The following is a 72089-nucleotide window of genomic DNA, read 5'->3' as shown; positions in this document are numbered from 1 at the left end:
TGTGGTAGGTTTTGTGGGTTTTGACACTTATGCCGGTGTCATAACCAGCCATAAAATAATGCAATATGTCACAACAGGTCCAAATATGTCATGACAGTGTTATGACCTTATGACAGGTTATGACAAGTTATGTCAGCTATTACGACATTATGCCGTGGTTATGACTGTGTCATAATGTGTTATGAAGCCGAGTGTCAAGTAAAGTGTTACCAAATAATGCATATATGATCTATATAATCTAGTTTGGCCTATTCATAGCTATCTTAAAATTGTTTGCAACTTGAGTGTTTTAGGAAAAACATGTCATTATGAAGTTGCAAAGGGTCAAATTGCCACACACATAATGACCTTTCTACAAAATGAAAACAGAATCCAATCCTTCCCAGCGGCCTCGAATTGTGAACGTGGAAAGACAGAAGGTTAGGAAACAGAAGAGTGGTTAGGGAATCATTCTCTCTCTGTGTAATTACCCTTACCCAGCCCCACAACCCTAGACAGCCACATTAATATGCATGGAGCCCAAAATAGTAGGGCCTCAGATTTGAATAAAACAATTAGGACGTTCACTTTGTTACTACGCTGCTAGGACAGTCTGTTCACTTCTAGAATTCACCATGGGATATATTACATATCGCCATGTGTTTAACACTTTAAGCCTGTTCGGAGTAAGACACTGAAGAGTATATTGGATTGTAAATAACAAATTGAGTTCGTGTACATGTATACTGGTTCTGGATGGCATATGTTATCAATGCTGTATGGTCCCCCAACCCCCTCGAGGATGAAACTAGTCCCACCCGGTTTCTCTTATGAAATCATTTTAATGTGAATAGGGTTAATTTTTTCCTTCTTTAGTTGTCCAAAAATGCACCATCATAATACTACCATTGAAAAGGCAGAAGTGCTTTTTAATCACAAACAATAAAAACGACCAACGGTGAATAGATTACCACCAGATTGTCTCACTAGCTAATTAATTGAGGGGCTATACTACAAGCTATCAATTATTCTCAGAATCTTCCTATTTACAAATAATTAATTATAAACAATAGCAGTAATTTCCCTAATGAAAGCCACCTGGCTAATGGCGTGGGTATCATATGCTGCGACAGTACTTAGCATTTGGAGGATCTATATGTAGAGAGCAGTGTGTGTCGTGACTCTTCAGGGCACGAAGCTCACTGAGGCATAGCACATTTCCTACTAATGACTCCAACGTTTGGGGGGGTGAAAACGAAAAGGAAAGTCAGTATGAGTGTCGGTGTCAGCATTTTAATGGTTGACAGTTTATCCAGGTCTGATTAAGCTACTGTACCTTCATCTGCTATACAGTTGGTCTAGCTAAGTGTTGATATTACGACCTTCTCTCAGTGATATGGCCGAGAGTGGAATGTCTAAAAACAATTAACAGCCCATTATCTGATCCATATGTTTTAAATATTTAGTTATCCCTGTGAAAATAGATTGAATATATGAGTATAGCATAATTCTGAAATGTTATTTCAAACACATTATCATTCCCTTAAAATTATCTATTTTGTACTGAAAGGAATATAGCTGGATGTGCTTTGGTTAAATACACGGCATATGCAAATCCTTCTAATGACACATGCTGATAAGAGGCCTAACATATGTTGCTTACCAAAGTCTACCATCATCAGCAAGACAGAATCGGGGAGGGGGGGGTGTAGTTCTTAATGTATAACTGTGATACATTTACACAAAACACAAAAACAAATAGATATCTCCGAGTAATGGCATTCCAAACAAATAGTTGTTAACTGAACAAAAATATTTACCATAAACATTTTTTTTCTTCATTACAATTGCCCTATCTAGAATGGGAATGTGCATGTAAAGAGTCACGACACCAACTTAACCAAAATGTAATCTTGTTAACAGAAATGTGTTCCTTTTCTTGTGAAGACATCTTCAAGGTTACCACGTACACACATAAATCATCATTGTGGTTACATTGTGGCAAATGCTCCTTAAAAGCAATGAAGAGCAATGAACAAAGACCTATATTGAAAACCAAGTCAAATATTTCATTGACAGGAGAACAATAAAATTGTAATCTGTGGCTTCAGAGTGATTCAGATTAGAACCCCCAGGAATGAACCACAACTCCCATCAGCACCAGGGAGGATCAAACTAGGACAGGATCTCCCTCCCTCCTTCCCTCCCAGGAAGCCATAGCCCACTGCAGCTCCCTTCGGAGTAGTGTGACTGTGTCGACAAAGATGGCTTTAACAGAAGCACATAACAGGGTATCTCTCTAGAGCTGTCCTAAAATAGGAATATATTACCCCACTCACTTCATTATTATCATCTTTTAAATCAAGTGTCTTCAGAGGTGTCCAATATGTCAGGGCTTTCATGCAACTGTGGTAAAAATAGTGTCCCATAAGACCATCACAGACATAATTATGAATAGTCATGAAAGGTAGCGGCCTCTCCATATGTGTTTCGTGACAAACGACGTTCCAGCTATTATGGCGCGTTACTATTGTTACAGTGCAATTATTATCATAGCTGTCTTTGAAAACTCGTGGACATTTTTTTTAAATGAGACCTTGGTTGTCCATCATATACAGCAAGGGTCACCTGGTCTGGCAAGAAAACAAATTACGCTGACCAACTGCCTGCCTACTCCCTCAAGCACGGTTACGCCACCATTCTGGGCAATTTGTTCCATTCTCCTTTTTGCAATTGATCCCAGTATGCAAACAGATCCTGAGGCTACAGCTGTCCAGCTGTACTGTACACTGCACTACATATGTCTTCCCCCGTGTGTGTCCTGTGTGTTGTTTATCATCTTTGAAAGTCATGCCCATTTTATTGGAGAAATTTGTCAGAGTTTGCTATGGAAATCAGTGAATGTTGTCCACTTTCATTTATTTTTAAACTCCTAATCTTTACTTAATAAGTGACTTCCACAATACAGAAAATGACTGAAAATTAACTAGTGTCCTGCTATCATTGACAACACATTCCGGCAATTGGAAGCAGCTTATTGGAGTACTTTTTAGCCCAATGAGGCGATACATTACAATTTGGGGAGCTTGCTGAAGCCAGAGTAGGACATCCCTGTGAGGAAGCATATTATTCCACTGCTTCCTAATCAACTAATTGATCACATCTATTATTCATGAGTTCCTCAGCCTGACATCAAGTTGTAAACTCAGCATAGTCTCACTGCTCCTTCCCTCGTTTCCTCCCTCCATTCTTTCTGATTACATAAACCTGTCCAGTTCTGTGATTAGTCCTCCCAGCCAGCGACAGCATCCCAGCCTGCTCCAGACAGCACTCCTACTGAATGGGTGGTTTTCACCCATAAGCCCTAGCTGCCAGCTTGTGTTTAGGTCTGAGCTGAGAGCCAGAGGCATGTGGAGTGGTCATCCAGGCCACGGGAGGCTGTTAGGCTAGCCCTCAATACTGACCTGTCTTGCAGCCTCTGGGCTAGACCCAGCCCTGGCTAAGGTCATCCCCACATCCAGGCTCAGACACCCCCAGTTAAAATCCAATGGTACAGTAGGACACATTCTTGGGGTACAGTGAAAACACTATTCAGATGAACAAAATAATGGTACAATGAAATCTTGCCTAAATAAACTACATTTTACGGTAAAAGTGAAAAGAAAGATGTGATTCTAAGTTCTTCCAAGTGTTTGAGTTTTCAGAGATATTTAGCAACGAATGTTTTCGTTTTTCTGTTGCTATGTGTGTTAGTGTGAACTATTCTGTTCCAAGATATGCAGTAGTTTAATTAGCTAGCCTAGTCTCAAGTCTCCAAATGTTTGAAGTGAAAATCACCCACAGAGCTCTCAACAATGACTTCAGTACATTCAATAAACAGTATAAAGACATGGCACATATTTTGCAAAATAAACTTTAAACTGAAAATAGGGCAAAACATGGAAAAGGAAATAAACAGGACAACTTTTGTCAACAATTCGACCAAAAACAACATGATTTTCCATCCTCTTTGTGCAAAGCTGAAAATGTTAAATCAGCACGAGCACAGAAGTTAGTTAAAGAATAATGTGACATCCTTGGGATTAACTGGCATGTAATAGAGAGAAACACCATAGCCGCAATAAATAATCAATGAGCAAGTCCCACAGCTTCCTCCTCAGCCTGAATACTACCATCAAAAACAAAGTGTCTCTAGCCAAGAAATCACCATATCAATGGCACATGCCACAACAACGCTTTCCTCCCCAGATCACGCTAGATAAACCCCAAATAACAGAGAAATTAACAAATGCTTGACATTTGCTCAACATCCATTATTCTGACACTTCTTCAGAATTTCAAAAGGCTGAACGCATGCTTAATCAACATTCATATTCCCCCAGCACCATATTGCAGCCCGCCTCACTGCTGATGAAAACGGCACATTAGGGCCTGATTCGAAAACATTCAGGGACTACGGGCCGGGGGACTACTGTGTGTTTGTGTTGGTGGGTGAACTTCACACTTTTTCATTTTAAACATATCCAAAACAAAAGCATCTGCCGCATTCTTTTCCCCCACATCACACACCCATCCACACCCTTCTCTAACTCAGAAGAGCCATGCAGAATGAGCTGAACGGGGTGTTAAAGAGGGGAGTAATCATTGCATCCAAATTCATTCATAAGGTAGCACAGAGGGCCAGAGGAGTCCCCCCCACACTCTCTCTCTCCCCCTCCCTCTCCCTGGGGACAAAGAGAGTGGAGGCACAGTGGTCCCCTCTGGACTGGGGGAAGCCAGGCGAGGCCTCAGAGCAGCAGCCCATCATTTCCAATTCTAATATGTTGTTGAGAGAAAGGCCTGATGTCACATTGGCTGTGTTGAGCCCTCTCCCGCCCCCGTGCTGCTGCCTCCCTGGTTCTCATTGTGACTGGGGCTCAGGCAGCCAGACACTAGGCAGGAACAGGGACAGCCTGGAAGGAGGGGGGTGACGGTGGGATTCATTTGCATGTCCCTTCATTGTGAGGGGGGGTAAAAGTGACAGCACTGTGTCCAATTCTTTTCCCCTCAGAACAGCCCGGGCTCTGCAGGAAAGGCCATGCTCACAGATGACTCCCAACATCTGTGTTATGCAGGCGATACAGCCGAGGGACAGCGGCTGGCACATCCCTCCCTTTCTCTACCTTTCTCTTTTACTCCCTCCCTACTCATATCCCAGCAGAAAGACTGACAGACGCCCTGTGGAAATTACCTTGAAATGGCCTATCACAATCATTATCGTTTGGGATTTTGATCCTCTTCCCATTGAGTCTCCTATCAAAAGCAATGACTGCTAAATGCTATTGTGCATAAACACTTAGAACCGTGAAATATATTTTCCAATTAATTGTGCTGTAAGTGCAACTCAAAGTTAGGTCAAATGCATTTATTTTTACCATATGACATAGCATGAACTGCGTTCCCAGCCAGAACTGACATAATAAAATATTTATGAAATAAGCTATCCATGTTTATGACATAGGCCTACATCACCAGTTCCATATTAAGATTAGGATAACTTTACTCACAGTCAATAGTTCCTGCATCTAGCTTGTCATTGATCTGCATTGAGACAGTTTTGTTATTAACATGACCGTCATGAAACCACTGATTGTAAGGTAGCCTAGTCATTATACTAGCTACTTTTATATCTATCCCTGCTACCCCCCTGTATGGGCCAGTCCACCATCTCCCACCCTCCCAACCACCCACCTGCCTACATCCGGCCTGGCCAGTATTTACGCAGTGGCAGGGCTCCCACACAGTCAGAGGAGAGGGAGGGGGGGGGTTGCCTGCCTGTCTGCCTGCCGTGCCTGAACGCATGCTAAGAGATGATGGATGGCCTAGTCGATATGTTATGTCTTGAGAGCCTGATTTCCTGCCAGTCCAATCACTAACCCTCCAGAGCCAGGCTCAGCTGATTGGACAAGCAGAATAATTTTGCAGGCTGTGAAAACACTGCTGCCGCGCCTGTCTGTCAGGCCCGGTGACAAGACTCAGGGTTTTTAAAGAGCAGGGGCCTCCCCGTGATCGGTTACACCGAAGGAAATAATAACAATAACTGCTAAGACTAAACAAAAGAGCCAGCAGTGCTGGGAGGACCAGCCATACAGAAATATTGGAATGAAAATGTTTGTTTTCGTTTAATTATCACCCCCAAAAAACGGTTCTTACTGGAGGGATATTGGTAGTTAGAGGTTTGGTTGAGAAACAGAAACACTAATGTAAAAGATCACATTCAGAACCAAAATAAACATTACAAAAATGTTTGCCAATATGGACAAAAAGGTAGTACATATGTAGCTGAAACACACTTTGCACATAACATATTCTGTAAAATGCTGACACGGAGAACAAAGGCAGGTAGGCTGTGTGCCACCCCCCCCATGCCCCCCCCCGGGGACCCCGGTACCTTCTTCTGGCGGTGATTAGGGCACAATGCTTGTAGGAAGCTCCAAATTCATTCGACTTTGTAAGTGACCTCGGCAGAATCTAGCAGTGTCCTGGTGGCCTTGGGGGATTACATGTGTTACATTCAATAAAGAGCTGCCCCTCAGTGTCAAGGAGAAACGCAAACACAGCCATTAACCCCCGCTTATATTTCTGAACATGCAGCCAGCTACATAAGTGGACCAGAGGAGACGCTGGCTGATGTAATGAAATTCAATGCAGAAACATTGAACAGTACTGTCTATAGATGATTTCTTACTGAGGCTGAATTTAGTAGGACATTATGGACAAAATATTTTGAAATAAATGCACACTTTTTTGCACCTTAAATTATAGCCTACGTAATGGAAGATACATATATTGCTTAATTAATTCAGTCAGTCAATCAATGCAAAAAAATATGAGTTTAAACACTACTATGCATGAAAACTGCACATTTTCATTGTGTTTATATTTTCCCAATAAGCATGTTCTTTAACAGAATATTAGCTATTGACCTTGTCTGGACATACAGTACACTGCCTACTGGTGTGGGAGTCAACAGCATGTTATGTTGCAGAGGCAGAACCTCTACTGTAATTTAAAGAACCACTGAAAAAGCAGATTGGCACGTGTGTTTTTCTGTTGCTCATTAGAAAGTCTCGGAGCTGTGTTTCCTGACCAATTCCGCATTTGGATGTTTGTCCCCCATGAGACACTGTAGACCCGGAAGCATATTTCACTTCCTCAAAATCCCCAGAATGTATCTAAGATAACTCAAGAAATCTGTAATAAATGTTGACGTTTTTGCATAGGATGTTTTAGTTGCATAATTTTACATCTAACTTGGTGCAGTATTTCTGTCTGTCTCACTGCGTTCTATCCAATCGCATAGACAATCACCGCAGCTGTTCACCCAATGTTAGTGGGCAAATAAATGTACATTGTTAAATCAAAACCCAACCTTAATTTACCCATAGTGACTCACGGATGTTCCAAACTCTGTTTTAGACGAGACTGACTTTATGACCAACATGATCCTATTTACACTTCGTAGTACATTTTGACACTAGAATAACTGTTTCTGACTCATATCGATGCCACATAGGCCCTTTTCAAAGGGATTCGTTGCTTTAAATAGGCTAATATCAGAGTTTTCAAACCTATAGAATCTCTGCTAATATCTTTCTCAACAGTGGCCACGGGTAATAGTGGAGTCAATGGGATGAGATTTGGAAGGCTTGACTCGCGAGACTAGTAGCCTACCCAGGTAACAACACCTGAGCAAAAGCACCCAACAGCCTCCAGCTACAAAATTATGCAGGAATAGCCTCTAGCTCTCGAGAACCCAAAGGAGCTTACAACAGGCCCATAGGGGCTTACAGCTTCCCCCCCTTGGGTTCTCAGCTGAAGGTATGGATCACAGTTGGCTTCATGTGAACTGCAATCCCGGAACTTAACATTTATACCAGCGTTTAAGAATCTTTTAAAAAAAGATACACTTATGGTACACAGTTTAGCAAAGTTGCAACCGGCTGTAACACAGCCTCAAGCCAGGGTAAGACATCCTCTCACTGTGCGCTCACATTTCCTCCATTGGACCACTCCATTCCACCTTTTCGTTACTCAAAACACAGCCGGGTGCGACTTTGCTAAACTGTGTGCAGCAGGCCTAAGTTAATCTTTTGTATTTGAAAATGTTTCTCGCTCATATGAAAGTTAACTATTCGAAGGCTGAAACATCCGTTATGAAGCATCATCACTCACGTTGGAAATATTTCCCTCTATATCTTCATACACTGACATGTGAGTCTCAGATGTTCGGCTCGTTTAACTATCTCCTTGTATTCAGCTCGAGACAATTTTTTTTAAATCTGCGTGTCTAGACAAACAAAACAATCAATAACGTTGTTGTGATATCATCTGGCAAGATCGGCTGTGAAATTGTTTGCTAGTGTGTTTTTAGCTAACCATCTTGTTCAGTGTATCAAACTCTTTCATTCAAGACCAGTGCATGGTACTTTATTTCATTATAGTAGCCTAAAAATAAATTCAGCCCTACAGCAAAACACAAAATGCATTTCTGATTTTTTTTAAAACTCAGTATTTACCTAAAATGTTTACTTGATAGCCTACAATCGCTGCATTGAAAGGGAGAGCATACTTAAAACATTTAAATAAACTACTGAACAATACATTCACTTTGAATGTGTTTCACCAAAATGACAACCTGAATCATTTGACATTTTTATAATGAAATGGAAATATGAAATTATAGATTACAAAAGTGATATGGCTATTATAAACTGGTGTCAGTTTTTCCCGCTCAATCATATATCAACACTTTCAGAAACCCTGAAATCTTCTTTTTGCTGCCAAAGGATATTTTAAAGGGATTTTGTATTAAAGAGACAAGACCTGGATGTTCTTCTAGGCATTAATACAAAGTAGCTTCTTTTTAATTCCAAAACCCCAGTGACATCCCAAGATGCCCCTCGCCACTGACTCCAGATCAGTTTCCATATGGGAGTAGTTTAGAAAATGTTGCCCTTTAAAAGTAGTCGTTGGTCAGGGCCCACTTTGGCTCTTATGAAGTATGAAAGGAAAGTGTAACAAGTTAAAGTAGCTAGCCTGCTATGAGGCTGGAAGGCATCCTTTTTGATGTGTTATATCTCATTTCATTGGAGCTCTTGATAGTTTATACTCTGGGTGCCTGTGGCAGGAACACATATACAACATTGTGGTTAATAGTAGACAAAGCTCAGAAGATTTGTAAAAGCTGGGTTATTGAGCTTAGTGCATAAGTGTGTGCCTTAAGTGAAATACTCTTCATTATTTGGTGGCATAGGTCTACATAAAGAGTAAAGTATTTAGACTTGTATTTTACTGTCAACATACTCAGTGTAATATATGAGTACAGACCAGTGGAGGCTGCTGAGGGGAGGACGGCTCATAATAACGGCTGGAATGGAGTGAATGGAATGGCATCAACCACATGGAAACCACGTGTTTAATTCCATTCCATTGACTCCATTCCAGCCGTTATTATGAGCTGTCCTCCCCTCAGCAGCCTCCAGTGGTACAGACATTATTTATTTAAAACCTGAATCTAGTGAAATTGTGGGTAATTGTATTTGCCTATGTTGTATGATGCAGGTATTGAGTGCTCTCTTTTGACATTTTTTATGTACTATGTCATATATTTCCTGTCAGATCAATATATAATATATATTTTTACAATGGTCTTATTGTATAGGCACAATTACTCTCTGAGCAGTGCTAAACCACAGTTTGGACCAATAGAATGTCTCTCTCACACACACTTCATTTACAGGTACCTGATGGAAGGAAAGCAGCATAATCAAGTAATTTCTACGGTGAGTTTGACTATTTATTTATTTTTGTACAATAAGCCAATGTTAGATTTTTAGTTACCCTAGAATAGTCTGGAGCTTAAAAGATAATAATAATTAACTTAAATTAAATCTCTCAATCACAATAAATGATCAAAGAAAACAAATTGACCTGCCTATTTTTCTTTGATATTGTCTCCAATTCTTTGATTATATCTATACTTTTGTCATAATGTGTCATTTTGTATCATAACATCACAACACCACCTGGCAGTGGTACATTGTATGAATGAACATGGTTTTCCCTTTATGGTGAAAACAAAGGTGTCGCGGGCCTGCCAGACTCACTGTGACCTGACCTGCGGTGTATCAAAATAAAGCTGTATTGTTGTGGGGCAGTGTAGTATGATGGCTGTGATGAGCCCAGGTCTGAAGGTTGTATGAACCAGCCTGGTCTCGGGAACTAAAAGGGCTCAGTGTACCGTGATGTGCTACAAAAGGGAGCAGTGTACTGGGATCAGTATGAGGAGATAAAATCAGGGCCTCTGAGGCAGTCTCATCTAATTGGTATAAAAGGCTGAGGTCAGGGCGGCTGGAGCAGTTTACCCGTCTAGGTATCAAAGGATCAGGGGTTTTTGGTGGGGAGCAGAGTTTGTAATAGGCAGTATAATAGCCAGTATAAAGGATCAATGTGATGGTATAAAAATATAAAAATCAGTAAGGCAGCGTACTGTAATGGCTCCAAAGGCTGGTATCAGAGGTTACAGGGGAGGTGGGGGAGGTGGGGGAGCACTGAGCAGTTCTGTGTGCTTGGATGCAAGTAGTGTCTGAGTCTGTGTGTTCATGTGTGTGTGTGTGTGTCTCACACATAGTGAGAGCCACAGCAGGCTGCAAAGGCACTGTAGCTGGAAGAGGAAAGAGATAGAGGGGTGAGGATAGAGAGAAGAAGGAGGGGAAGAAAGGAGAGGAGAGGAGTGCTTTGGAGGCGGCATGTAAACAGGATAGCGGTACACACAGTGCCGTTAACCAGCTGTGAAGCCTGCTCACAGTGGGAGATAAATTTACAAAGGATGTTTCCCTCTGATATCCAGAAGACGCTGCACTGATCTCTGCTCCACAGCTCTGGGCACACAATTGTAGTGCTAAGCGCCGTGGTACTAATGGCACTTATATACCTTAATGCCTGGTAAACATTTGCATTCTGCTATCAGCGGAGGGAGAGCATGGCTCTGTGTGTGTGTGTGTGTGTGTGTGTGTGTGTGTGTGTGTGTGTGTGTGTGTGTGTGTGTGTGTGTGTGTGTGTGTGTGTGTGTGTGTGTGTGTGTGTGTGTGTGTGTGTGTGTGTGTGTGTGTGTGCGTGTGTGACAGAGAGAAACATCGAGAGAAAGTAATCATTGTTTTTTTATTGATTCTTTCAGTTCATAACTGTTTTATCCTGAGGATTTGTAACCTTGATTCATTTCCCTTACACATCACGCTATGTTTAAGGAAATTGCACTCTCGCCACATTGGACCTTACCATCTTCAAGGATATCATATCACTCACCATATAACAAGGTACACTTTTGTAATAGAATACAAGCAGCCGTGTTGTCATAATTTTTCATTTTTCCCCCAGTGTTTGCACATTCAGTGACATCACCTCTCCACCACAGAATTGCTCTCCAATCATCAGGGAGACTAGGTTCTCAGCTCTAAAAAATAACAGTTTAAACTTGAGGCAAGCCATAACCAGGAAATGCCTGTAGTATTAGCAAGGTATTAGATTCGTCCGTTTGTACAAAACGTCCCCCCTAACAGCATGACTGCCCCTGAAAATCCCACATCCATATTTTACATCAAGGAAGAAAAGAAGTGTGTTTTGCTGGAGCTTTCAAAGCTGTTGCTTTCATTTAATTAGGGGGCAAGTAATTAAATGCAATAGTGCTCACAAAACTCTTCCCCTCTCATTCTCCTTGTAAATTGCTCTAAACAACATGTGTGGTGTGAACAAATTTACTGCATTAATAGGGGATAGATAATATTTTGGGATTGTGTTTCACACTAAACGGCTGCACGCGGAAACAAAGGCTGTAGCCCAGGCTCATTAATCATAGTCAACGGGCTGCCCGGATGCAATTTGCATGACGGAGGTGGCGACACATGCTGCAGTTGGGCCCAGGTTGCTGGATCTGCCTCGATTTGGCCAAACCGTTAACGTCACGTCAATCAAGGATAACCAAGTAATACCCTGTCTGAGGAAAGGGAAAGGGAAGAGAGGCCCTGACACACACACACACACACACACACACACACACACACACACACACACACACACACACACACACACACACACACACACACACACACACACACACACACACACACACACACACACACATCGGCCCCCCAACTACTGATTTCAGCTAAACTCTAATTAAACTGACACCGAGAAGTCTTAAAATGAAACCAATAGAGTATGGATTTATTATCAGCTGAAAAACAAAAATATATCATGCCTACTGAGTCTTTCTATATTAGGAATAATGCTGTCTGCACTATATAACAGCACAGTGAGTTTTCAAAGTATATAGATATGCGATGTGGTGTATTTGTACAAATGTCTACAGCAATTTGTGGGTATATTTTGTTCAATGAATACCATATGTATAGTCAGTACAGTAAAATATGAACACAACTCAAGCCTGTAGCCATGCATATACCGTAGAATAATTGGAAATATTTATTTTTTTACCCGGCGAAAATAAATCCTATCCAACCTTATTTTTTAATCTTTGTCTTAATTTTTTTAATCTCCTTTGGATCTTTGTCAGTGTGAGCTTTACTGTTCTGGCCCTCACAAAGCCATTTTAACTGCAGATAATTGGGTTCAATTGTGATGCAGTGAGGTTCAAAATGAAACACATTTCCACAAAGCTCTAATCTCACCACCGGCTCCACTCGCTGAATTCTAATTATCTCATCATGAACTTTAATAAAAGAGACAATGTTTAATGGCTTTTTAACTCCATAAGAACCGTTGGCGTGTGTTTGCGTGTGGATGAGTGTGTGCTTTTTGTCCCCCACTCAAGTGTGGCTGGGGGAAGTTACACACACTCACAGTGCGGCGTGCGAATGCGGCTTGTGTCTGGTGTGCTTCTCTACCTCTGCAGCGAGGATCATGCTGTGTTCTCTCTCCCCCATTCCTAATATCCTGGAGGCATTTCTCTCATTATCAAATATTGTTTGATGTCTTTGTTTCTTGATGATTAACCGTGGTCACCAAACACCGGTCTGGATTGTTTAGAATGTAATGTTCAGCTCTGAAGTGCCTGCAGAGTGGCTGGCTGGTGGGGACACCCATATATTATGGATGATATTTTTCATTGTTAAAATGCTAAATGATACATTCAAAAACACTGTGAATTCTCCTGGAAGATCATTAGAGTGGTGCAGCATTATTTTTTTGCACAGATGCAGGGTGGCGGTGAAGTAAATGAATCATCACTGTGTTGTTTACCATTAAAGATGGATGCAGGAAGATTCTTCAAGCCTATTCTCAGCATCATTATTATTTCTCATAAAAGGTGTCCTGTAATGCCATGAAAATGTTACTCTTACTACAGATGGACTTAGTTTGATTATGGTGAGTTATGTCCCCTGTTTTGTGTCAGAATACGCCATTAGAACTTGAACATGTCCACAGTATAAATTGTAAGAATACCTACATACATGTAAATATAGTGGTCATTTGAAAATACGAGGGGGACAAATAGCTTGTTTAAAGGAATATATGATTTATGATATTATTGGCATTGTAAGCAAACAAATATGAAAACAACAGTCTGCTCTAATGTCAGCATGTCAAAACTAGATGGAATAGTTGACATATCTTTGTATCCGGGGCTGAATAGAAGCTATTGTGTCTGTCTAATGACATTAGCCTCTGAAATTTGGAATGAAAGAGAAATGGCAGAAATCAACAGTACTATTGTCTGCAATCTTATTTCAACAAATTGAAAGATCAGGGAGAGAGAAGAGAGAGAGAGGGAGATGGGGAGAGAGAGAGGATATATAGCAAGAGAGAGCAGGGAGAGAGAGGGGAAGAGAGAGATAAGATAGAGAAAAAGAGGTTATGGTTATGCTTTGCCCCGTGTGTTTGTATTGTCAATAACTGGAGAAGGCTGTCAAGAAAGTGGAGAGATAAAGGTCAATAACTCTGACAAATATGTTTGTATTTGTACACTCCCGCTGATAGCACGTTAGGCAAACGTCTGGGGCCGCTGCTGACACTCCACAACAATAACACAAATACTCAGCCTAGCACAAGAATAGTCATTATTTCTGCTCAATATGTGAGGGAATGAGAGGGAATGAGAGGGAAAGCGAGCACATGGTTCAAACACACCAGCCACATTGTCAGTCAAACTTGTCACATGGAAATTAAACACTAGGAGGATATTTGAAAAGGCGACAATGAAGTGCAAACAGCAGAAGTATTATGCTGTTGGATGATTGTCATATTTGTATTTCCATAGTTGAAAAAATCTAGTTGTTAATATATTGCTTTAAGGAGTTTTTGAGAGAAAATGCAAATGTGTTTTTTTTTACTCTAATTTAGGTATAAATTGTGGACTAAATCTCTAGACTTTTCCATGGACTGTTTCCTCCAATGTTTTATACCTACACAGACGTTGAATGCTATATTTACTGAAGCCTAAGTTTCCTATTTATGAGTGTAATAACAAATACATTTAATGTTCAGGTGGGGTAAGATTATAATTCCTTCGTACTAAGAATGAAGAGTACAGCATATTTATTTGTTTCATTTTTGCCTTGCCAAAGGTTAAGTTCAAATTTCTCAATTAATTTATAACTCTGTTATTGAAGTGCAATGTTTTTTTCCTCAGCCATTTAGTGTATCTCTCTGAGGTCTTGAGTGCAATAAATGTGCAATTAACAGATGTTACTAATTCACGAGGAGCATTGTGAAACTAACGAAGGCTATAACTATGCATGTCACTGGCGAATATTGCTCTGCCTTTAATTGCTAGAGGAGGAGGCATGTTTATGTGCTTGGTTGCTATAGCAAAGGCGATACACTGGCTTTTCTTGACAGTTTTATCTGGTGATGGAGGTAAATGGAGGTGTTAACGCTCATAGTTAACCCAGTTACAGACAGGACAATGTTCACTTTTTAAGACACACAGAAAATGGACAACTCAGACAGTGTGGTTTATGCCAATAGTCTACCAGTGAGACTGTGTGTACGGTATAAGTGTGGGTGATTGTATGGGGTGCATTTATCTTAGTTAATGTTTATAGTGCAAGAGTATGTATTTCAGTGTCAAGTTTCTACTAGGACTGTGACAGTACCAGTATTGCAATATGTTTTCTATGGCAAAAATGAAAACCCGAAGAAGATCCAACATTTTGTTCCTTTAAAAAGCTGCTGTATGTAAAATATTGTGTGCTGTAGCTTTGAAAATAAATGCATGTGACCCTGGATGAAAACATAATGATGTTTGTTTCCAACATTACGGCTGTTTTCCTAAAGAAGTTTAATCCGCTTCGTGTTTTGTTTCTTTGCCACGATATTAACGTGTATCACGATATTGGAATCGTCCTGGCCCTAGTTTCTACCTATCCCAGTGAGGATTTTGTTTCTTTTTTACATTCTAGAATAACATGGGAGTCTTTGTGGGATATGTATATTACATCAAGGCAGGTCTGTTTCTAGAGGAAATTGTATTAATAAAAGTTATAAATCATTCCTGTAGTAAGTAAGTATTATCTCATCTGCACTACAGTGTAACATAAGCCTTGTATAGAGTATTCATTACAGAAAGCTGTGAAGCTTTTCTGACAGAGCCTTTCTGACAGAGCTTTCAGACAGAGCGAAACTCCACATTTGCAAATGTTTTCCCATTGTTGTGAGCAGGTACATAATGTAAAAATGTACTTTTAGTGGGTATATTAATTCCATTGGTGAAAGTCAATCCTTTTCCCTCTCCCTTGTCTGTTTGTTTGTTGGCCATAGTGGTCTGTGGTTTACATTTCATGTGATTATGTAAATGTGGAGCTGTTCCTGTGCATTATGGGCCAACGCATTGTCAAGATCTTTTGTAAAGCAGTCAAGTAGCTATTTCTGAATTATTTTATTATCTGAGAGTGCAACAAAGAAAGCCTTTTGTTCAGTGTTGCCTGCTGCACACACCACTCCACCCGTTTGTGACTTACTAGTGTCCCCTAGTGGTTGTGGACTCCCTCTCTCCTTCCATCCCTATCTTTCTCTCTCTCCCTCCTTCAGTTCTATCAGCCTATACGCTATTCAAATCAAATCAAAATCAAATCAGCCGAATACAACAGGTGTATTCACCTGCTTCTCGCTCTCTCCCTCTGTGTGCATTCTCCCTGGCGTATCATACTCAAACATTTAAAGCGCTTAGTTGTTGTATTGTATGACAGAGGGCTCCAATTATGCATGGCTGTGTCCACAGTGGCTTGGCTTTCAATGGCGGGATTAAACAGTGTCAACAAAAACAGGAACCCTGATGTTGTGTGGCGGCCATTGTGAGGCTGGAACTCATGTCAATAAGGCATTGTTTCCCCTGAGTGCCACACCGAAACTGTGGTGAGAATGTTATCAGACCTGTGGAATAGGATGTGCTGATAGTTGTGCTAAAATGTAAGTACGATTGTTTGGACAAGCCCAGTGCAAATGTATACATGGGGAACGACCCAAGAAACCACCTCGCTCACCTCCTTTGATGGAAACATACAAGAGTAAATAAAATAATGCATGAATTTTGCAATGTTACTGCAGTTGTATTGTGTTTGCTTCTCTGATTATTGTTATTATTTTGAAAATCCAAGAGACATTTCTTTGTTAGAGAGTACAGGTGTAGGATCTTAATTTCATCCCCCTGTTGCAAGATATCTTTCCTGCAATGCAGGAAATGTAAAACTTTAGTGCATTTTATGTTTAAAAAGGCTTCTAAAGTTTGTAATTTCAACTTTGAAATTTCTGACTTGATTTTCCCTTCTGAAAAATGTATGAACCCGTACAAAAATATCCATTAATTATAAAACACATTCATCCTGATGTAGCAAACTGGCTCAAATTAAGAAACTACATCTGTACATGTGTGAATGTTTTCTATTCTCCCTATCAGATATGTAGGCTAAGATACTCCCACTACCTCCACTAATGGTGTGCATTTTTATACTCTTTGTTTTTGTTTCCCTGATCACTGCTATTCTACCCATAGTTGGAGTGATTACCTGGGATTCGTGTAATAAATGGTGTGGTTAAAGGGTCAGTCTCCACTGGCAGGACAGCCACGGACACACAGAGTCAAGTCACTCATGTTAAATGACCAATTATACAGGTTATAGAGGATGGCATCCTTGTCTTCAGTGCCCCGCGCCTCCAGGGACGGCCGTCCAACCAGAGGTCTATCACTCAAACCCTAACCACATTAATTCATTTGCCTGTTAAGACACCATTCAATTATTCATAAAGAAGGTGGCCACTGGATTATTTCTCTTATTTTGGAGTTACGTATCAAAGAGTGATTAGGTTCTCTGAGATTATGGTGTGTTTTATTGATGAAGTGTAAATTGTAGCACAGGTGAAAAAATATAATTTTGTGCTGAAAACATTATTTTAATTATTTGTATTTACAGTACTTTTCATGCGTTTGAATTTGTAATTATCTTTTTTTAGATGAGTTATTAAAATAAATTACTAGGGAAGATATTATTAGTATTATTTAATTAAATATAAACAATTTCATGAGGATGCTTATGAAAAGAAATGTCTTTGCTCGGCAACACCCCTAAAATCCACACAAGCCACTCTGTAAAATAATTGTATTGGAATGTTAAACTGAGGGAATGGCTGGCATTGGCCGAGTTAGTGTACACAAATCCATACCAACATGTTGGTATATACACAATCCCATACCAACCTGTTGGTAGCTACACAATCCCATACCAACCTGTTGGTAGCTACACAAACCCATACCAACCTGTTGGTAGCTACACAATCCCATACCAACCTGTTGGTAGCTACACAAACCCATACCAACCTATTGGTAGCTACACAATCCCATACCAACCTGTTGGTAGCTACACAAACCCATACCAACCTGTTGGTAGCTACACAATCCCATACCAACCTGTTGGTAGCTACACAATCCCATACCAACCTGTTGGTAGCTACACAATCCCATACCAACCTGCTGGTAGCTACACAATCCCATACCAACCTGTTGGTAGCTACACAAACCCATACCAACCTATTGGTATATACACAATCCCATACCAACCTGTTGGTAGCTACACAAACCCATACCAACCTATTGGTAGCTACACAATCCCATAACAAACCCATACCAACCTGCTGGTAGATACACAATCCCATACCGACCTGTTGGTAGATACACAATCCCATACCAACCTGTTGGTAGCTACACAATCCCATACCAACCTGCTGGTAGCTACACAAACCCATACCAACCTGTTGGTAGATACACAATCCCATACAAACCTGTTGGTAGCTACACAAACCCATACCAACCTGCTGGTAGCTACACAAACCCATACCAACCTGTTGGTAGATACACTATCCCATAACAATCCCATACCAACCTGTTGGTAGCTACACAATCCCATACCAACCTGTTGGTAGCTACACAATCCCATACCAACCTGTTGGTAGCTACACAATCCCATACCAACCTGTTGGTAGCTACACAAACCCATACCAACCTGTTGGTAGCTACACAAACCCATACCAACCTGTTGGTAGCTACACAATCCCATACCAACCTGCTGGTAGCTACACAAACCCATACCAACCTATTGGTAGCTACACAATCCCATACCAACCTGTTGGTAGCTACACAAACCCATACCAACCTATTGGTAGCTACACAATCCCATACCAACCTGTTGGTAGCTACACAATCCCATACCAACCTGTTGGTAGCTACACAATCCCATACCAACCTGTTGGTAGCTACACAATCCCATACCAACCTGTTGGTAGCTACACAATCCCATACCAACCTGTTGGTAGCTACACAAACCCATACCAACCTGTTGGTAGCTACACAAACCCATACCAACCTGTTGGTAGCTACAAAACCCATACCAACCTGTTGGTAGCTACAAAACCCATACCAAGCTGTTGGTAGCTACAAAACCCATACCAACCTGTTGGTAGCTACAAAACCCATACCAAGCTGTTGGTAGCTACAAAACCCATACCAAGCTGTTGGTAGCTACAAAACCCATACCAAGCTGTTGGTAGCTACAAAACCCATACCAAGCCGTTGGTAGCTACAAACCCATACCAAGCTGTTGGTAGCTACAAAACCCATACCAAGCTGTTGGTAGCTACACAATCCCATACCAACCTGTTGGTAGCTACAAAACCCATACCAAGCTGTTGGTAGCTACAAAACCCATACCAAGCTGTTGGTAGCTACACAAACCCATACCAACCTGTTGGTAGCTACACAAACCCATACCAACCTGTTGGTAGCTACAAACCCATACCAAGCTGTTGGTAGCTACAAAACCCATACCAAGCTGTTGGTAGCTACAAAACCCATACCAAGCTGTTGGTAGCTACAAAACCCATACCAAGCTGTTGGTAGCTACACAAACCCATACCAAGCTGTTGGTAGCTACACAAACCCATACCAACCTGTTGGTAGCTACACAATCCCATACCAACCTGTTGGTAGCTACAAAACCCATACCAAGCTGTTGGTAGCTACAAAACCCATACCAAGCTGTTGGTAGCTACACAATCCCATACCAACCTGCTGGTAGATACACAATCCCATACCAACCTGTTGGTAGCTACACAATCCCATACCAACCTGTTGGTAGCTACACAAACCCATACCAACCTGTTGGTAGCTACACAAACCCATACCAACCTGTTGGTAGCTACAAAACCCATACCAACCTGTTGGTAGCTACAAAACCCATACCAAGCTGTTGGTAGCTACACAAACCCATACCAAGCTGTTGGTAGCTACACAAACCCATACCGACCTGCTGGTAGATACACAATCCCATACCGACCTGTTGGTAGATACACAATCCCATACCGACCTGTTGGTAGCTACACAATCCCATACCAACCTGTTGGTAGCTACACAAACCCATACCAACCTGTTGGTAGCTACACAATCCCATACCAACCTGCTGGTAGCTACACAAACCCATACCAACCTGTTGGTAGCTACACAAACCCATACCAACCTGTTGGTAGCTACAAAACCCATACCAACCTGTTGGTAGCTACAAAACCCATACCAAGCTGTTGGTAGCTACACAAACCCATACCAAGCTGTTGGTAGCTACACAAACCCATACCGACCTGCTGGTAGATACACAATCCCATACCGACCTGTTGGTAGATACACAATCCCATACCAACCTGTTGGTAGCTACACAATCCCATACCGACCTGTTGGTAGCTACACAATCCCATACCAACCTGTTGGTAGCTACACAATCCCATACCAACCTGTTGGTAGCTACACAAACCCATACCAACCTGTTGGTAGCTACACAATCCCATACCAACCTGCTGGTAGATACACAATCCCATAACAAACCCATACCAACCTGTTGGTAGCTACACAATCCCATACCAACCTGTTGGTAGATACACAATCCCATAACAATCCCATACCAACCTGTTGGTAGCTACACAAACCCATACCAACCTGCTGGTAGATACACAATCCCATACCGACCTGTTGGTAGATACACAATCCCATACCAACCTGTTGGTAGATACACCAATCCCATACCAACCTGTTGGTAGCTACACCAAACCCATACCAACCTGTTGGTAGCTACACAATCCCATACCAACCTGCTGGTAGATACACAATCCCATAACAATCCCATACCAAGCTGTTGGTAGATACACAAACCCATACCAACCTGTTGGTAGCTACACAAACCCATACCAACCTATTGGTAGATACACAAACCCATATCCAAACCAACCTGTTAGTAGTGATACAAACCCATATCCAAACCCATACCAACCTGTTAGTAGTGATACAAACCCATATCCAAACCCATACCAACCTGTTAGTAGTGATACAAACCCATATCCAAACCCATACCAACCTGTTAGTAGTGATACAAACCCATATCCAAACCCATACCAACCTGTTAGTAGTGATACAAACCCATATCCAAACCCATACCAACCTGTTGGCAGATACACAAACCCATATCCAAACCCATACCAACCTGTTAGTAGTGATACAAACCCATATCCAAACCCATACCAACCTGTTAGTAGTGATACAAACCCATATCCAAACCCATACCAACCTGTTAGTAGTGATACAAACCCATATCCAAACCCATACCAACCTGTTAGTAGTGATACAAACCCATATCCAAACCCATACCAACCTGTTGGTAGATACACAAACCCATACACAAACCCATACCAACCTGTTGGTAGATACACAAACCCATACCAACCTGTTGGTAGCTACACAAACCCATACCAACCTATTGGTAGATACACAAACCCATATCCAAACCAACCTGTTAGTAGTGATACAAACCCATATCCAAACCCATACCAACCTGTTAGTAGTGATACAAACCCATATCCAAACCCATACCAACCTGTTAGTAGTGATACAAACCCAAATCCAAACCCATACCAACCTGTTAGTAGTGATACAAACCCAAATCCAAACCCATACCAACCTGCTATTTTTCTCCCCTATTAGAGCCCTACACGCACACTTAATTATAGGCAATTAAAACCTGCTTCACGTTTGTGATACCCTTGATTGATAAACTTAACGTAATGATTCATTTATTTCCTATTTTCTTAATTTGTGGAGCCTTCAGGGTAATATTGGTGTTACCTAACTCTTGTCATTAATTATCAATTATATAATTGCATTTCTAGAAAGCTCATCAGTGCTCTTGTTCTAAATAGCTGGAGGAGATGGTCCTGACCTATTTAATTGTCTTTAATATAAAAAAAGCTCCAGACTTTCATTGTGACAGCTCATTGATATGCTCTTGATAGAAAGGTGATATCCAGCAATTATAGAAATAATGATTACTACATAATACCTTGGATGTTACCCCTATGTCAGTCACCTGTTACCGACTGAAGGGTTGGGGGATTCTGTGAGGACTTAGGCTATGCATTAGCAAACATAGATTGTTGTTAAAGGGGCAGTGCAATCTAAAATGTGATGTTCCTGTGTTTTATATATATTTCCACACTATGAGGTTAGAATAATATATTGAAATTGTGAAAAATATGATAATGCACTTTTAGTATAAGAGCTGTTTGAAAAGACTGCCTGAAATTTCAGCCTGTTTGACTGGGTGGGGTTTTTGGACCGGCTGTTGACCTCACTAGGCGTTATAATTGAATAGACCAATAACAAAGACAGTTTGCCCTTCTCTCTGCCAATAACTGCTAGTTTTCAGGTTACATATCTCTCCCATTAGGCTCCTCCAATTAGGCCACTCTCTCGGAACACTCCCAGACAGTCCTAGCTAAATTCTTGCTTGAGAAATTGCATTTACCATTTTAATTGAAAACAAACCACAGTAAGTTACTTAAATGTTACCCAGAAATAATTTGATATTGAGATAAAAATGGTTGCATTGAACCTTTAGGGAGATTAGCATATTTCCACAGACATGTGCACACACACACGCATGAGAGACCACTTCTTGGCTGTGTTTTTAGGACCATTGGATGACAGAGCTTACCTCCAACATCTAAGCGCTGTTCATAGCAAAACCTATCATTCAGCCATGGTGATAGGCTGCATGAATACATCCTGTAGACATTTCAACCCACCCTTTTCTAGGAACGTTTGATGTAATAATTCATTGTTTTATATTTACTTGGAACCTGGAACCTGCTGTTTTCAACTCTCTAGAGACAGCAGGAGCGGTAGAGATACTCTCAATTATCGGCTATGAAAAACCAACTGACATTTACTCTTGAGGTGCTGACTTGTTGCACCCTCGACAACTACTGTGATTATTATTATTTGACCATGCAGGTCATTTATGAACATTTGAACATCTTGGCCATGTTCTGTTATAATCTCCACCAGGCACAGCCAGAAGAGGACTGGCCACCCCTCATAGCCTGGTTCCTCTCTAGGTTTCTTCCAAGGTTTTGACCTTTCTAGGGAGTTTTTCCTAGCCACTGTGCTTCTACACCTGCATTGCTTGCTGTTTGTGTAACGGCTGTCGTAGAGAGGGGACCAAAGCGCAGCGTGTTGATTGCTCATGATGAATATTTATTTTTAACTCAAAACACTAAAGAAAAAATAACAAAGAGAAAACAAAAGCACACAGTTCTGTCAGGTACATAAACTGAACAAAAGACAACTACCCACAAACACAGGTGGAAAAAAAAAGCCTACTTAAGTATGATCTCCAATTAGAGACAACGAGGACCAGCTGCCTCTAATTGGAGATCATCCCAAAAAACAACAACATAGAAATAGAAAAACTAGAACCTAAACATAGATATACAAAACATAGAAAAACATAAAACACCCCCTGTCATGCCCTGACCTACTCTACAATAGAAAATAACATCTTACTATGGTCAGGACGTGACAGTTTGGGGTTTTAGGCTGGGTTTCTGTACAGCACTTTGAGATATCAGCTGATGTAAGAAGCACTATATAAAAACATTTGATTTGATTTGATTTGAACTGGAACTGAGTTGGAAATGAAGTGGTCCTCACAATAATGATAAACCAAGGAAAATTCAGAAAAGTGAGGATTTTTGTCCAGTCTAAAAAGGCTATTAGGGGTTAGGTTTAGGGTTATGGTTAGAATTAGGGTTTAAGGTAAAAAGCTCTTACAAGTATAGTATTACAAAGCTGTGTGTTGTGTGTGTGTGTGTGTGTGTGTGTGTGTGTGTGTGTGTGTGTGTGTGTGTGTGTGTAGGACCACATTTTTAATTTCCATTTATTTTTATTTCCATTATACAAGCCTCTGCGAGATGTACAAGCCTCTACGAGATGTACAAGCCTCTACGAGATGTACTTACTGTAGCTCCGCTGTGTTTAAAACTCTGCCCTTGACAAGAAAGTATCACACATCACTAAAGTATATATGCACATAACACAGTGATCTGAATAAAGCACTCTGGCACACTGTCGCAAGTCTCAAATAGAGATTTGATTGGCCCAAAACTTACCATATGCCTATTTACGTAAACTAACACCTGCAGGTGTAAGAGCAATATGCAAGTGTCGTCAAGTGTTGTCATCCGTTCACGAATTATAGAGTTTCAATGAAAATATTGATGCACACAACAAGTCATATTGAAGGATAAATATTATGACGGGTTGACAGAAACCAGGCCTTAGTCTAGCACTTCACCTTTGAGCCAACACAGACAGTCACACGTGATGCAATGACTGCTCTCAGAGATGATGAGGGGAAATGCATAATTTCACCATGTGAAGGGTCTATTCATTCAGTAACATGTTTATATTGAAACATCCTCACATATTTGTTTTGGATTAAAGTAACCCACATCTAGTCAAATCATCCAATAGTAACTCATGGAAATACATTTACGCTTCATTTCACAATTCTGCAAACAATCCCTCTTTTTTTCCTGGGGTGTATGCTGCATTTGCAGAGCAAACTCTCCCAAGAATGTGCCTAATTTATTAGCGTAAGGAGGAGATTTATATCTGTGCTAGTTATGGAGAAGTCGGGTCCTTTGGGAGGCCAAATTACTGTTTACGGTCGGCCTGAGAATGCCTGAGCAGATGATGAAGCACCTGCCAACGTTTCCCCCTGTCTGTTCCATTCCATTCTGTTCTGTCTGTCTGCTCCCCTCCCTCCCTCCTCCTCCCTCCCTCCCTCCCTCCCTCCCTCCCTCCCTCCCTCCCTCCCTCCCTCCCTCCCTCCCTCCCTCCCTCCCTCTTCTCACCAGTGTCATATCTCCAGTCACTGTGGAGCTCAGCATTTAACAACCATTCCAACTCCCTTTCCCCTGAGTGTATCTACTTCTTCTATCTACCACTGAGTGCCATGGTTTTTCTGCAGGGCGGATAGATGAGCGTACGATGCACTGGAGAACAGAACTCTGGTCGGGTTTTGTTAATGATGGGGAAAGGCAATATCAAGACTGTTTCGGAGTGGTGTCATCACATGAAATGTATAGCTGTCACTGGAATGTTTTATACGTCTGGGCCCTGAGCTGAAGCCATTTTAGGAAACAGAAAATATCATATTGTATGACCTCCACTGATATAAAAGTAAACTATGGGTTGTAAATCCATTGCACAGCCACAGCACCGGGTGCTGCTTGTAATGAACACGAGGGAGACAGAGAGCTGGTTTCAAGTGCAGAGCACAGCAGGTGTTTAATGAAAGGGACCATTGGAGGAGGCAGGTAGGTAGGTCCAGGGGCAGGCAGAAGGTCATACACGGTAGGTCAAAAAATGGAAACAGTACAGATAGGGAATAGGCAAAAGGCGTCGTGAATGAGGCAGGCAAAAACTATCATACATAGGAGGAGAGAAGGACGGGAAAAAACAGAGCTCCGAAAAAGTGTTTCTCAAAACAAACAACCATGATGGGGTGCAAGGAACTGAACTAAATAGTATAGGATGTCATTCAGGTGTGGGAACAGGTGATTAGAATTCCGGTGATTGGGATCCGGAGAGTGAGCTGGAAAGTGGACAGTGTTCTAGGGATCTAAGTGTTTGGGAGTGTGAATGGACGCAGACATTACAGTACCCACCCCCCTCCACGGGTGGCTCTTGACGGCCTAAGAAGCTGAGCAGGGGGCGTGGAGCTGGGCGGTCAGGACGGTTACAGTTAAAAGCCAGGATCATGGCTGGGTCGAGGATGTTCTGAGCGGGAACCCAGGACCGTTCTTTGGATCCGTACCCCACCCAATCCACCAGGTAGTGTATGCGACCACCCAGGCACTTTGAGTCAAGGAGGGCTTGGATGGAATAAGCTGGTGCACCACCGACGTCAAACGGGTGGGGTGGGGTGGGGGGGGGTGCGCCAAGGTGTGCCACAGGAGGATGGAAGCCTGTACCTCAGGCTTGAGGAGGGACACATGGAAGGATGAGGAGATCCGGTAATGGCGGGGCAACTGGAGATGGTAGGTGACAGGATTGATGTGGTGTGTTATTTTGAAGGGACCAATGATCCGAGGACTGAACTTTTTGCAGGGGTCACGGAGCCGGATGTCCCGGGTAGAGAGCCACACACGTTTCCCAGGGTGAAAGAGTGGAGTAGGTCGGCGACGCCGGTGTCAGCAAAACGTTTCTGGGAGAGGGATGCTTGATGGAGGTGCCGATGTGCGGTCTCCCAAACCTGCTCGCTTTGTCGAAACCACTCATTGATGGCAGGCACAGTTCCAGGCCCCATGGGAACACCGGGGGTTGGTACCTGAGGACACACTGAAAAGGAGTGAGATGGAGTGAGTAATGCACCAGGAAGTTCTGTACCTATTTGGCCCAGTCTAGATAGCAACTGCACTCGTGTGGCTGGTGGGTGCAGTTTTGGCAAAGGTACTTCCCTATTTCCTGATTCAGATGTTCCATCTGCCCATTGGTTTGGGGATGGTATCCGGAGGATAGGCTGATGGAGACCCCCAGTCGGTCGCAGAAGGCTCGCCACACCCTGGAGATTAACTGGGGTACCCAATCCGAAACAATGTCTTCCGGGATCCCATACAGACGAAAAACACCTGTTGGAACATGCACTCGGCCATTTCCATGGCATTAGGTAGATGCGGAAGGGGGATGAGCCGGCACATCTTGGAGAACCAGTCCACTACAACTAAAATTGTCATGAAGATCCGTGATGAAATCCATGGTGATGTGAGACCATGGTCTGTGTGGTGTAGGTAAAGGCTCGAGCTTACCGGTAGGTAGTTGGCATGGGTTCTTTGCCCATGCACAGACGGGACAGGAGAGAACGTAATCTCGGACATCTGCTGTTAGGGATGACCACCAGAACTTGCGTGTCAGTAGCTCTGTGGTTCAGGTGATTCCGGGATGGCCAGAACTCAGCGAGGTATGGCGCCACTGCATTAGTTGGGGTCTGACGGATGCCAGAACTTAGGTCTTGCCTGCAGGGGTGTCAGGAGGTGCTGGGTCGTGGCGTAGGGCCTCTTGGACGGATGATTGGATTTCCCACTGTATGGGTCCCACGACGCAAGGTGGAGGCAGGATGGGCTCGGGAGCTGGGTTAGAGGAAGGCGAGTCAAATAGATGGGATAAGGAATCAGCCTTTTTCTTGCCAGGCAGATAGGTGACGGTGAAGTTGAAGCGGGTGAAGAAGAGTGCCCAGCAAGCCTGTCTGGGGTTGAGCCCCTTAGCACTTCTTAAGTACTCCAAGTTGCGGTGGTCGGTTAGGACAAAGAATGGGTGATGAGCTCCCTCTAACCAGTGGCGCCACTCTTTGATAGCCAACTTCATGGCGAGAAGCTCTCGGATTCCCGACATCATAGTTCATCTCAGAGGGTGACAGTTTCTTGGAAAAGAAGCCACATGGGTGTAATTTGGGAGGTGTCCCGGCCCGCTGAGAGAGAACCGCTCCTATGCCCACCTCGGAAGCATCCACCTCCAGAACAAAAGGAAGGGTAGGATCTGGCTGACTAAGGATGGGTGCAGAGGTGAAGAGGCGTTTTCATGTCAGAAATGCATTAAGGGCAGTGTCATTCCATTGGAGGGTACGGGTTTTTTTGGCTGGTGAGAGCTGAGTAGAGGAGCGGTTGTGCTGCTGCAGTTTCGGATGAACCGGCGGTAGTAGTTGGAGAACCATAGGAACCGTTGTAGTTCCTTTACGGTGGTAGGTTTGGGCCAGATAAGCACGGCCATGACTTTGCCTTCGTCCATGTTGACTCCTCCTGGTGTCAGCACATACCCTAGGAAGGTTACCGTAGTAATGTGAAAGGTGCTCTTCTCAGCCTTAACATAAAGATGGTGGTCCTGTAGTCGTTGAAGGACCTGTTGCACATGCTGTACGTGTTCTGCAAGGGAGTGAAAGTAGATCAAGATATCGTCAATGTACATGATGAGGAACTGGTTGATCATGTCCTGGAAAACTTCATTCATGAAGGACTGGAAGACTGCGGGAGCTTTGGTGAGACCAGATTTTCGTAGTGACCCCTAGCGGTGATGAACGCCGTCTTCCAATCATCCCCACTTCGGATACGGACCAGGTTGTAAGCACTACGTAGGTCCAGTTTGGAGTAGATGTTAGCCTGTCCAACTTGTTCTAGTGCGGTCTGAATCAGAGGAAGAGGGAAGAGATTCTTGATGGTAAGGTCATTGAGGGATCGGTAATCTATGCATGGACGGAGACTACCATCCTTTTTCTTAGAAAAAAATAAACTGGATGCAGCCGGAGACGTAGATGGACAGATGAATCCCATGTCGAGGGCCTCTTCTATATAGGTGTCCATAGCCTCATTCTCTGGGATGGACAAGGGGTAGATCTGACCCTTAGGGGGCGATGCCCCATGTAGGAGGTCTATCGCACGATGAGGGGGCAGAATGGACGCCTTTCTTGCTGAAGATACTCAGAAACTGGGCATATACAGGTGGGATGTGGGTTGGAATGGCAGACTCTGATCCTTCTATAGAGGTGGCTCGACAGGGTAGACTGAAGCAGTTATTAAAACAGGCGGGAGACCATGACAGCAGTTCCCCTTGTCGCCATGAGATGGCAGGTGTGTGAAGGCTTAGCCAGGGGTGACCGAGGATGAGGGGTTCTTTAGGTGAAGACAACACCATTAACTGAATGACAGTGAAGAAGGCCAATCTGAAGGGTGATACTCCCTAAGGGGAGGATTAACAGGGATTAGTTTGACTCTTAACTGTTGTGCCAATTGTTTGTCAATGAAATTTCCTGCGGCCCCCCGAGTCGACTAGTCCCTCCACACACTGAGTGACCCCATTAGCAGAAAGAAGAGCCGAGATACCAAACTGCCTTTTGGTAACATTCAAAAACGTAGAGGTGCTTACCCGGGTGGAAGTGGAGGGGTTGTGGTCACCCCCTCGTGGGGGGTGAATCGGACAGCTAGTGAGTAGGTGGTTACTCTCTCCACAATAGAGGCATAGGTTTTCATGTAACCGCCGTTGTCTCTCGGCCGGCGTGAGAGGGGCGCGGCCGAGTTGCATGGGCTCGGGGCCATTGGACCGTGGTGGATGAGAAAAGGGCGTGGAAGACTCACATGCAATGGGCGACTGTATAGGTCTGCGGTCCACTAGTAGGTTGCCAATGGATATGGACATCCGGATGTATTGGTTTAGGTCCGTTTAAATCTCCTCTGCAGGCCAGTTCGGTCTGTAACTCCCGATTAAGACCCTTCCGGTAGACTGTAAGGAGAGCTGGTTCACTCCATCCACTGCCAGCAGCCATGGTGCGGAACTCAAGGGCATACTCAGCGGTGAAGCGACGGCCCTGTCGCAGCTCACATAACGGGTCCCCGGTGTGACGACCTGAAACTGAATGGTCGAGCACCTCCTTGAAGAGGGCGTGGAAACGTGATTCAGAGGACAGATCAGAACTTTCAGCGGCCCACAGGGCTGTGACCCAATCCAGAGCCTTGCCTGTGAGTAGGGAGATGACGAAGTCCACCCTGTCCTTGTCCGAGGTGAAGTCAGCGGGGTCATGGTCTGTGTACAGGTTACACTGCATGATATATCCTTGACATTTCCCAGGGGACCCGTCGTATTTATTAGGCATGGATATAGGGGAGGATGAACGAGAGGAGGCTGTGGCACCTGATATCGGTGAAGCAGGAATGGACTGGCAAAAGGCGTTGTGATTGAGGCAGGCAAAAACTATCGTACACGGGAGGAGAGACGGACAGGAAAAAACAGAGCTCCGAAAAAGTGTCTCAAAACAAACAATACCTCACAGTGAGGAGGTGCAAGGAACTGAACTAAATAGTGTGGGATGATGACATGTAGGTGTGTGAACAGCTGATTAGAATTCCGGTGATTGGGATCTGGAGAGCGAGCTGGAAAGTGGGCTGCATTCCGAGGATCTAAATGTTTGGGAGTGTGAGTTGAATGCAGGCGTTACACTGCTGGGAGATAGAAGACACCATCAGGCAGGATTCGAGCAGTAAGACCAGTAAAATCCAGAAACACTGGTTGTTACACTTTAGTTGTTACCATCTGGCACTGCTTTTAGAAAATATAAATGTAGTGTAGGCCATTTGTTGGGATGTGCACATGCATCCTAAAAATGTATAGAAAATGAAGGCAAATGACTGTACATGAAATTCCACATTTTGGAAGTGCATCATTTTATGTACCTGATCTGTGATATGATATACTATATCAACATATCAGCAGGTGATTTTCAGATGTTGACATGATGAGATAGTTTCCAACATGGCTGACCTTGAGACCAGGAAGGCACCTGTGCTAGCACCTGGCCCTGGACTAAAGAAAGTTATTAGAGAGGACAACCTAAGCATCGTAAAAAACTAAGTATGTGAAGAAAAAAACTTTTTTTTCTCATACTGACTTTAGATAAAAGGAAAACTTCAAATAATGTACTTTTCTTCTTAAGGTAGTTCTTAAACTTGTTATAAAAAGTAAAATAAGATGTCCACTACTGAGAGCTGGTGCATATGAAAAAGAAAGGAGCAGCTACTAGCTAATAACCCCCAGTTCCTGTCATGTATCTGCACAATTGGAAGCACATCTATGTTTGGGGGGACTCGTAATTTATATTTCCAGCTGTAAAACATTGTTAAAAAAGTTATACCAATCTCCTGTGACATTGTTTTTGACTTTCTATGACGTTTGAGTTTTAAATCAAACGCTTACTGATCCTTCACCCATGCAGTATTTCCAGTCCCTTATCTCTCATATTACTAACAGATCGGATGTGCTTGAGTCAATGGGCCGTAGGTCTTTCATGTATCTCCTATGAATCTGCACCTATAATTAAATGTAATTTGATAAACACACAAACACTAATAATACCCAGAGTTTTTCTGGGTGAGCATCGTTGTGGCACCACCTCATCCATCAGTGTCTCTAATGAGAGTTAGCACTGACAAGTCAGCTGAGGCATCCCAGGCGGCGTTGTCTTATTTTTCATGCTTACCATGCTAACCAATATCAGTGGTAAGGTGATCTCAGCTGAAATGGGAGGGGGTATTATTGTGTGTGCGTGCATGTGTGCGTGCTTTTGCATGTGTGTGTGTGCTTGTGTGTGTGCTCGCACATGTATGTGTGTGGGGGTCCTGTTTAAGGTCCCCGTTAGCCTAACGGAACATGCATAGCATCACTGTCATTTTAGTGTTGGAGACGTTAATCAAAACCAACACCATTAAGTGGCTTGTTGATTAATCTGTGGGCTGTTTTCAATGTCCTCATTAATAATGTGATGAACAAACCAGGGAAAGTTGACAAACTAATGAGGTGTCACAGGTCATTTAGACCAATCAGACCACCACAGAACATTAGCCAAACAATTACTGCACAGCCACTACACTAGAGTAGCCTACCACTGCTTCACTAAATGTCAGACAACAACAACGACAACACCAATCCTCACATGAACTGAACACCAGCCACTGACAGTAACAGGGAGGTCCCGCTCTTTAGGATTCCTCTCCATAGCTCTCTGAGCATATGTTTATTTACTCTCTTAACAAAGTAAGAATCCCAGGTGAAATCCTCTGGGTCCTGAAAATAACTTCATCCTCTTCCTGCAGACTCGCTCGGTTGAGTCTTTTGGACTAGAGAGAGAGAGAGAGAGAGAGAGAGAGAGAGAGAGAGAGAGAGAGAGAGAGAGAGAGAGAGAGAGAGAGAGAGTAGCCTACCACTGCTTCACTACATGTCAGACAACAATACTCACATGAACTGAACACCAGCCACTGACAGTAACAGGGACGTCCCGCTCTTTAGGATTTCTCTCCATAGCTCTCTGAGCATATGTTTATTTACTCTCTTAACAAAGTAACAATCCCAGCTGAAATCCTCTGGGTCTTGAAATTAACTTAATCCTCTTCCCTTTTATACTTTAACTATTTGCAGATCATTACAACACTGTACATAGCCATAATATGACATTTGAAATGTCTCCATTCCTTTGAAATGTTTACTGTTCATTTTTGATTGTTTATTTCACTTTTGTTTATTATCTATTTCACTTGCTTTGGGAATGTAAACATACTGTATGAGAGAGAGATCTACAGTTTCAGAAGCTGGGCCCTCGGCATTGTGGGACAGATTTCATGCTCCGAACTGCTATTCCCACCTGGGATGAGCCAGAGTTTGGATTGGGCCCAGAAATCTCGGGGTGCCTAAGGGGATTTTTCAACACGGCATTAATGATGTCATCTGGAATGCTTTCGACATGTTTGAGGGATTTATGAATGCAGAGGCCAGCCTTCCTGGTGACAAGGGAGACTAGAGAGAGAGAGAGAGAGCTGCTTTGTGAATGTATATCTCTCTGGTTGGGCCTGGTGGCAGAGCCTGGTGGCAGGGCCTGGTGGCTGGGCCTGGTCGCTGGTGGCTGGGCGCGGTTGCTAGGCCTGGTGGCTGGGGCTAGTATGTGGGGCTGGGTTCTGTGTACAGTAGGCCTCGTGGGTGTCTATGATTTGAGCAGGGGATGGACCAGCCCTGGTCTTATTGCAGATTATTACTCCTTATTCTGTCTATTCTACGCAGCTCATTCGTATCTGAATGTTCTATTGTGATATAATGCAATAACATAAACTGAAATCATGTCATTTATGTGTCTACGTTTACTGTGTGTGAATGAATTGTGTATGGGTCTCGTAGACTGAACTGTAGTTAGGAAAGGTTTTGTTTGCACAAAAATAAAACACAGATAACCCAACTCTAATAATATCTGGGTTATGAAGTCATCATCCATTTGACAGACAAGATGAATGACCTTAGCATATTGCAGATAAGCATCTGTTTTCCCTCTGTGTGGGTATTATGTTGTGGTATAGCACACATACTGGACCTCCCAGGACAGTCTTCATTTATTCATTTGTTATCCTATTTGAGATTTCCACTTATTGATATTCGTAAAGCCCTTTCCTTCCTCTACGGAAAACTGGCTTGTTTGTTTATGTATTTGAATCCCCATTAGCTTTTGCAAAAACAGCAGCTACTCTTCCTGGGGTCCACAAAAAACAAGTGACAGAACACTGATAGACAATGACAGTCAAACAAATTTAAAATTTAACGATATACAAACAATACAATAAAAAAAAGAATACAAACAATACAACAACAAAAATAATGTGTGTGTTAGAGTGTGTCTGTGTTTGTATGTGTCCCCTCACAGTCCCGTCGTTCCATAAGTTGTTAATGGTGTCATTTTTAGAACTCCATTCAAAGCTATTTTGTGCTTCCCGACGTGAAAAAATCAGAAAGGCAGCCATCGGTGGATAACGACAAAGGAAGTGAATCTGTGATGTTGGTGGCCTGGTGCTTAATAAAGCAGAGCAGATCGGGTGGTGGCCATGTCTCAACTCTAACGGGGAAGAAGAACAGTGTCACTCCTGTCAGTTTATTATGTTTTAATCCAAGACAGTTGTTGCCTCTCTCTCAGACCCATAATTCCATGCCATTAAAGTGCTGGGCGTGGGAGGTGTCTCTGGGCTCTGAGGCGGTTGGGGTTTTCTACCTCTTGTTGCCCTGGCCTTAATACTCCTCCCCGTCACTTTTCACAGGAAATGTTTGGCACGGGTTGAAAGCATAACGACTAGTTGCGGCTCTAAAACGATCATAAAGTCAATCATGTGCCAGGATTTAGCCGGCAATCTTCCTCAGTCGCTCCTTATTGCACTTCCATACCAGAGGTGCTCTCTGTGTGTGTGTGTGTGTACACCCACATCCACCTACACATAAATACTGTCTTAATGAAAAAAAGGAAGCCAGTACTGAAAAACAAGTTGTGTGGCTAAATTATGATGCAGTGTGAATCCAAGTACTTTTGACACTTCTTTATGAACAACTGCTAATCGAAAATGTAGGGGGGAATTATTACCACTTGTTCTGATTTGTATGCATGACAAGCTTTTTTCGTCTCAAAGATTACAAGACCCCACAAGGCCATTAGATTACAGTACGTGCAAACATTTGCAATTATGATGAACTCTATAGCGCTTATCTCCAAAGGAACAGGTTCTTACTGATGGACAAGTAGACGTTTTAATGAAATAAACTGCTCTGAGCTGATGAAATAAAGATTGCTCCACCCCAGGGCACACTCAAATTAAATGATCAAGATGACTGCATGCATGCTGCTTCCATTAGCTCAGGTATGGTAATGGTTGACCTAATCACACTGCACATGTTCCATCTGCCTAGCTTTCAAAAATGACAATATGAAGGGGGCATGGGTAAGAACAATAGTAGCACATCATAATGAGCCACGCATCTCTAAAATGCAGTTTCTTTCAATCGTTCCTTTACTGACAGGGCCTAGTCCATAAAGTGTCTGTCTCACTGGTCTGGGGTCTAAAGCCATGGTATGATGTGAAAACCATGTGCTGTCCCTAGGGACTAGGGGAGTCAACAGTGTGATGCTCCGTGGTTTTATGCATCCAGATAAACATGGTGCTCAGCTCGGCTCGCTGGCCCGGCTGTCAGGAGCTTCTCGAAGGAGCCCAGAGTCCTTTGCCTTAAAACAATGTTTGTCTTGGGCGAGAGGGGACTGGAACTGGGAATGGGAAACACCTGTGTCGGAGTGAGAAGGTGGGAATGGCACGGATGGGGAGAATTCCCAGTGTTCCAGAGAAAGGGTCTGGCTGGTGGCGGGCGGTAGGGGTAGCTGGAGGGGCAATTAGGTATTGAGAGGTGGAAGTGTGAGGAATTTGGTCACGGTTCTGTTTCATTTGTTGCCTTGTAAACACACTGGGTTTGGAGCAGCAAGCCAAAGTCTTTTTCAACTCCCTGGCCTGGAAGGATGTGCAAAGTCAGGAATATGATGGGGGTGAGGGATGGGAACATCATGGAAAGAAAAGTAATTCACCACCAGACTAGACTGCCTCCCTCTTTCCCTGTGTGTTGGTTTTCTTAGATCTATTGCATGTCTGACTGTTAAAGCATTTAGCTACGCTGAGTCATTCAGTTCTTTACATTTTCACATTTACATTTTAGTCATTTAGCAGACGCTCTTATCCAGAGCGACTTACAGTTAGTTCATTCATCTTAAGATGGGACAACCACATATCACAGTAATGGTAAGTACATTTTTCCTCAATAAAGTAGCTATCAGCAAAGTCTAGGGGGGAAAAAGTTGAGTGCGAGTGTTAGTTCACGAAGCAGGTTGCTGTGGTATTATTTAAGATACTCTTTGAAGAGGTAGGGTTTCAGATGTTTTCGGAAGATGGGCAGGGACTCTGCTGGCCTAGCTTCAGAGGGAAGCTGGTTCCACCATTGGGGTGGAGAGAGAAGAGCTTGGACTGGGCTGAGCGGGAACTTCCCTCCTGTAGGGGTGGGAAGGCCAAGAGACCAGAGGTGGCAGAATGTAGTGCTCGGGTTGGGGTGTATTGTTTGAGCATTGCCTGAAGGTAGGGAAGGGCAGGTCCTCTTGCTGCTCCGTAGGCAAGTACCGTGGTCTTGTAGTGGATGCGAGCTTCGACTGGAAGCCAGTGGAGTGTGCGGAGGAGCCAGGTGACATGGGAGAACTTGGGAAGGTTGAACACCAGGTGGGCTGCAGTTTTCTGGATAAATTGCAGGGGTTTGATGGCACAAGCAGAAACCCCAGCCAACAGCGTGTTGCAGTAGTCCAGACAGGAGATGACAAGAGACTGGATTAGGACCTGCGCAGCTTCCTGTGTGAGGTAGGGTCGTACTCTACGGGTGTTGTAGAACCTGCAAGAGCGAGTCACTGCTTTGATGTTTCTAGAGAACGACAGGGGGTTTTCCCGGGTCACCCCAAGGTTCTTTGCACTCTGGGAGGGCGACACAGTGGAGTTGTCAACCGTGATTGAGAGATCTTGGAGCGCGCAGGCCTTGCCTGGGAGGGAGAGCAGCTCTGTCTTGTTGAGGTTGAGCTTAAGGTGGTGGGCTGACATCCAAGCTGAGATATCTGCCAGGGTGTCAGAAGGAAGGAGAAAAGTAGTTGAGTGTCATCCGCATAGCAATGATATGAGAGACCATGTGAGGATATGACGGAGCTGAGTGACTTGGTGTATAGAGCACAGAAGAGAGGGCATAGAACCAAGCCCTGGGGGACACCAGTAGTGAGAGTACATGATGGAGACATAGATCCTCTCCACGTCACCTGGTAGGAGCGGCCTGCCAGGTAGGATGCAATCCAAGAGTGTGCAAAGCCTGACACGCCCAGCCCTGAGAGGGTGGAGAGGAGGTTCTGATGGTTCACAGTGTCAAAGGCAGCGGATAGATCAGGAGGATGGGGGGGGGGGGGGTTGGAGAGTAAAGGAGGAAAGAGAAGGTGGAAAAGAGTTTCCTAGGGTTAGAGGCAGAAGCTTGATATTTAGAGTGATAGAAAGTGGCTTTAGCAGCGGACACAGACAGGGGCGAAAATCTGATATCAACTTTGGAGGGGACAATTACATGAAATTTTCTCAATAGCAATTCCTGAGGGGGACACCAAAAGTAGTGCTGTAACACATAGCCTACATTGTAATATGGTAAATGTATATTGAGGAACCAAAGAAATAAGGTGTTTGCCGTACTCCTAACTACAGGTACCCAAAACTACACAACTAATCACAACAGCAATACCATTGCCTTTAACAAATCTTAGTTCAGTCACCAGTTTAAGTTGAGAGTGGGGGTATCCATGGCATTTTCCAATTATGTTCCTATTTTACAAGTCAAAAAAATTGAGAACCTTTCATAATGTTGCCAAACAAAGACTCAACAAACTTACCTGAGACTCCCTGTCGCTGCCAGTCTGTCCCTGCATATCTGTCCCCAACTCTGCTGTCTGTGTGCCATCTGTTGCCTGCTCTGCCTAATGACATCATTGTGAAACATTTCCATTAGAATTTCATTTCTTTCTTATGAACGTTTTATCAACTAGTCTTTGAGATATTAGGCTACTAGGGTTCTTACTATGCGTTTTGGTGTATTGAAAAAAACTCTGATGTCCGTCTTTTATTTTTATGCCATTTTTCTACCTGGCTGGCTGGCTGGCTACACACACACACAGTGTGTAGGTTATTTACAGTAGGAGATGGGCTTCTATCATCTTCTATCATTCTATTTGGGCTTCGATCTAAAAGGTAGCTAGCAAATGTGAAACGGATTAAAATGACAAGAGTTGAGTTCACCATTTACACAACATATGCTGCAACCTTTTGTAATTTTAATAGTTGGTTTCATATTGGCTGGCTTCCAACAATAGCTGAATTTGCAAAGCTAGCGAGCACCAATTCAGTTTCAGTGGTGTTTGCTATAATCTTTGCTACCCGGGTTAAATAAAGGTGAAATAAAATAAATAAATAAAAGTTCCCTTGCGACAATTTAGCTTTTGCAACGAGACCATTAAATATATTTAAGACAATGGTAGAAGAGAGTGTAGTTCTGTTCAGTTTGGACTTCAGTTTATCGCTAACCTTATCACAGGGACTTTGAAGCACTAACTTACATCATCTGCATGCTGATCTTGGAATAAATTGACGATAGCAAAGATTCCATCTTTGACGACACCACATAAATGGAATAGGTACTAGCTAGCTTAATAGTTCATATTTGCGCGCTAGCTCTGCATATTCAGCTAGTGTGTGTGCGCGATTGACTGGATTAACCTTACGTCAGTTACGTTCATTGAGTGCCTTTCAGACAGTAGACACGACCCCTCTGTTACCTTGCCAACTAAGGAACTGGCAGTGGATCAAACCATTGTGAGGCAAAGGGTGGGGGGGTCGCAATCTTTTGAAACTTAAGTGTCTATAATCAGCACAATTGCTTTCATTGCGTATTATTAATATTATTTAAATTACATAGTTATGTTTCAGTGATATATTGGGGGGGACAAATCATATTTTCCCAGGATGGGGGGGTCATGTCCTCCCCGTCCCCCCCGGGATTTCCGCCCCTGGACACAGAGGAATAGAAGGTAGTGAGGATAGAATGAAAGGATGATACATCCTCAAAGTTTTCCTCATCCCATCATCTGATCTAATTGAGAGCTTGGCTCAGAAATTGCAAAAATTGACCAGATTGAGTATCTACAGATCTTAATTTGAGCCTGTTTGGTACAGCAGGAAAATAATCCTGCAGCAACAGGAAATGTAAATTATTATATGGATTTTAATTATTGGAAACATTTTTGTAGAGGTTGATACATTTTTCGTTAGGGGCAAATCAAGTCTGACATTTTAAAGTGGACATTGCAAACATTAGAAGCCTTTTTAAGCGGAACAAGAAGTTTGCGTTTCCTGCTATGCAGGAAAATTATTGGCAACAAAAGAGATCCTATATCTATATCTACATGTGGGTATCACTTTATTCAAGTCAGTCCAGCCAAGTTACAACGCTCTGGTTTTCATTTTATGATACTGTAGCTATATTTCAGTGCCATTTCATGTACTGCTTTTTAAAATCTCTGCTTGATTTTTATTCTGAGATTTGTATTGAATATATTTTGATTAGAAACATTTGATGCAATAGTGAGCCCCTCTGCTTCAAAAGCTGCAGCATTTCATATGAAATGATAAACTACAAAAAATATTTCATGTAAATGTATATTTCATGGTGAGATGGAAGGGTTTGAGGCTTTACCTTATGGGTCTGCTGAATATCATTCATGTACATTACTGCCTTTCAAGCATATTTTCTTAGATAATAACAGTTATAACCGGGTAGCTAACTAAACAATAGTATTATTGTCAGGTTCGTCGTAAAATGTGGACCAAAATGCAGCGGGTATATGAATACTCATCTTCTTTTATTAGAAGGAAACCAAAATAAAACATAGACGAAAAACAGTCCTGTAAGGTACTATAGACTATACAAAGAACAACTACCCACAAAACCCATGGAAAAACACCCCTACTAAATAGGACCTTCAATTAGAGGCAACGAGGAACAGCTGCCTCCAATTGAAGGTCAGCCCAATAAACTAAACATAGAAATATAAGAACTAGAATGAACATAGAAATATATTAACATAGAACATAACCCCCCAAAAAACGAAACACACAAAACAAACACACGTCACGTCCTGACCAACTACAATAACAAAATGACCCCTTTGCTGGTCAGGACGTGACAATTATACACAAGGAATGCATCAGCTGTTGATATGTCCTCTGGGAAATACAGTTGTTTAGAAAACAAAACGGATATCTCCTCGTTTTTACCCTAATCTAGTTATGTGTGAAAATAACTACCTCAGACTCAGAGTGACTACCAACGCATATCCATCCATCTCCACCACCACCCAGCCCAGCCTCCCGTCTCTTCACTCATGTGTCAGTACTATCCTGTCTGCTGTTCCTATATCCTCAGGTACCTCCTGTCAATTACCCTGACACTGGCTTTTAATTCCACCATTTTCCACAGTTTAAGCATCCATCTCCACTGTCTCCAGCACAGTTAGACAGTACAGTGTTTGGCCCACAACTGTCCAGTAGAGACAGGTCGTGGTAATAAGAGAAGAGAAATCTGTGCATTGAACCAGATGCTGCAGTAGTACCTAAATAATGCTTAACATGAATCTGATTCCTTGATTCAGGCTAGCTGCATGTTTATATTTAGTACTATTTCAACTGTTTGAATCCACATCAAAATGAGCCATTGAAATCTGCTTTATCTCTTTAGCCTAGTGTACGCTAAATTTAGTCACGCAATAGCACGCGAGTACTATATTTTTCTGATAAGATGACATAATATACAGGCTTTTCTTTAGATAAATATGCAGAGTACCGGGGAATCTACATATGCGATATACAATGTGCCACTGAATGGCAAATAACCTAATCCATGTGGAGTCGTAGCGGAGGACACCCAGGAAGCAGCATAAATTAAACTCTGTGGTTGTTATGATTTCTTCCTCATCTTGACGCTTTGACATCCCCTGGTATCTTTGCGGTGGGCGTGTGTGTGTGTGTGTGTGTATGTGTGTGTGTGTGTGTGTTTGTGTCTGTGTGTGTGCGTGTGTGTGTGTGTGTGCTGTCAGTGTGCTGTGGAGGAATACAGCTGTTGGAGGCTATATATTAAATCTCATCCTCTATCTCTGGATTAAGTCTGTACAGAACTGCTATTTACCATCTTCTTGGACTCGTATGCAATTTGGAAATCTTTCATTTGGATCAGATGTCGGTTCTGCAGGTAGCATGACCAACTTTTTTGACAGAGTACTAATGTTTTCTCTTCTTTTCTTCCAATGCATTCCAACCATCTTTCTACTTCTCTTCCTTCCTTTCTGATCACCTTCTCTTCTCTCCCACTTTGTCTCTCTCTGTGTCTAACACAATTATTTACTGTATGTTTTAGTTTATGAACATGTCAGGCTGAGATGATGAATGGCTTGTAATATCAAAGGATTATATGGACAGTAGATTACAGTAAGAGGACACACACACACACACACACACACACACACACACACACACACACACACACACACACACACACACACACATTACAATAAAACCGCATGAAAAAATCACATATGAAAAGATCATATGTGAAAAAACACATGTGGTGTGAACATGTGTGAACAAATCACATGTAAGAAAATGCACATGTGAAATTTTCACGAGTCAGACATGGTTTTCGGACACGTGTGACACGTAAAAAATGTCACGTAGGAAAAACAGACACTTGTTAAGTTTCACGTTTTCACATGTGGCATTATATACAGTACCAGTCAAAAGTTTGGACACACCTACTCATTCCAGGGTTTTTCTTTATTTTTACTATTTTCTACATTGTAGAATAGTACTGAAGACATCAGAACTATGAAATAACACATATGGAATCATGTAGTAACCAAAAAAGTGTTAAAATTAAACAAATCAAAATATATGATATATTTGAGATTTTTCGAAGTAGCCATCCTTGATGACAGCTTTGCACACTCTTGGCATTCTCTCAACCAGCTTCACCTGGAATGCTTTTCCAACAGTCTTGAAGGAGTTCCCACATATGCTGAGCACTTGTTGAGTCCTTTTCCTTCACTCTGTGGTCCAACTCATCCCAAACCATCTCAATTGGGTTGAGATCGGGTGATTGTGGAGGCCAGGTTACCTGATGCATACTCCACCACTCTCCTTCTTGGTCAAATAGCCCTAGCATTAGACTACACAAACACAAGTATGTGGAAAGAATACAGATTGTATAAATTGACATCACATAGTTGTTTTTAGCTGTGTAGATTATTTATTTTGAATCTTTTCAGTGTAGTTTGAATGCTTTCAGACATTTCAGACAAAAATTTGTGCATTGAAATTACAAAAAGTTATCTTGAGTTAACTGATTAACTCCGACAACACTAATTTTAACATCTTAAAAATAATAAATAAGGAGACACGGAGTGCTAGCTTCTTTTTCCTTGTCACTGGGCTTCTTCCAATGGTCACTGACCAACGTATGAAGAGAGTCACTCCGAATGTCACTCCATAAATCATTATTTTTAGCACACTTGAATTATTATACTCAGGTAGATACCTTTTTACGGACTGGCATTACAGAATTTGCAATTCCATATGTGGAAATATTGATTCTGCAACATGTTAACGCCAACTTTTCACATAGGGAGAATAGCACTATTTCACCACCACATGTGAACTTGCAATTCCACATTTGAAAGCTAGATTCACATGTGACTGTTTCTTACATGGGAAACTGCAAATGCAATTTTTACATGAGAAAGTTTTTCAGATGTGAAACTGAATATCCGATTTTCACATGTGAACGTTTTTAACATGTGAAACCACAAATTTCACATGTGCAACTGCAATTGCAGTTTGTATTACATTTAATACAAATACGGTTTCACATGTGAAATAGCTGTTTTCACATGTTGAGCTTAAATTTCACTTGTGATACCGTATTAAATGTACAGTTCACATGTTAACACCACCATGCGATTTTGTGAAACTGCAAATTTGCCATGTGTTTTTTTTTGTAAGGGCACACAAACACATACACACACTTCCCTCTTATGAGAAACACACACCATAAACTGGAGACATTAATCTATGGTCGCATGTTTGATATTTACTTACTGTAGGAGGGATCGTAGCCACAATATCATTACCAGTGTCCCAGGGACATAATGGAAGTGAACTTTACAAAGGTGTCCATAATTGCAGCATGGCTAAACCCCCTTGGATAAGATTACATATTAGTTTGTACACTGGCCTCCTCATTATGCTGGCATTTTAGCGTAGTTTAATGAGCAGCGTTGGAGTGAAGGTCATCTTAATAGGATTCAAGTCTGTGGCAGAGCAGAGCCAGAGGTAACATTCTAATGAGAAAGTAGCCTGACGCTGCCTGACTATATCTCTCTCTCTCTCTCTCTCTCTCTCTCTCTCTCTCTCTCTCTCTCTCTCTCTCTCTCTCTCTCTCTCTCTCTCTCTCTCTCTCTCTCTCTCGCCTGGCCAACACTCTCGGCTTCTGAAAGATCTCTCTCTCTTTCTTTCTCTGGTGAGCCATTAATTGATCCCATGAATATAATTGTATTGTTGTCACAGATGGGAGTCTTATTGTTGCTATTTGTAATGTAGCTGTTCTCTTCAAGGTCTCGGCGTCCGATCGCTGTTGTGTGTTGTTGTTATTGCTCTGCCTCTGTGGCCTGAGATTCATTTGAGATGCATGCATGTACATTATACACACATTCACCACACATGGACAGACAGACAGACAGACAGACAGACAGACAGACAGACAGACAGACAGACAGACAGACAGACAGACAGACAGACAGACAGACAGACAGACAGACAGACAGACAGACAGACAGACAGACAGACAGACAGACAGACAGACACTCAGTGGTTGGAAATGTATTCTATTACCATAATTCAGCTCTACTTCCCAGGCCACAGGGTGTTTATTGGAAGGGACAGTTTTTTCATTGCTTACTTATGGGTGGAGGGACATCAGAACCAGCAAGCAAAAATAATGAATGTTAAGTATCACGTACACCAGCATGGCAGCACAGCAAGGACAGTGTGTGTGTGCGTGTGTGTGTGTGCATGCGTGCGTGCGTGTGCGCGTGTCCACAATCTCCATTTGCCTTGTGCTGTAGCCCTAGCATTTAAGCACTGTAGGCATTTACACCACCCTAACCATATATAACCACTTTACTAACTTATTATGTGGTTTGCCATTTCAATTCAAAAAAAATATTTGTCACATGCTTCGGTGACAATAGGTGTAGACTAACAGTGAAATGCTTACTTACGAGCCCTTCCCAACAATGCAGAGAGAAAGAAAATAGAGAAATAATAGAAAATTAATAGCACTGACAATGCAAGTAATAATAAATACACATTGAGTGACAATAAATTCGCTATATACACAGGGTACCAGTACAGAGTCGATGTGCAGGGGTACCAGTACCGAGTTGATGTGCAGGGGTACGTGTTAAATGAGATAGATATGTACATATAACTAGGAATAAAGATACTAGGCAATATGATAGTTATTACACAGAAGCAGCAGCTTATGTGATGAGTCAAAAAAGGTTGTGCAAAAAGGGTCAATGCATATAGTCCAGGAAGCTATTTGTTAACTATTTATCAGTCTAATAGCTTGGGGGCAGAAGCTGTTCAGGGACCTTTTGGTTCCAAACTCTTCACGACTGTGTTGGTGTGTGTGGACCATGATAAATCATTAGTGATGTGGACACCAAGGAACTTGAAGCTCTCGACCTGCTCCACTACAGCCCCGTTGATGTGAATGGGTGTGCTCGGCCCTCTGTTATTTATAGTCCACAATCAACTCCTTTGTCTTTCTGATGTTGAGGGAGAGGTTGTCGTCCTGGCACCACACTGCCAGGTCCCTGACCTCCTCCTTATAGGCTGTCTAACAGTCGTTGGTGATCAGGCCTACCACAGTTCTGTCGTCCGCAAACTTAATGATGGTGTTGGAGTCATGCGCCGCCATGCATGTCGTGGGTGAACAGGGAGTACGGAAAGGGACAAAGCAAACACCCCTGAGGGGCCCCAGTGTTTAGGGTCAGCGTGGCGGATGTGTTGTTGCCTACCCTCACCGCCCGTCAGGAAGTCCAGGATCCAGCAATGAATCAGGAGGATAGATTATGGTCAGATTTGCCAAATTGGGGGTGAGGGAGAGCTTTGTATGTGTTTCTGTGTGTGGATTAAAGGTGATCTGGAGTTTTTTGCCTCTAGTTGCACAGGTGACATGCTGGTAGAATTTAGGTAAAACAGATTAAGGTTTCCCTGCATTAAAATTACCAGCCACTAGAAGTGCTGCCTCTGGTTGAACATGTTCTTGTTTGCTTATGTCCCTATACAGCTCATTGAGTACAGCTACACTATATATAGAAAAGTATGTGGACACCCCTTGAAATGTGTGGATTTGGCTATTTCAGCCACACCTGTTGCTGACAAGTAATGTTCCCTCTAAGCTGTGTTAATGCGCAGTAGCCCCGAGACTGCCATGCAGAAGTGTCAGCCCAAAGAGATTGAACTTCACTCAAATTTCTAGAGCAGTGGTAACCAACTGGTCTGTCTCCAAGGCATTCCTAGTCGATCACCAAACATTTCTGTAAAAAAAAAAAATATAATATATATAGCCTTGTGTTCCTATTTTTTTTATTCGTCTCAGGCTGTTGGTGGTAGTTGCACCCGATTCAGCTGCTCTGCGCTTTGTAGGCAAACTGTTGCCATTTTGAACAATTTGATGTGTCTGAAGGTACAAACTTTGCCTTCCTGGCGGGCCCAGAAAGCAAATCAAGTGTACTATCGGCCTACCGCTGGCCAATCGGATGGCTCAGATGACAGTGTCTGCAGTAACGTAACAGGCATAAAAATAAGTCTACATCAAAGTTGATACTGTGAGATTTTAAAAGCATGAACAGAGAGAGACTGTCAAATTCGTGTTTAAGTTCTTACTCAGCACTGTCAACAGTTTGTATTCAACACTTTTATAAGCCATAAAATGCACGTTCTTAATATTTACACTCAGCGCTACAAGTACTGCAGCAGTAATGAACGAGTAGAAAAGTGTATCTATAGGCTTGCATTGTTGTTATTATTATTAGTGGCTTGGGTCTTTTTTAATATCAAAGAATATTTCACTTTCTCTGTTCATAGGAGTAACAACATGAATTTGTGCATGGGGCAGAAATTATGTGGAAGACGCTGCCCCTCCACTGGTCAGTGTCAGTGGAGGAATGAGAGAGCGAAGTATTTTGAGAGGCAGACTCTTAGTCTGCTGCTCTCTCCCTCCGCTGAGACTGACCATCAGATACAGGCACCTACCGGTCCAGTAAAAGAAAAAGAAAAAGAAAATGATGGGGGATTCTCTGCCTTTAACCCTATTACAGGGGCTGAGTCACTGGCTTACTGGTGCTCTTCCATGCCGTCCCTAGGAGGGGTGCGTCACTTGAGTGGGTTGACTCACTGACGTGATCTTCTTGTCTGGGTTGGCGCCCCCCCTTGGGTTGTGCCGTGGCGGAGATCTTTGTGGGCTATACTCGGCCTTGTCTCAGGATGGTAAGTTGGTGGTTGAAGATATCCCTCTAGTGGTGTGGGGGCTGTGCTTTGGCAAAGTGGGTGGGGTTATATCCTGCCTGTTTGGCCCTGTCCAGGGGAATTGTCGGATGGGGCCACAGTGTCTCCCGACCCCTCCTGTCTCAGCCTCCAGTATTTATGCTGCAGTAGTTTATGTGTCGGGGGGCTAGGGTCAGTCTGTTATATCTGGAGTACTTCTCCTGTCTTATCCGGTGTCCTGTGTGAATTTAAGTATGCTTTCTATAATTCTTTCTTTCTCTCTTTTTTTCTTTCTTTCTCTCTCTCGGAGGACCTGAGCTCTAGGACAATGCCTCAGGTCTACCTGGTCTGATGACTCCTTGCTGTCCCCAGTCCACCTGGCCGTGCTGCTGCTCCAGTTTCAACTGTTCTGCCTGCGGCTATGGAACCCTGACCTGTTCACCAGACGTGCTACCTGTCCCAGACCTGCTGTTTTCAATTCTCTAGAGACAGCAGGAGCGGTAGAGATACTCTGAATGATCGGCTATGAAAAGCCAACTGACATTTACTCCTGAGGTGCTGACCTGTTGCAACCTCGACAACCACTCTATTTATTATTATCTATGAACATTTGAACATCTTGGCCATGTTCTGTTATAATCTCCACCCAGCACAACCAGAAGAGGACTGGCCACCCCTCATAGCCTGGTTCCTCTCTAGGTTTCTTCCTAGGTTCTGGCCTTTCTAGGGGGGTTTTCCTAGCCACCAGGCTTCTACACCTGCATTGCATGCTGTTTGGGGTTTTAGGCTGGGTTTCTGTACAGCGCTTTGAGATATCAGCTGATGTAAGAAGGGCTATATAAATACATTTGATTTGATTTGATTTAAATGTATGCTCACTCAGCTGTGCTTCACAAGTAGGGTACTATGGAGAGTACAATGGTGTTGAATGCTAAACTATAGTCAATGAACAGCATGTCAATGAACAGCATTCTTACATAGGTAGTCCTCTTGCGGCCTTGCGAAGGTTAACACACTTAAATGTGTTACTTACGTCAGCCACAGAGAAGGAGAGCCCACAGTCCTTTCTAGCGGGCCGCGTCGGTGGCACTGTGTTATCCTCAAAACATGCGAAGAAGATGTTTAACTTGTCCGGAAGCAAGACGTCGGTGTCCGTGACGTGGCTGGTTTTCCCTTTGTAGTCCGTGATTGTCTGTAGACCCTGCCACATCCGTCTCGTGTCTGAGCCGTTGAATTGCGACTCCACTTTGTCTCTATACTGACGTTTTGCCTGTTTGATTGCCTTACGGAGGGAATAACTACACTGTTTGTATTCGGACATATTCCCAGTCACCTTGTCCTTGTTTAGCCACGGCTCCGAGAAACATAGGATATTACTGTTCTTCAGGTCCCGTTGATAGGATATTCTCAAACCGAGCTCGTCCAGTTTGTTCTCCAGTGATTGTGGTTTAGTTACTCACCAACGTAGTCTCGTCAGGGTGCCCGCGCGTTGTTTCTTTCTCTTCCGAGTCTCTGGGATTCTGGGATTCGGGCCTGGTCCGGGGTGAGCAGTATGTCCTGTGCTGCCGACTCGTTGAAGTAGAAATCTTTATCAAAATTTCGATTAATAATCGCTGTTCTGATGTCCAGAAGCTGTTTTTGGTTATAGGAAACGATGGCAGAAACATTAACTACAAAAAAAGTTGTGATCAGCAGAACAACAAAAAAAAACAAAATAGCAGAATTGGTCAAGAACCCGTAAAACGGCAGCTATCCAATCCAACGCCATTCTTAATTTGGATTGATCTGTGTTCATATTCATGGACGGTGTTACCAATATTAACAAAATTACAGTACCGTGGTCCAGTATAGAAAAACAACATATCTGACCAGTTGTTTCCTTTTCAGTCTGACCATGAAGTCCAGTCCCGCTGTGAGCCTCCCATTGGGCCATGTTGACAAGATGGATGGACAGAAGAATGGCACATGGCAGCCATCTGTGTGGTGGGTAGGTGGCCCGAGCACGGAGCAGAAACACTCACATTACATATAGGCTGTGACGGTGATGAGAAACAGAGCTGCCTACTAACCTCCATCACCACCCATCTGTATCCATACATCACCATACACCATCCATACACCACCGGTTACTGGACCAACGGCTAATCACTTAGGTAGTAGCGATCTAGTCAAGTGTTTTCTGATTGGTTTATACATCACTACTGGCATATTTTAGCCTGTCAATGTTGTTAGCTACAGCATGGTGGAAGGTTTGCTATTTTTATTAATTATGAGAAATGATGGTGGCTGTTTGGGAGATTTTAGAGGAGGGCAAATGAGACTGTAATTTATGTTCGCCAACCCCAAAGCCTACATATCATAGTACTCTGTCTGGGTCTGTGTAGAACAATGTGGTCAGACAAGCTGACTGACTTTTCACCAAAGAACATACAGTGCCTTTCAAAAGTGTTCAGACCCCTTGGCTTAAAATAATCACATAATAAATGACATGGACTCACTCTGTGTGAAATAATAGGGGTTGACATCATTTCTTATGACTAACCCTTCCTCTGTACCCCATACGTAGAACATCTGTAAGGTCCCTCAGTCAAGTATTACATTTCAAGCACATATTCAACTACAGGGAGCTTTTCGACCAGGGAACTTTTCGAAAGCCTCATAAAGAAGGGGACTGATTGGTAGATGGGTAACAACAACATATCAGACATGTAATATCTCTTTAAGCATGGTCAAGTTAATAATTACGCTGTGGATTATGTATCAAACCACCCAAACACATCAAAGATACAGTCGTCCTTCTGAACTGAGCTGCAGGACAGGAATTAAACTGCTCAAATCCTTCGTGATGCAGATTGTGCAATCATGAGGCCATTGTTGACAGCTACGGAGTTAAATGGCTGTGATGGGAGAAAACTGAGGATGGATCAACTGTCACGGGTGTCGTAGGGTTTAGACCAAAACGCAGCGGGAAAATGTATGCTCGTCTTCTTTTTATTGAGGACAAAGAAGGAAAACCAAAACAAACATGTATACAAAAACACAACGACGATTAACAGTCCCGTAAGGCATGAAGCTATACACGGAAACAATCTCCCACAAAATCCCATGACAAACACACTCCTAAATATAGGACCTTCAATCAGAGGCAACAATAGACAGCTGCCTCCAATTGAAGGCCCCAATCCCCATTACCAAAACATAGAAATACAAACACCTAGACAGAACATAGAAATAAACTAACATAGAACAATAACCAAAACCCTGGACTAATAAATCAAATACCCCTCTACATACACAACCACCCCGAACCATATAAACCAAATACCCCCTCTACATGAACACATACACCACCACACCCTAAGCCACATAAAACAAATACCCCCTGCCATGTCCTGACCAAACTACAAGAACAAATAACCCCTTTACTGGTCAGGATGTGACAGTACCCCCCCCCAAAGATGCATACCCCGGATGCACCTTACAAACAAAACAAAACTACAAAAATAAACCCCTAAACTAAAGGGAGGGAAGGGAGGGTGGCTGCCGTCACCGACGGCTCCTGTGCTACACCCCCCTCTCCCCAAACCTCCTACAGTGGAGGTGGCTTAGGCTCAGGCCTTAATCCCCTACCTGACCAAACCACCCCCACTGCATACCTCTGCCTGAGGCCAGTCACTGAAGACCCTGGACTGTACTCTGGAAGCTCCGGACTGTAGGGCGACTCTGGGAGCTCCGGACCGTAGGGCGACTCTCCTGGTTCCGGACCGTAGGGCCGTCTCTCCTGGTTCTGGACAGTGGGCCGTCTCTCCTGGTTCCGGACAGTGGGCCGTCTCTCTTGGTTCCGGACAGTCTGGACGAGGCACTGTTGCCGGACACTCTGGACGAGGCACTGTTGCCGGAAGTTCTGGATGAGGCACTGTTGCCGGACACTCTGGACGAGGCACTGTCGTCAGAAGCTCGGGACTGGGCTGACGCACTGGAAGCCTGGTGCGTGGTGCTGGTTTAGGAGATGCCAGACTACGCACCTCAGGGTCAGCACTAGAAGCAGGAACTGGATACACCGGGCCATGGGTAAGCACTGGAGGTCTGGAACGCACCTCTTGCACAACCCGTCCTGGCTGGATAGAAATAGCAGCCCTGCACGAGCGGAGTGCTGGTACAGGGTGAACTGGGCTGTGCAGAGGCCTGATGGTTGCCGTGCGTAGAGCAGGCATAGGGTAGCCTGGGCCTAGGAAGCGCACCGGTGGCCAGATGCGCAGTGCAGGCATCCTCCTTCCAGGCTGGATGCCTACTCTAGCACGGCACTTGCGAGGGGCTGGGATCGCTCGCACCGGACTGTGCGTGCGCATGGCCGAGATCGTGCGCACGGGCGAGATCGTGCGCACTACCGCACACTCCGGCGCTCTCCACTCCAAATGCTTCCCATAATAAGCACGTGGAGCTGGCTTAGGGCTCACCCTTGGCCCAGCCAAACTACCCGTGTGCCCCCCCAAAAAAATTATTGGGGGTGCCTCTCGTGCTTCCCCATCGGCGCGTACAAAGCTTCATACCGGCGCCGCTCCGCCTTGGCTGCCTCTATCTCCTACAGTGGTTGACGATATTCCCCATATTCCCCATGGTCCAGCCCCGTCCAGAATTTCCTCCCATGTCCATGATTCCACTGGGCTCTGTTGCTGCTCCCTCCTCCGCTGCTTGGTCCGTGTTTGGTGGGAGATTCCGTCACGGGTGTCGTAGGGTGTAGACCAAAACGCAGCGGGAAAATGTATACTCATCTTCTTTTTATTAGTGAAGAAGGAAAAACACAAACAACGTATACAAAAACAAATGAACTAGACAGTTTCGTCAGTCACACAGCAAAACAAGAAACAATCTCCCACAAAATCCCATGACAAACACATTCCTATTTATAGGACCTTCAATCAGAGGCAACAATAGACAGCTGCCTCCAACTGAAGGCCCCGACACCAATTAGTTAACATAGAAATACAAACGACTAGACTGAACATAGAAATAAACTAACATAGAACAATAACCAAAACCCTGGACTAATAAATCAAATACCCCTCTACATACACAACCACCCCGAACCATATAAACCAAATACCCCCTCTACATGAACACACACAAACACACCCTGAACCACATAAAACAAATACCCCCTGCCACGTCCTGACCAAACTATAAGAACAAATAACCCATTTACTGGTCAGGACATGACATCAACAACATTGTAGTAACTCCACAATAATAATCTAAATGAAAGCGTGAAAAGAAGAATACAAATATACAGAATAAAAATATTCCAAAACATGCAGGCAATAAAGTAATACTGAAGAAAAAAAATCACAGAAAAGAAATACACTTATTGGCTGAAATGCAAAGCCTTATCTTCAGGGCAAATTCAACACAACACAACACAACACTGCGTAACTGCCTCCTTATTTTCAAGCATGGTGGTGGCTGCATCATGGTATGGGTATGCTTGATCTCGACAAATACTGGGGAGTTTTTACAGGATAAAAATAAATGGGATGGAGCTAAGCACAGGCAAAATCCTAAAGGAAAACCTGCTTCAGTCTGCTTTACACCAGAGACTGGGAGAGGAATTCACCTTTCAGCAGGACAGTAACCTACAACACCAAATCTACACTGGAGTTGTTTACCAAGAAGACAGGGAATGCTCCTGAGTGGCCTTTACAGTTTTTACTTAAATCTGCTTGAAAATCGAGAGACTTGAAAATTGCTGTCTAGCCATGATCCAGCGCGTTTTATTTATTTTCGACAGAGCTTGATGCATTTTGAAAATAATAATGGGCGATCTAGGTGTGCTCTTATAGACATACCCAAGAAGACTCACAGCTGTAATCAATGCCAAAGGTGTTTATAACATGTATTGACTGAGGGAGCTGAATGCTCATGCAACGACTATATTTTAGTTATTACATTTATATTAATCTTTAAAAAATATATTATAATAATCTTCCACTTTGTCATTACAGAGTATTCTCTGCAGATTGATGACCTTTTTTTTATCCCACTTTGTAACACAATAAAATGTGAATAAATCCAAGGGGTCAGAATACTTTTGCAAGGCATTGTGCTGTAGGTCAAAGGAGGCATCACTTCTTTAAAAATACAATTTATTTTCAAAGTCATGATTCATCAACATTCAGCTCCCCACATATCTTTAACAACAACATTAAAGTTGGTGACTGTGAGAAATGAAAGAAAAGTGCATGTGAAATAATGACAAGTATATAACTAAAACAGTAAAACTACGGGAGTGACATCCTATTGAGAATTCAGAAGAATGAAGTAAAGAACAACTCAATTAGTCAGAAATTATATGCAAAAAAACACATTTAAAATTCACACATTGATACACACCCACCAAATATATGTATATTTTTGTAATTATTATTATTTCACACTGACACCCACAAAAATGCAGTTATCTCCAACTTTTGTTTGACTGAAATAGGAAACTGAGGAAGAGAGAGAACCAGCTCTATAAGAGTCAGCCGGCTACATAAAAGTATGAGAGGGTTTTTAAGGTAATAAATAGTAGAGAATATCATTCTGGAGATAAGACAGTGGACCAGTTTTCCACAGGCTACATCCCATTGATTGCATCTGGCAGCGAATTAAGGCACAAAATAAATAGAAAAAACCCTGGTGAGAATGAAAGCCTGACTGACTAGCTTCTTCCTCAATGCTGACATTAGTCTGTGATTCTCAGATGAGCTCCTCTGATGATGACGATGAACCATAAAAAAAGATATAGGGCCGTAAAGTAGAAAAAGGCATTAGTTCATAAAGGGGACCTGGGGGCCGTGTTAAGTTTGGTCCATGGTGCTTCTAAAGCCTTTTTCTCTTGGTTGGCTTTTAGAGATGATTACCATTGTTATTTATAGGGGAAACTATTTGATTTGGGGCATAAATGTGGTTGGATGGTCTGCGCTTTGACTGGGTTCTTTGAGTTCAGTGGTAGTGCTTTGCCTTTTTGAATGAAAGAGATCCCCAATCTGATGTTGCTGATGTACTCTTTGCAAGCTGGGCAAAGGGAGAATCCAATATGATTGTTATGGACCATGTGTGGCTAGACACAGCAGATAGCAGTGGAAAAACATGGGGTATCACATTATAGGTTACAGGATTGGAAAACTAATCAGTATTGACCACATTGATTGCAGAGGCAAATGAGATGATTGCTTGAGTTTTCTGGTCACCTTGGTGATCTGTCTTTGAGGTCAATTCAATCAAACTTCAAAACATACAAATTGATTCCACCTCTATCCATCATCGTAGGGAATTGCCAATACATTGAGTTGTATCTCAATAGTATGCAAAACTCCTCTCCTCTCCATGCTGTCATGAAGATGGGCTAAGTGGAATAGGAGGAGCAGGCCCCAGTACATGCCAGCCCCTGCAATCCAGGCAGCACATGATGTGACATGAGCCGTGTGATCTCCACCAGAGAAAACCTTGATGCATACAGGAACTAATCAGGGCAACACCGGCAACGTTCAGAGGATGCAAATATTTTCAGATTGCTTAAAAAACAATGCACTGCACACACACACACACCACATACACCACACACACCACACACACACTTGCATGCACACACACACACACACGCATGAACGCACATATGCACAAACATGAGTACACACACACTTTCACACACACACGTACACACTTTCACACACACTTTCACACACACACACACACACACACACACACACACACACACACACACACACACACACACACACACACACACACACACACACACACACACACACACACACACACACACACACACACACACACACACACACAAACACACACACACAGACCCCCACCACACAAATGCTCTCACATTCACACAAAAACAAAAAACAACCCCTGACAAAACTCTCCCCGAGTGCATTAGCATAAAACATTAAGCAGAACAAAATTATTACACCTGACAAGTTGAGTTGGAGGGAGAACATTGCCAGTGGCAGGCGGTTACGTGCAGATCATGCAATCATTCTCTCGTCAAGCAACTGTTTCATGGCTGCCTTTGTAGGCTCCGTCATAGCACCTCAACGTGATTAATTCCTCCCTTTTGTTTTTCTTTTCTACCCTCTCCGTCCCTCCCAAAATCCAATAAGTTGCCCTTAAATCAAGTTACCCTGCACCTTGCAGATAGGGGTATTGTGATGGATATGCCAGAATGGATGCCAGGCGCTGTGTTTTTGTGTGGAAGCGCTGTGAAATTATACCGCTCTGATTCTACATTATGCTGCTAAATGTTTGTCTTGTAATGCAATTAAATGTGCATGTAAGTCGCCCCCGCGCTCCCCCAAACTATTGTGGTAGGTATTTAATAATTTTATTTACGCTCTTTTGTAACATTGCCATTTAACCTGGGGTAAAACAGAATAATTTGTAGGAATATTAAAAGAATAACTTAAGTGCGTTTGTCATGGAGAACACAAGCCTCGTTTCATATTTCAAAATGATGCGAATTGAAACGTTAAATTCCTTCTCTCTCATATAAGTGACTGCTGAAGAATTCCTAATGTCGAGCACTTTGCTGAAGGATAGCTTGCAGATAAACAGAAAAAATAGGGAGATTATCGCCTTCTTTCACCCCCCCCGGCAAGCAGCAGCTACTGTAGCGGTATGCTAATATAGTATTGAAAAATGTGTGTGCAGAAACGTAAGGAATTAGTGGTGATAAGGAATGACAGACAGCAACAGCAGCAGGAGTGATATCCAGCATTACAGGCCATGTAACAAACCTTTCAAGAGAACAATAAATAGACATACAGTTATTGAAGTGAGCTGCAAGCCTAATCTCACCGCCAACAACTTTGTACCTGCAGTTAAGAGATGGAAACAGTTATGCATAGGCCTACAGTACATCTCGCTGCATACTTATCCCTACAAACTTTCAACATATAGTACGAGCCAAAAGTTTGTACACACCTACTCATTCCAGGGTTTTTCTTTATTTTTCATATTTTCTACATTGTAGAATAATATTGAAGACATCAAGACTATGAAATAACACATATGGAATTATGTAGTAACCCAAAAAGTGTTAAACAAATCAAAATATATGATATATTTGAGATTCTTCAAAGTAGCCACCCTTTGCCTTGATGACAGCTTTGCACACTCTTTGCGTTCTCTCAACCAGCTTCATGAGGTAGTCACCTGGAATGTATTTCAATTAACAGGTGTGCCTTGTTAAGTTCATTTGTGGAATTTCTTTCCTAGTTAATGCGTTTGAGCCAATTAGTTGTGTTGTGACAAGGTAGGGGTGGTATGCAGAAGACAGCCCTATTTGGTAAAAGACCAAGTCCATATTATGGCAAGAACAGCTCAAATAAGCAAATAGAAATTATAGTCCATCATTACTTTAAGGCATGAAGGTCAGTCAAGAAACGTTGAAAGTTTCTTCAAGTGCAGTCGCAAAAACCATCAAGCGCTATGATGAAACTGGCTCTCATGAGGACCACCACAGGAAAGGAAGACCCAGAGTTACCTCTGCTGCAGAGGATAAGTTCATTAGAGTTAACTGCACCTCAGATTGCAGCCCAAATAAATGCTTCACAGAGTTCAAGTAAGAGACACATCTCAACATTAACTATTCAGAGGAGACTACATAAATCAAGCCTTCATGATCAAATTGCTGCAAAGAAACCACTACTGAAGGACACCAATAAGAAGAATAGACTTGCTTGGGTCAAGAAACACAAGAAATGGATATTAGACCAGTGGAAATGTGTCCTTTGGTCTGAAGAATCCAAATTAGAATTTTTTTGTTCCAACCGCCGTGTCTTTGTGAGACACGGATTAGGTGAACGAATGATCTCTGCATGTGTGGTTCCCGCCGTGAAGCATGGAGGAGGAGGTGTGATGGTGTGGTGGTGCTTTACTGGTGACGCTGTTGGTGATTTATTTAGAATTCAAGGCACACTTAACCAGCATGGCTAACACAGCATTCTGCAGCCGTATGCCATCTCATCTGGTTTGCGCTTAGTGGGGCTATCATTTGTTTTTCACCAGGACAATGACCCAACACACCTCCAGGATGTATAAGGGCTATTTGACCAAGAAGGAGAGAGATGGAGTGCTGCATCAGATGGCCTGGCCTCCACAATCACCCAACCTCAACCCAATTCAGATAGTTTGGGATGAGTTGGACCACAGAGTGAAGGAAAAGCAGCCAACAAGTGCTCAGCATATGTGGGAACTCCTTCAAGACTGTTGGAAAAACATTCCTCATGAAGCAGGTTGGGAGAATGCCAAGAGTGTGCAAAGCTGCCATCAAGGCAAAGGGTGGCTACTTTGAAGAATCCAAAATCTAAAATATATTTTGATTTGTTTTTTGCTTACTACAAAATTCCATATGTGTTATTTCATAGTTTTGATAACTTCACTATTATTCTACAATGTGGAAAATAGGAAAAATAAGGGAAAACTCTTGAATGAGTAGGTGTGTCCAAACGTTTGACTGGTACTGTATGTAAATATAACATACTGTTTGACTGCAGAGCGAGTAAAGAATTGAACCATGTCAGAAAGTATATAGGGTATGTGGAAATGCTTTACTTTGAGCAGGAAACAGGCTACCTTATGACATAGAAGTTCATTAACTGTATTTTATTCATTTACAATGATAACTAGGAAATGTATCCTTGGCTAATGACATTGAACATATTTATTGATGAAGCTCTGAAAGCAACTGGTTCATAAATGTATAATCCATAGCTAATTGGATGTTGCCTCATTTATGAATTTCAGAAATATCCAAATGTAATTTACAGTAAATTATTAAATAAAACATACAAACAAGTATAGAAACTTAGTCACCCCAAAAAATCATCAACGCAAAACATTTCTGTCAAAGCAATACCCTAAATAGCAATGCTGACCTAAGGCATATCCCGGTTTCAACTTTTTCACTTGACCCCGAGCAGCAGAGTTTGTGTGCTAAAGAGTGCCAACTTAACCTCTGTGAAAGCAGGTGTTGGTTTGACTGTTGTGGGTCTCAGGCTGTTATTGACTTATCCCTCTGTCTCTTTTAATCCTGCCTGTCATTTAATTACAACACCAACTCCTCTGACCTTGTCGGTCACTCATGTCTGCTCCGCTCCACTCCACTCTGCTCTGAGGGTCTGAGGATCATTACTTCCACTAAGAACCAGCTGGGTCATTGTTTGGGATCTGCCAGCTGTGATTGTTTGGGATCTGCCAGCTGTGTCTATTTTCATAACTCATTTTCCTTTTGTTCCACTACACCTCCCTATTAAAGTACAGAGCAAAAAAGAAAGAGTTATATTCCACCATCCTTTGAACTCTCTTTCCCCCCTCGTCTATGGCCTGATAGTTTACTATGGGACTGGCATGGATGGGTGGAGGGTGGTGTGATGGCGGTATGTAGAGGGGTCGGGTGGAAAAGGGGGTGGGATGGTAGCGGGGGTCTGTAATCACCTAATCCAAACATACACTGGGGGAATCTCATTACTGGACCTAACAATTCCATTTTAGCCTTATCTGGTTTCAATCAGACTGCTTCTCATTTGGAGCACGGACCAAGGAGGGAAACTTGATTCCTTTTGTCTAGATGTCAAAGTAGCTATCAGGAGTCCGTCACCCGCTCTGAAAGCACCAATGTTTTTGAAGCTTTGATCAACAGTGGAGAGAGAGAGGGACTTCAGACAGTCAATTAGAACACTGCTTCCCATCACCCAACGAAAGACGAGAGGGCAAGGTTTGGGTGTGTGACATCAGTTGCATGTCTGTTAAAATGGAGGAACTTCCCCTAACCCCACACCCCCCGCTCTTCTCCCCTGCACCCCCCACTCACATGTAAACGAACATTAAAAGGAAACCTGACCCTGGAATCAGTATGGTGTATTTTTTGTCCTTAATTTTTTCTTCCAAAGGGGGAGAGTAGGAGGGTGGGGGGTGGGGATAAACATGGGGGGGTCAGGGAAAGGTGAGCAGAAAACAGCAGTGGCAGCAGCCGCCCTGGCTGAAACGTAATCAGGAATCCCATGCAGATAAAAAAAACTCCAGAAGTTGGAGTCGGAGATAATCACAGGATCTGGAATTCACAATAACAAACTTGCCATATATCTAGCTGTCTCCGGCCTTCCTCCCAGGGAGGGCCAGGGGGTCAAACAAATGGCTACATTCCATCAACAGCTCCTTTTTCCCTCAGCAGGGCTCCCAATGAGGTGTCTGGAAGGTTTAAATATGGCCCTTGTAAAGCAAACCTGCAGCCAGCGTATTTTCACTCCTTTTCAAACCTGCCGCTTCTGTGAAGGTCATTTTAGAGACGAAAGGAGTGTGTTTATCTTTTGCTTTCACATGGCGACAGTGGAGGTTCCAATTTTCACTGTCGCCCCTCTCTGCTTCATTTCCTGACAGGGGCTGAGGACTGGGAATGCATGGGGCTGGGGCTGAGGGCCTGCTGGGTTGAATTAAGGGCTGAGGAGCAGGGGAGCAGGGCAAGGGAGCTGTGTTCTTGAGGGGCTCTGGTGTGGCGGGGTGGTTGATGCAGGCAGGTATGATTTACATACTGTAGTTCTGAGTGAGGTTGAGATAGGCTGAGGATTTCACTGTGCTCAGACTCCTCCCCGGGGAGCCATGTTGGAGGAGGCGCAGCATTGTGAAACTGGCTCTGATTTATGTGTTACTGCCCCATTCTCCTCTCCCCATCCACAGCCTCCCTGACAGCTTCACTCTTTATTTCTGTTTGTTGTGATTATTTGCTTTAGTGCGGGTAGGTACGCTAGACTTTGTGTAAACCTTGGTTGCTGCCAGAGACTTAACTGTACCTGCTTGTTACTAATCTGACACTTGCTCTATGGAGGGTAGGGTAGGGAACTCTTTATTGACCTTACTTGTCTTTGCCTCAGAGAATAATTTGTCCCTTTGCTTCAAATGTTAGTAACTAGGTTCTCAGCATGGAAAATGGCCTTACAAAGGGGGCAGGCAGGGGTTCCATTTGGAAGTAAGTTATATTGTCAGTCATAAGTGTTGCGAATAGCCTGAGGTTAGAGAAGAATTATGATATTCAGAGGGATGTTGAAGACACAAGAAGCAACTGTGTAAAGAACCATAATAAACACTTAGATTGGATGTATTTCATCACATAAGTTGACTAGAACAGATAATGGACCGCAACAGAAAGCACTATATGTTTATATCATATTGCTGCCTTTCTAAGTAAAGTGTTTCAGGCATTGTATATCCCCCTCTCTCTTCCAGAGTACACTGTAGTGTTTACAACTGTAGAACTGCATGGCATATCTCTATTTATTTATTGATTAACCCCTGCAGCAAAAAGAGAGAGAATGTAAAGACATCAGCGTGTGAAGTTACACTGCCGACTCTCTAATTTCCCCCTCACGACCGCATTCAAATGATTTGCTTTCCCAGACGAAAATCGATGGTCTGTAAAAAATGGACTTCCTGTAGCGGTGAGGGAAATACATTTCATACATATTGACAGCAGCCAAACAGAAAAGCTATCGGGTAGCATTTAATTATTGAAGACATTGATCGACAAAGTGATTTATTCACAGCCGCTCCGCTTAGGGGCCTAATTGAGTCACACTATGGTGCAGTTAAGGCCTCTTATTGGTCAGTTTGGTCTGAGTCAAGTTACATTAAGATTATATTCACCAGCATATTCACCATACTGGACACAGCCAGTTATGACACTGACGAATGTGAACCAGTCCATTGTTTGACCATATGATAAATGTTGTATTAAGTCATACAGTACAGTAAGTCACAGGAGTGAATCAATAGACTTTTATTTATTTTTTATTACACCTTTATTTTAGCAGGCAGTCCCATTGAGACCAAGGTCTATTTTACTCGTGAGTCCTGAAAATATACAGTACACTACATATACCACATAATAAAAATAAATATACAATATTGAAGAAGAAAAAACACACTCAAGAGCAACAATCACATTCCTCAGCAAAGTGGTTCCCAAACAACAATTTGAATTGCCTGAGAAGCACCAGTACATCTAGTTGTAGGGAACTCTAGTTGTAGGGAACTCTAGTTGTAGGGAACTCTAGTTGTAGGGAACTCTAGTTGTAGGGAACTCTGTAGATTGTTCCATACATGGGGTGCAAAAAACTAAAAGCAGATTTACCTAACTCTGTGGAGACTGAAGGGATCTTCAGAGTTAGCCATCCCTGAGACCAGGTATGGTAACTCGTACGTCTAAAGGTTACTAATGATGTTAGGTACGGCAAATTTTTGTAAGAGATCTTTTTAAAAGAAAGCAATGAATTGAACTACAGTGCATTCAGAAAGTATTCATACCCCTTGACTTATTCCAAATTTTATTGTGTTACAGCCTGAATTCAAAATGGATTAAATAGTTAGTTTTTTCTCACCCATCTACACACAACACCCCGTAATGACAAAGTAAAAACATGTTTTTAGGAAGGTTTGTAGATTTATTGAAAATGAAATACAGAAATATATATTTCACATAAGTATTCACATCCCTGAGTCAATACATGTTAGAATCACCTTTGGCAGCAATTACAGCTTTGAGTCCTTCTGGGTAAGTCTCTAAGGGTTTTGCACACCTGGATTGTACAATATTTGAACATTATTATTACAAAATTATTCAAGCTCTGTCAAGTTAGTTGTTGATTAATGATAGACAGCCTTTTTGTGTCTTGCCATAGATTTTCAAGTCAATTTAAGAAAAAAATATACTAGGCCACTTAGGAACATTCAATATCCTCTTGGTAGGTTATTGTCCTGCTGAAAGGTGAATTTGTCTCCCAATGTCTGTCAGAAAGCAGACTGAACCAAGTTTTCAACACACGCAAGGGCCCCGATGGTATTCCAGGGCGTAGTCTCAGAGCATGCGTAGATAAACTGGCAGGCATATTCACAGTACTTTCAACCTCTCCTTGTCCCAGTCTAATCTCTACATGTTTTAAGATGACCACAATCATTCCTGAACTCTAAGGCTTCATGCCACAATGGCTACCGCCCTGTAGCACTCATTTTTGTAATCATGAAGTGCTTTGAGAGGCTGGTTATGGCACACATTAACTCTACCATTCCAGCCACCCTAGACCCACTACACCACCCCAACAGATCCATAGACGACGTAATCTTATCAAGACACAAGGTGAGACCCAGATGCAGACACAGGAGGCAGATGGTTGGAGTCTTACAATGTTTATTAATCCAAAGGGGTAGGCAAGAGAATGGTCGTGGACAGGCAAAAAGTTCAAAACCAGATCAGAGTCCAATAGGTACCGAAGGGCAGGCAGAATCAAGGTCAGGGCAGGCAGGATGATCAGGCAGGCAGGAAAGTAGTCCAGAGTTAGGCAGGGGTCAGAACCGGGAGGACGATAAAAAGAGAATAGAAAAGGAGTACGGGAAAAACACGCTGGTTGACTTGAGTAAACATACAAGATGAACTGGCACAGAGAGACAGGAAACACAGGGATAAATACACTGGGGGAAATAAGTGGCACCCACCTTATTCCTATATTGTCCTTTTTCTCATTTGATGACTCTGCAGAGGTCATAGTGGGCCTTCTTGTACTTATTCCTGTCTTCGGCCGTAGCATCAAGGTTGTCTATGATAGCTCTGTGTGCGGTAGGCCTGTTCTTTAGTTTAGTGCACAACTCGGTGTTAAACCAAGGCTTTTGATTGGGGAAGCAGCGAACACTCACCGTGGGTACAACGTTGCTGATGCATTTTCTAATGAAGCCGATGACGGAGGTGGTTAGCTCGTCAATGTTATCGGCGGCGTCTCAAAACATATTCCAATCAGTGCTAGCAAAGCAGTCCTGTAGCATAACCTCTGATTCTGGTGACCATTTCTCAAAGGAGCGAATCGTGGGTACTTCCTGTTTCAGCTTCTGCTTGTAAACAGGAAGCAAGAGTACGGAGTCATGATCTGATTTGCCGAATGGCGGAAGAGGGACGGTCTTGTATGCCTGCTTGTGGGTAGAAAACTAGTGGTTTTGGACTTTATTGCCTCTTGTGGTGTTGGAAACGTGTTGATGGAAGTTGGGCATCACGTGACTTAGTGACACCGAAATTAAATCATTGGCAACCAGAAAGGTAGCTTCTGGGTGTAGGTTTTCCTGCTTTTTTAAAGCCTTGTACAGTTCGTTAAGTGCCAGCTTGTTATTTTTATTGTCCTGAGAGGGAATGTATACAGCAGTCATAATAACAGCTTGGGTTGGCATTTGACCATTAGGTATACCAAGACGGTTGAAAAGCACTTCTACCGCGCTAGAATTAGCACACCACTTGGAGTGGCATGCTCCCCCCTCGATTTCACCAACTCCTCTGTCCTGTCCGTACATTATATAGCCGTGGGGGGCATAATGTCCGAGAGCCATGTTTCTGAAATAGTTCCGAGAGTCCTGTAGGTACCAAATCTGCAATCGGAGGTCATCTGTCTATTTTTTTTACCCCTTTTTCTCCCCAATTTTGTCATATCCAATTGGTAGTTACAGTCTTGTCTCATCGCTGCAACTCACATACGGACTCGGGAGAGAGCCGTGCCTCCTCCAAAACACAACCCAACCAAGCCAAGCCAAGCCAAGCCAAGCCAAGCTGCACTGCTTCTTGACACAATGCCCAATTAACCCGGAAGCCAGCCGCACCAATGGGTCGGAGGAAACACTGTGTACCTGGCTACTGTGTCAGCGTGCAATGCACCCGGCCTGCCACAAGAGTTGCTAGTTCGCGATGGGACAAGGACATCCCTACCGGACATAACCCGGACGACGCTGGGCCAATTGTGCATCGCACCATGGGTCTCCCGGTCGAGGACAGCTGCGACAGAGCCTGGACTCGAACCCAGAATCTCTAGTGGCACAGCTAGGACTGCGATGCAGTGTCTTAGACCACTGCGCCACTCAGGAGGCCCACAGAGGTCATCCATCTTATTATCAAGTGTCTGTACATTAGCCAGTAGAATGGAAGGAAGAGGTGGCCAAATTTCCCTTCGCCTTAATTTCACCAGGATCCCCCCTCACATGCCTCTGTAACACCGGCGTTTCCTCTTTGGTAGCACAAAAAATGGTTTGGAATTACAGAGAGAGCCCAGGGCAGATGAGTAGAAGTCAAAGTAGAAGCTGGAATTGGGGTAAGTAACTGCCGATCTGATGATCAAGAGTAATTGTCTTTTGTAAGAAAAAATAGCAGATACATTTTGTGAAAATAGAGTAAATATAAATTACAAAACAATCACAAAGTTGGGTCGGAGCTTGTAAAATGGCAGCCATCCAGTAGTCATTAAATCCTGTTAACACTATTTTGCACACAGAGAGAGTCCATGCAACTTGTTATGTGACTTGTTAAGCCCATTTTTACTCCTGAACTTATTTAGGCCTGCCATAAAAAAGGAGTTGAATGCTTATTGACTTACGATATTTCAGCTTTTCCATTTTAATTAATTTGTAAACATTTCTAAAAACATAGCTCCACTTTGACATTATGGGGTATTGTGTGTAGGCCAGTGATATAAAATCTAAATGTAATACATTTTAAATTCAGGCTGTAACACAACAACATTTGGAAAAAGTCAAGGGGTATGAATACTTTCTGAACGCACTGTACATCACTTCGAAGAGTTCCAGTATACATTCTCATAAAGAATGCAGTGATGTATACTGATCCTGTCGCCTGTAATAAATAAACCATGTCTCGATTGTTCGGATGTGAAGCATCCATTTAGCAATTGCACAACTGTGTATACTGTATCTCAGTGTGTGTTGGTTTACCAAGGTCAAGCACATTGAACTGAATTGATAGGATGCATTTATAATAATCACCCTGGGTGTATAGAGCTCCTCAGCATCAGATTGCCCATCAGTGACGTGACTTCAGGTTGTCAGGGTAGGCAGGGTAGGCACTTGTGATAATCTAATAAAAAAGCTGTTATTAAAGCCCAATATATACTTTATACAGTGCCTTCAGAAATTATTCAGACCCCTTGACTTTTTCCAGATTTTGTTACGTTACAGACTTATTCTAAAATGGATTAAATAAATATGTATCCTATAAATATATATCCTCACTATTCTACACACAATACCCCATAATGACAAACCAAAAACAGGTATTTAAATTTTCAGTAAATTTATTACAAATAAAATCCAGAAATACCTTACAGTGCCTTGCGAAAGTATGCGGCCCCTTGAACTTTTCGACCTTTTGCCAGATTTCAGGCTTCAAACATAAAGATATAAAACTGTAATTTTTTGTGAAGAATCAACAACAAGTGGGACACAATCATGAAGTGGAATGAAATTTATTGGATATTTCAAACTTTTTTAACAAATAAAAAACTGAAAAATTGGGCGTGCAAAATTATTCAGCCCCTTTACTTTCAGTGCAGCAAACTCTCTCCAGAAGTTCAGTGAGGATCTCTGAATGATCCAATGTTGACCTAAATGACTAATGATGATAAATAGAATCCACCTGTGTGTAATCAAGTCTCCGTATAAATGCACCTGCTCTGTGATAGTCTCAGAGGTCCGTTTAAAGTGCAGAGAGCATCATGAAGAACAAGGAACACACCAGGCAGGTCCGAGATACTGTTGTGGAGAAGTTTAAAGCCTGATTTGGATACAAAAAGATTTCCCAAGCTTTAAACATCCCAAGGAGCACTGTGCAAGCGATAATATTGACTTGGAAGGAGTATCAGACCACTGCAAATCTACGAAGACCCGGCCGTCCCTCTAAACTTTCAGCTCATACAAGGAGAAGACTGATCAGAGATGCAGCCAAGAGGCCCATGATCACTCTGGATGAACTGCAGAGATCTACAGCTGAGGTGGGAGACTCTGTCCATAGGACAACAATCAGTCGTATACTGCACAAATCTGGCCTTTATGGAAGAGTGGCAAGAAGAAAGCAATTTCTTAAAGATATCCATAAAAAGTGTCGTTTAAAGTTTGCCACTAGCCACCTGGGAGACACACCAAACATGTGGAAGAAGGTGCTCTGGTCAGATGAAACCAAAATCGAACTTTTTGGCAACAATGCAAAACGTTATGTTTGTCGTAAAAGCAACACAGCTCATCACCCTGAACACACCATCCCCACTGTCAAACATGTTGGTGGCAGTATCATGGTTTGGGCCTGCTTTTCTTCAGCAGGGGCAGGGAAGATGGTTAAAATTGATGGGAAGATGGATGGAGCCAAATACAGGACCATTCTGGAAGAAAACCTCATGGAGTCTGCAAAAGACCTGAGACTGGGATGGAGATTTGTCTTCCAACAAGACAATGATCCAAAACATAAAGCAAAATCTACAATGGAATGGTTCACAAATAAACATATCCAGGTGTTAGAATGGCCAAGTCAAAGTCCAGACCTGAATCCAATCGAGAATCTGTGGAAAGAACTGAAAACTGCCGTTCACAAACGCTCTCCATCCAACCTCACTGAGCTCGAGCTGTTTTGCAAGGAGGAATGGGCAAAAATTTCAGTCTCTCGATGTGCAAAACTGATAGAGACATACCCCAAGCAACTTACAGCTGTAATCGCAACAAAAGGTGGCGCTACAAAGTATTAACTTAAGGGGGCTGAATAATTTTGCACGGCCAATTTTTCAGTTTTTTATTTGTTAAAAAAGTTTGAAATATCCAATAAATTTCGTTCCACTTCATAATTGTGTCCCACTTGTTGTTGATTCTTCACAAAAAAAGACAGTTTTATATCTTTATGTTTGAAGCCTGAAATGTGGCAAAAGGTCGAAAAGTTCAAGGGGGCCGAATACTTTCGCAAGGCACTGTATTTACATAAGTATTCAAACCCTTTGCTATGAGACTCGAAATTGAGCTCAGGTGCATCCTGCTTCCATTGATCATCCTTGAGATGTTTCTACAACTTCATTGGAGTCCACCTGTGGTAAATTCAATTGATTGGACATGGTTTGGAAAGGCACACACTTGTCTATATAATGTGCCACAGTTGACAGTGCATGTCAGAGCAAAAACCAAGCAATGAGGTCAAAGGAATTGTCCGTAGAGCTCTGAGAAAGGATTGCGTCGATGCACAGATTTGGGGAAGGGTACATAAATATGTCTGCAGCATTGAAGGTCCCCAAGAATACAGTGACCTCAATCATTCTTAAATGGAAGAAGTTTGGAACCAAGACTCTGCCTAGAGCTGGCTGTCCGGCCGAACTGGAGGTGACCAAGAACCCAATGGTCACTCTGATAGAGCTCTAGAGTTCCTCTGTGGAGATGGGAGAAGCTTCCAGAAGGACAACACTCCACCAATCAGGCCTTTATGGTAGAGTGGCCAGACGGAAGCCACGCCTCAGTAAAAGGCACATGACAGCCCGCTTGGAGTTTGCCAAAAGGCATCTAAAGACTCTCAGACCATGAGAAACAAGATTCTCTGGTCTGATGAAACCAAAATTGAACTCTTCGGACTGAATGCAAAGCGTCACTTCTGGTGGAAACCTGTCACCATCCCTACGGGGAAGCATGGTGGTGGTAGCATCATGCTGTGGGGATGTTTTTCAGTGGCTGGGACTAGAAGACTAGTCAGGATCAAGGCAAAGATGAACGGAGCAACGTACAGAGAGATCCTTGATGAAAACCTGCTACAGATGGCTCAGGACCTCAGGCTGGGGTGAAGATTCACCTTCCAACAGGACAATGACCCTCAGCACACAGCCAATACAACGCAGGAGTGACTTTGTGACAAGTCTCTGAATGTCCTTGAGTAGCCCAGCCATAGCCTGGACCTGATCAAACATCTCTGGAGAGACCTGAAAATAGCTGTGCAGTTTTGCTCCCCATCCAACCTGACATAGCTTGAGAGGATCTGCAGAGAAGAATGGAAGAAACTCCCCAAATACAGGTGTGCCAAACTCAAGAAGACTTGAGACTGTAATCGCTGCCAAAGGTGCTTCAACGAAGTACTGAGTAGGTCTAAATACTTAATTAAACGTTATTTTTTTCTCTCATTATGGGGTATTGTGTGAGCTAAAAATAACTATTTAATACACTTTAAAATAAGGCTGTAATGTAAGACAATTTGGAAAAAGTTAAGGGGTCTAAATACTTTCCAAATGCACTGTATTGAACTATCAATAGATGTCTTAGCCTACCTCTTTCAGGTAATAAATTCAATGCAGTATTGTTGTGTATACACCGGAAATCAGAAAGCAGGTGCAGAAGGTGAGTTTAATACGGAACAGATACAAATTAACAAACATGGGAAGCGTACTGAACATGAGAGATAATCAATAACACCTATGGACTTATGAATATAGGGCTAAATAAGGGGGAAGTAATCAGGGAAGTGATGAAGTCCAGGTGTGCATAAAGATGAGGCACAGGTGTGCGTGATGAAGGCTGCCAGGTGTGTGTAATGATGGGTTGCGGGGACCAGTGGTTAGTAAACCAGCGACATCGAGCGCTGGAGTGGTGGAGCGGGAGTAGACGTGACAAGTATTAGCCTGATATTTAGCTAATTAGTGATGGGTTATGCATAATGCACTTCTAACGTATAGCTTCTGTCTCTTGCTCAATACGAGGTCACCTGTGCTCCGCTGGCCTCTATCCGTAAAAAATGCTCCTTAGCTCTTGGAGTCCCATGCTGGAAAAGCCAGACTAGAATAGCTTGCTGGGCATAATTTTTTTTAGCATCTCTTATTCCAATAGATTATTAGAATGTTTGTTGAATGTTAAATACAGCAGTCAATAGAACTCAGGGGTAGTTTGAAAGAAGAGCAAATGCACGATGGCAGTAGGCTATAGCAGACCCATAACCATTTAATCTTCGTGAAGAGAAGTGAAAGCCTTCTGCATCTAATTATAGTCCTATATTATTCAAGGATGTCATTAGAATGATAACTTGTTTCATTGAACTGCTAAAAGCGAGGAAGGAATGAAGCAACAATAGAGAGAGAAAGAGGAGGTAGGCTAATAACATTAAAGGAAATATTATGAAAGGTACAATATATACAGTATACGCCAGCCTATCAAATACTCTAGCCTATACATCTAACTTTGTAGGCCACTGTCATTCACCAGAATCACATGTTCTCTCCCTGCTTTATCATGGTTTGAACGATGTGCGTAATTCCAGTCCATATAATACAGTATATTAAAATACAGTACAGTAATCAAATTCACACTCATAAAGATTAGCCTACTTGAGCTAGTTTCATTTATTTCTCCAAGAGAGCATATAGCTAGATACATCTATGGGCTTTTCATTTTTCTGTTGTGTGTAATGTGAAGTAGGCTATATCATATACAGTATGTATGGCACAATCATTTGGGCATTTTTGGGCTTGGGCTCATTAAAGGTCTTTAATGTAGGGCTCATTAAATGTCTTTAATGTATAGCTCATCAGGCTCAGGTAGCATCAGGCTTGGATTTTTGATCAAAGCTTTAATCAAATCCAGACATAAGCATATTTATATTCGTTATAACGCTTTTGAATAACAGTTCCAATTTTGGCGGGAAATACCGGGTTAACCGGGAGGAAAATTATTTATTTTTAGAATGGAACATTTGTAAAATACCAGGAAAATATTGAACCCTAGTTGACGGCATGGGTGTTCCTTACTCCAGTCACTGTTGATGGACCGGGAAGGCCTCGCTGCTTATACTAGCTTCATTCGTTGCATTGAGCGGATTTCATATTTTGCGCATGGGCATTTCCTTTAAGACTTAAACATGTTGTGTGGGAAAAGCTTGCTTGTTTGGGCTTGTCTACATAACTTGGTGCGCACCCTTGAACTGCGTAAGGAAGCTTGCTAGCGAGTAAAAACAACCTGACAAAATGGACACGATACCGCACCTCAAACAATTTTTGAAGTTGGATTTCCAAGGAATACTTAATGTAGGCTATTTCAGAAAGGGAGACCAACACCTGGGCTTCCTGAACTTCCTCAGAGGAAGGGACAAAAAATAATCTGATTGTTTAAATGGGAGTGGTATGAACAAAAAGACTGGGTGGATGTCTGCTCTACTGTTAGTAGGCCTAACTGTGGATGTCTACATTGGTCTATAGCCATATAGCTGAGTTAAGCAGTTTCATTTTGTTGGATGATATTAAATATGCGGCCATAAAATGTTATTGTTCAGATACACATGGTTAGCAGATGTTATTGCGAGTTTAGCGAAATGTTTGTGCTTCTAGTTCTGACAGTGCAGCAATATCTAACAAGTCATCTGACAATTCCACAACGACTACGTAATAGACACAAATCTAAGTAAAGAGATGGAATAAGAATATGTACATACAAATATATGGATGAGCAATGAGTGGCATAGGCAAGATGCAATATATGGTATAAAATGCAATATATACATATGGGAAGGAGAGGAAGAGGTCAGCATACCCTCTGCCCAGATGTTCGTCCGTCGCTGTCAGCGTACCTGGAAGAGAGCCCGGACCGCTCTTAACCTGTCTGGGCTAGGGGGCAGTATTTTCACGGCCGGATAAAAAACATACCCGATTTAAACTGGTTACTACTCTTTCCCAGAAATGAGAATATGCATATTATTAGTAGATTTCGATAAAAAACACTCTGAAGTTTCTAAAACTGTTTGAATGGTGTCTGTGAGTATAACAGAACTCATATGGCAGGCAAAAATCTGAGAAAATTCCAAGCAGGAAGTGGCCTGTCTGACAATTTGTAGTTTTTCTTTCTAGTCCCTTTCGAAACTACAGTATCTCTGGGGTTACGTTGCACTTTCTAAGGATTCCATTGGCTCTCTAAAGCCTTCAGAAAGCGGATTGAGGCGTCTCCTGTCTCTGGGCAGAGTATGGTAGCTCAGTTTGTCAGTGGTCTGCCTGGTGACAAAGAGATTGGATATGCGCGGTCCCGCGACCATGCTGTTTTTTCTTTTCCTCTTTGAATGAATACACTATTGTCCGGTTGGAATATTATCGCTATTTTATGAGAAAAATACAGTAAAAATGGATTTTAAACAGCGTTTGACATGCTTCTAAGTACAGTAAAGGAACATTTAGAATTTTTTTGTCTCGAAATGCGCTCGCGCGTTACCCTTTGGATAGTGACCTGAACGCCCAAACAAAACGGAGGTATTTGGACATAACTATGGATTATTTGGAACAAAAACAACATTTCTTGTGGAAGTAGCCGTCCTGGGAGTGCATTCTGATGAAGATCAGCAAAGGTAATACAATTTTTCTAATAGTAATTCTGAGTTTCGTGATCCCCGAAGTTGGCGGGTGTCAAAATAGCTAGCCATGATGGCTGAGCTATGTACTCAGAATATTGCAAAATGTGCTTTCGCCGAAAAGCTATTTTAAAATCTGACATAGCGATTGCATAAAGGAGTTCTGTATCTATAATTCTTAAAATAATTGTTATGTATTTTGTCAACGTTTATGGTGAGTAATTTAGTAAATTCACCGGAACTTTTGGGTGGGAATGCATGTTCTGAACATCACATGCCAATATAAAAAGCTGTTTTTGGATATAAATATGAACTTGATTGAACAAAACATGCATGTATTGTATAACATAATGTCCTCAAAGGTTAGTGCTTCATTTAGCTGTGTTTTGGGTTTATGTGACATATATGCTTGCTTAGAAAATGGCTGTGTGATTATTTGTGGCTATGTACTCTCCTAACATAATCTAATGTTTTGCTTTCGCTGTAAAGCATTTTTGAAATCGGACAATGTGGTTAGATTAACGAGGGTCTTGTCTTTAAAATGGTGTAAAATAGTCATATGTTTGAAAAATTGAAATTATTGCATTTTTGAGGTTTTGTATTTCGCGCCATGCTCTTCCACTGGCTGTTGAATAGAGTGGGACGGTGACGTGCCACCTAGCCCATAGAGGTTAAGACCACCTCCAGGTATCGGCGACAGGCGGACCGCCACCGGACCTCGGGTCCCCGCTATCGTCTAGTCAGCGACCTGTATGGCTGTCCACTTTCCTCACGCTTTATCGGCCCCTTTCCCGTCTCTAAAATCAGTCCTACTGCTGTTCGTCTTCTGTTGCCCCGCACCCTCCGTATACATCTCACTTTTCATGTGTCTAAGATGAAATCTTTGTCTCTCAGCCCCTTGTCTCCTGTTTCCAGCTCCACCCCGTCCCCCGCCCCCCCCGTCTCATTGACGACCATCTGGCATACACAGTGAGACGCATCCTGAGTGTTCGACCTCTGGGCAGGGGTTTCCAGTACCTGGTTGACTAGGAGGGTTATGGCCCGGAGGAGAGGTGCTGTGTCACTAAGGACATCCTGGACCCGGCCCTCATCGCTGACTTTCACCGCCGGCACCCTGGTAAACCAGGTACGCGCCCGGGTAGGATGCTGGGGGGATACTGTCAAAACCTGATCTGTTTCACCTGTCTTGTGCTTGTCTCCACCAGGTGTCTCCTATTTGTCCCCATTATCCCCTGTGTATTTATACCATTTTCTGTTAGTCTGTTGCCAGTTTGTCTTGTCTCATCAAGCCTACCAGCGTGTTTTTCCGTATTCCTGTTTTTCTAGTCCCTGTGTTCTAGTCCTACCGGTTCTGACCTTTGCTGCCTGCCCTGACCCTGAGTCCGCCTGCCATACCATTCTGCCTGCCCTGACCTCGAGCCTGTCTGCTGTCCTGTACCTATCTGACCCGGTTTAGGACCTTCTGCCTGTCCCCGACCTGCCTCATGCCTGCCCCTTGTCTATTACTACATACCAGAGACTCGAAGCATCTGCCTCCTGTGTCAGTATCTGGGTCTCATCCTGTGTTGTTATAGACCTTGCATTCACATGTGCTACATTATGCCCTCTCTCTCCCTGTGTGAATCCAAGTCATCTGGCTGACAGTGGCTCCCCTGTCTGTCCCATAGAGTATACCCCTTCCATTCTCTCACTCCCTGTGTGAATCTAAGTCATCTGGCTGTCAGCCGCTCCCCTGTCTGGCCCATAGAGTATACCCCTTCCATTCTCTCTCTCCCTGTTCTCTGTAGTCCCTACTCCCCAGCGTATTTGTATTCAAGCCTCAGATGATGAGGAAACTGTAATATTGTCTTTGACTCTGACACTAGCAGCCCACTCACAGTAAGTTGATCTGGGGCCTACACTGCTTTTTTTCTTACTGTTGACGCAATTCCCCAAGCAGAAGACTTGAGCTTTGCTTCAGGGAGGCATTCAGACTAAACATTATGTTCACTGTAGTTGTGATGTGCCAAATACTGAAACTAATATCCCCAGTGAGAGTTTGTACTATGAACACAACTCAGACATACAGTATTTCTGTCCAAAATTCTCAGGGAGAAACACTTTGTTTTAGAACAAATCGCTGTCCCATTGCTATCAAGTTGCTGCATGACGCAATGAGGCTGAAAGCAGTGCCAAAAACGTAATGTTAGCGAAAACTCAACCAAATGTAGCTATTTCAGTTTTCCAACAGTCTTTACCCCACCTTCCACAAAATTATGGAAAAAAGTTATGTTTGGCAAAGCCACCTTCCCTCCTCCAACTCCCCCTCCATTCATCTCCTCAACCCCTCTAGCATTCATACAGAGGGAGGTGGAAGATGGAGAGAGGAGAGAGGAGGGAAAATATGGATGGTAGATGGGGATGAGGAGGTGGAAAGAGGGAGGGG

Source organism: Salmo salar, chromosome ssa09, assembly GCF_905237065.1.
Source record: "Salmo salar chromosome ssa09, Ssal_v3.1, whole genome shotgun sequence".
Lineage (NCBI taxonomy): Eukaryota > Metazoa > Chordata > Actinopteri > Salmoniformes > Salmonidae > Salmo > Salmo salar.
This window is presented reverse-complemented; position numbering follows the sequence as displayed.